Source organism: Coregonus clupeaformis, chromosome 6, assembly GCF_020615455.1.
Source record: "Coregonus clupeaformis isolate EN_2021a chromosome 6, ASM2061545v1, whole genome shotgun sequence".
In the NCBI taxonomy this organism is placed as follows: Eukaryota; Metazoa; Chordata; class Actinopteri; order Salmoniformes; family Salmonidae; genus Coregonus; species Coregonus clupeaformis.
In genome coordinates, this window is record NC_059197.1 from 44,999,267 (window position 1) to 45,071,355 (window position 72,089).

A 72,089-nucleotide genomic window follows, 5' to 3' on the forward strand; every position below is an offset into this window, starting at 1 on the left:
GCACAGTCTCAAATAGTTTTGGTGATGGAATGGAGATTTAAGTCCAAACAGTTTGATGAACATAGAAGGGGAGGAAGAAGGTCAATAAAGTTCATGAGGGGTGAAAAGTTCAAAGTTCAGAAGACAGAGGATGGCTGCGCAGCTGACGATTACACTCCTCACACCATTCTGAGTGTTGTTTAATGTTAAAGAAAAAAATCATCATTAGAAATTGATTTTATTATTTTTCCCATCGAAATCAAATGGAGAGACTTGGGGGTGAGGAGAGTGACAAGTGCCCCCAACACTATGGCACACAATCAATGATGTCCTGGAGGTTGACGAGATGATAGAGAATTAGGAAAAAGCAGTTTATGAGAGGTAACCAGCCTTTACCGGGTTAATCCAGGTCTGCTTTTAGCTCGGGGGTTTTGATCTGTTTCTTTTGGGTAATGTTGAGGCGTCATGACTGACATCATGTTATGGAGGAACATGCTGGCTTCATGGGTGCGTCCAATGGATGTCCAACATACAAGAAAACTCAAAAAAGTTTGGAATGGTACTGTTTTTGTTTGGCACTCGGGAGAAACTCGAGGAGGAGGAGGAGGAGGAGGAGGAGGTGGGGGGCAGGGTTTGGTGGTGTGGCGGGATTTGAGCAGAAGTGTGGGGGAGTGGTTGGAAAAGGGGGCAGTGAAAGTGCAAAAAGGAGAAAAGTGGAGTCAACAGGATACACATGAATGGCATTTTGTTATAATTGGTCGAGGTTAGAGAGCGTAGTACAAATAAAAAACAGAAAAACCAAAAAGAGGGACTGAACAGTGATATGACAAATGCAGTCTAAAATTGCTGGTGCTTAGATGGGGTACAAGCTCAAGAGTGTGACCCTGGGTTCCGTGAATGTCTGGCTAAGGGTGGTGGGTGTGGGTGAGAGCGAGGAGGGTGGGGGTTGGGGCATTGTGAGATTTTGGAGTTGAGCACTAATAGCCACACACCCACTGAAAAGCAATGATGTCACCTACAGCAGGTGAACCATAAGTTTGCATTCCTCTGCACATCACAAAACAGATCTGTTCACCCGGCAACATGGAGACGACACCATGACGCTGACCTACTGCAGACACACAGACACAAGAGAGAGCCAGACAATAGCACATGCACAGCTGTACAGTAAGGTACTACACCAGGGTTGCCCAACACTGTTCCTGGAGAGCTACCCTCCTGTAGGTTTTCGCTCCAACCCCAGGTGTTACTAACCTGATTCATCTTATCAACCTGCTAATTATTAGAATCAGGTGTGCTAGATTAGGGTTGGAGCAAAAACCTACAGGACGGTAGCACTCCAGAAACAGGGTTGGGCAGTCCTGTACTAGACTAATGCACAAACCCCCATCTCAGCTTACTCTACAGGGCTATACAGTCGACCTCATACTGACATTGTATTGCAACTGAGGCATCGCTAGGAACAGGGATGTCAATTTGGTTCTAGTTTAGACTGTGTCCCTTTTTGACACTATTATTAAAAGCTTCAGAAATATACAAAACTCAAAATCCTCTGTTAAGTGAGGAAAAGCTATGTTTCCTTGTCGCTGACCAGCTTTTGTCATTTACAATCCCCTTTTTGAGCATGCCAACACCATTCAGTTGTCTAATGGTGAAACTGAATGACAGTTGGGCAATGGACACAATGGGGAATATTGGCAATATGTTTTCTTTTGTCGTAGAAAGTGTAATTATGTAATGAGACCAAATTCAATGAATAGAGAGTCAAACACACCTTGTCCCAAATTCTGGAGAGAGACCAAGGGGATTGAGAAATGCAAAGCTGAACAGTACAGAGCGTGAAAAAACATACTGCCTACACACGGCCTAGTTTGACACATCAAAATCCTTTGCCTAGTTTCCTTTCAGGAGATGGGTGCTTAAATGAGAAATCTGTCTAAATGAGAAATATAAAGTGCATATTTACATCAAGACAAGAGATCAAGCTCAGAGGGAGCCGAAAGGGGAAACAGATGGTTAGAATGACACTAGGGCCAGATCTGGCCTACCTGATGTTAGTTATTCACACAAAACACATGGACACTCGAGCCCTAAAGTCATGATCGAAGAGTGATATGCAAACTTATGCAGAGGTGAGTACATTCATGGACAATATCTCCATATCTATGGTAAAAAGCATTAAAATGTATCCAGAATTAAATGATGCAGTTTTAGAGTTTTAGTAAAAGAAGCACAACCAGCAAAAAACGAATTGTTTCATGTTTGATTAAAAGTTTGTTCCTATCTCTCTAACAATGTTTTAATGCCTAGACAACATTCTCACAAAATACTCATCCAGTTATACAATCTAATTACACTGTGGCCTTGCATTAATGGACTATGTCCCTGCATGTTCTTAGTGAAAACAACACACGTTTGAAAATGTGTCAAGGAAAATTAAAATGCATTTCCATTGTTGGCATGCAAAGATTTGTCTTCAAAATGAACAATACACACTGCCTAATCATTTTTGTACGTTTTTTTTTGTCTTACATTTTTTGTCCACACTTCACTTTGATATCATGCAATATAGACGTGCAAAAAAGATAACATCTATCTCCACAAAATACATTTTCATAACTATAAAAGGCTGTATTAAGAATGTTAATATCATGTGTATCATTAACCATGCTAATCTATCTATACGTTGATTCTTCTGGCCCCGGAGTCTAAGTACTGTAGTATTCAAGGAATTCTGGATTACTGGCTAACGAGATGGCTCCCTTCCTTCACAATCCCTTCTTTCATGTAAAGGGGGCATTAAAAGTTGAACTAAAAAGTTTTTTTTTTTAATCGATTTTACTCACCAAAAAAGTCACCTGTACCATTCCCTTCTATTTACAATTATAAATATGGTTTGTTTGGCACTTTTCACATTTTTTTCTTATAAAAGTATGTTTCCTTTCATGTAATGTTTTTTAAATCACGCGCATTTTCAGTTTCAGTCTTTAAAGATCTATTTTGGCACAGGTTTATTTGTTGAGTTTGTTTTTACAGTAATTGTTATCTTATCAGCATGTATAGCATGTATTATACCTCTTGGAACTACAACATCCTGCTAAACGACAAATCAGATATGTTTTAACTTTATTTTTAGTACATCCCTTACTAAATAGCAGCAATTTCACAAATTAAAAAAAATCATAATTATGTAAATCTATTCAACATCTAGGTAAAACCTAAGCTTTTACAACAGACAGAATAAAAAGACAATACAAGGACAACATGCTACTTCGTATATTGCTTCCAGTACTCATCACATTTTATCTAGATCCCCTAAATTACAAACCAAACAAAAATGGATGCCCTAAAACCCCATCATCATGGGGTAATTTTGTTCAGTTAGATAAAAAGATAACAAAGTTAACAAACTTTGTTGGCACCTTCTCGTGATCTCCAACTACAGGTATTTCATATTGTTCTATTTGATATCGTTCACATTGATTTGTCACAGTTGTGGTATCGCTTATATCCAGTAATCTCTGTCATTTCGTCATGACTTCAACGAGCAGTATTTCCCTTATTCTACTCGCAATCTATGTGCATGTGTTTATGAATGTACTGTATGTATCTGTGCATGTATTCCAAATGTAGCATCATGCTTTCACTCCTATCCCTAACATAAAGTATAACATATGGTTACAAGCCACTGGCCAGGGGATTGACAGAATGAAGTCAGTTGGTAGCTCTCTCTCTCTTAGTTGCCTGGTTGCAGGATCTCTTCTTCCACTGTTACCTACTAATTTGTTCTCACTGCTGCTGGCAAAAATGGTCACTAACTAGACTCTAATGCTCAGCTCTACAATCAAGGGGACGCTGTCCTCTCTACCCTCAAAGCATGAGGAGACTCAGACAGTCATTGTTTTGGAGTAGTTGTGGTCTGGAAGGGCAAGCAGACATGCATCGTAACACCAGACATTATCACCCATGGAGAGATGTGAGAGGGGGGCTCTGGGTTGATGTGTAAGAATGGGGTGCACGGAGGTACAAGGGTTGGGGGGTGAGGAAAGTGGATGGTATTAGATGGGAATAAAGAAGCCTCCTTACCAATCTGTCGAGATATGCGCTCACTGTCGCTCCAATAGACATGGAGAGAAAACATTCCAATCCTGAATAATAGTGAGAGAGCCCACCATTGGATAGATTTCCTTTACATTACAGTGTCTAAATGTCCAATTGGGGAGATTGTTAGATTGTTTAGGATCGAGCAAAATGTGCCACCCCTCCTCCTTTGGCATTTTAGAAGTCATCACATTTTGGGTTAGCCAGCCATTTTCGGTTGGCTAACAGAATATATCAATTTCAACTGTTTGTGAAAACAGCAAATATAAAAAGGGAAGTTGGACGATTAGAGTATCTTAAAAAAAAGAGCAACCCTGTCAAAATTGGGATAAAACTCCACATACCTCCAACTATTGTTGTCTTTGAATAGCAAAAGCTGAACATGGACACCTGCCACTCCTCCCCAATCCCGTCCTCCAAACAGAGACCGTTTCTACAACTACAGTACTTTCATTGCCAAACTGAGTCGAAGCACATCCAATGCCTCAATCCAGGATCATGGTTTCAATGTAGTGTTTAGAAATATTAATACTCTTTCCTTGTCTTGCATATCTAACTGAGAACTGATATTGTATGCAAATAGAGTTTTGTTTGTGAGATATGATTAGTTGCCTGGTATTTCATGTGTACATGTCCCTGACATAATAACTGTGACAGTGCTCCTACAGCACACAGCCCAGACCTCATAGGCAGAGAAAACGATACCCACACTTCTCAGTGCATTAAGATGAACTTCAGTGTACTCCGATTGCAAAAAAAAACAACAAGATAAAACAAACAAAAACATATTTAGCAGCTTATAGGTTAGTGGGCAGTATCCATTGCATGGAACGTGTAGTGGGAGGTCCCTGCAGTTTGCCAAAAGCAGAATAATCCACAACCATTAGACTTGTAGTTTACGCCCAACAGACCGTAGTATGTTACATTCCCCCCGTTCATCGTGGACAGAAGAACACTGCTTGATAAGAGCAAGTATTAGGGAAAACAACTTCTAAATATGCACTGCCTTCAATAGCTCTGCTCGCAACAAGCTGGCCTGGCAATCAGCATGGACCCTAGTGAGATCGTTTCAACTAACAACTTTCTCATCTTCAGTGTTTGTATTTTTCAGTAGTATGTACGTATCCTGGCGGGGTCACCACCTCTAGGTTCTAAGTGCTCTTGTTCCTGGTCTCTCGCCTGGCCTGTCTAGACAGAGTGTTGTTAGAGTGCCACAGGCAGAAGAGCAGCGCTCGCTGGATATCTCAGTGGAGACGGCTATGGCCCTACAGTCCCAACAACACTGTGGCTTTTCACAATGTTGAGGGACACAGGCTAAATTGGAGGAGAGAAATCTGAGCTCAGACAACATTGAAACAACTTTGGGTTGACGTTATTAGAGCACTTTGTTCCAGCCAGAATGTGAACGCTGCTCTTGGGCCTGTTGTGCAAGTGGCATTTTCATTTTGCAGCTATGTATGTATATAGAGACTAGTCTGCTTGATTTCACCGTAATCTGCCATGTCGATATGTTATAATCCTGTTTTAGCACTGAAATGGCATCAGAGGGTGTGTGTGTGTGTTTTAATGTGAATATTTACTGTCCTGCTCTTTACTGGATATCAAAGCTGACCGGTACTCTTCATCATCACTGCAGTGGTGCCTATGGTGCAGTTCTTACTGAACTTAAATAAGACATACTGTATATTACACTATGTGACATACTATTAAATCCACTTAAATTAAAAAAATCTAATCAAAAATAGTCTTTACATTCATGTCAACCTGAATTCACAGATTTCAAATACCTAACTTTATGGGTGAAATCATATTAATAAATAATGATGATGATATCTATAATAATCATAATAATAGTCATAATATCAGACTGCAAACCTTGTTGAGAAAAATGCCACAACCTCTATATGTACTCTCGAGCTTCGCTAAAATTCGGACCCAATGAGATGCACCATGCGTCTCTGCCTTCGTCCTACATAAGAAACACGAGCATCCCATTTATAAATACGGAGCGTGGCATTGCATGCACCTGGTTAAATCAGAACCTAAGGCGCGAGGCAATAGGGATAGGAGAATAAAGCATGTGTGGAATCCTTGGGCACATCTTGTCCCCTCCCCTCCTTTGCCCAAAACAGAGGGGGGGCGGCTGGGAGAGGGGCGAGGGATCGGGGCATGGAGGGGGATGTCATCGACTACAGGGATTTTCCTTAGATCTCTAACCAAGCACTTGTTTGCAGTCTTATCAGACCCTTGTAGTGCGGGGCAGGGTAAGGGGCAAATTGATACTGAAGGCAAATCTGAAGAAAAAGATCAGTGAGCTACACAGGAATGGGGGTGGGGGTGGGGAAGGGGCTGATTCCATGGGGGTCGACCCCCAATACCCCCACCGCCCCCCTTTTCCAAACTGCAGCGCGGCAGCATGCCAGTTTAAAATCGCATTCACCACTGTCCGGAGAATACACAAAAAAACTAAAAACAAAAGAACAAAAAAACGAAACAATAAAAAATCCCGAAAGATCACGACTTAAGTAATAAAACCGTATTTACATTTTACACCTTATTTTCCTTTGTTTTCCACGTTACACTTTCTCCTCTCTCCGAGCCAATTTTTGCGTCACATCATTTTTAGAATACTGAAACACGACAAAACGTGTGGACAATTCCTTCCAACATTCTTGCTCTTCTCTCCCTTTCTCTCTCACTTTGCGTTCCTCCCCCACTCATTTTCCTCCATTCCATTCCCTTTTTCTAGCCCACCTTCTGTGGGTTGGTGGCGCGCACACCCTGCTCATACGTGATCCGTTGGCTGATCAGATACTGAGCTGCCTGCGTTGACGCCTGAGATCCGGTTATGGTAACTTTACGGTTCCGGGTGCCGGGAATGAACTCTCCCTTTTTGGAGATCTGGATCCGGGCTCCGGTCAGCTCCTGGTACTCCACTAGCGTTTTCCCTCCTTTCCCCAAGATGGCTCCTACCAGGTTTTCGGGAACAGCGATCTCCACCACGTCCTTGGCCCCCTCCTGCATCTGCTTCTCAGTGACCATCAGGGATTGTGCCATCAGCGGGGACGAGGCGCTCAGGTAGCCGTTGGTGGCCCCCGTAGCCGCGGCCAGCGAGCCCAGGGTGAAGCCTCCCATGGAGGCGGCCTGGTGGCTTGCGCTGGTGGAGGCATCGCTGGCGTAGGATGCCAGGAGGTTAGCAGCGGCAGCCGCGGCGGGGTTAGCGCTAGCCGCTACGGCGGCCAGGACTCCCGAGGCTGCGGCGGGGTTGAGCCCCAGGCCCAGGGAGTTGGTGTTGTAGCCATAGCTGGCTAATGTGTTGAGGGCCGAGGTAATGGTCAGGAGGTCGTTGCCAGAGAAGCTGGGACCCATGCTGGTGGGGAAGCCGCCCATACTCTGCATGGTGGCCTGACCCAGGAGGCTGGAAGCTGTGGCAGCGGCGGCAGCAGCAGCAGCGGGGTTCACCTCGGCTGAGTTGGCGTAGGGGGAGCCGGTGGGGTTGGAGTTGGCCACAGGGCCAGAGATGTTGGAGTAGCTGATGTTGAGGCAGCTGCTGCTCTGGGGGTCCTCCTGGATCTTCTGAACGATGATCTCCACGGCTTTACGGTTCTGCTCGGGCTCTCCGCTAATGGTGACCACACGCTCCTGCAGGTTGATGCCCTCAGGTTTTTGAGAGAGCTGCACCCAGGCGCCCGACTGCTCCATGACGGCCTTGACTGTGGCTCCACCTTTACCAATGATCAGACCTGCTGTGCTGTTTGGTACTATCAGCTTGGCCTGGGGAGAGGAGCAGAGAGAGAGGACATAGAGATGGTTACTGCACTGATTTCACACTGCTTTAACATTGTATCTCTACATGACAAAAGTGTGACATCAATTGAATAGAGGAAGGGACTAGGCGAGGGAATGGAAGAAAATAGATAACCAAGATAATACTTTGAAATAACCCAGAACAATGGAGAAGGACGTAAGATAATAAACAAAGAGTGAAAATAGGGAGTATGTTAGAAATACAGACAGAGGAAAAGAGAGAATCGAGCTTGAAATAGAGGAGGCTAGCAAAAGGGAATAGAAGCATAAAAAGGGTGATATACTCAATAATTGTTTTAATGCTGTGGCAAAGGGGAGAAATAAGAGTGAGTTGTTTTTACTCCTTCGACCAAACATTATAACATTGACAGAGAGAGTAGGTTCTGAAAGGGAAAAAAAGAGAGAGAGAAAGAGTGTATTTTTTCTCTTTGTTTCTGAGCTGTGAATCCGTGGTTATAAAGAGGCTCCTGCTGAAAAGCATCTACTCCCAGGGGTCAGTGTTACCATGGAAACAGCTCCAGCATTCAAGGGGTACTGAAAGGGAGTCGAAGCGACGCGTAGCAACTAGACCCACCCCCCCCACCTCCATCCAAATCCACACACACATACACACACACAAACACACGAAACAATTCTCCATACAACTACAGTGAGCTCCATAATTCATTGGACAGTGACCATTGTTTTGTTATTTTGGTTCTGTACTCTAGCACTTTGAGTTAGAAAGGATACAGTGACAATGAGCGTGAAGTGCAGACTGTCTGCTTTAATTTGAGGGTATTTTCATACATATCGGATGAACCGTTTAGAAATGACAGCACCTTTTGTACATGGTCCCCCCATTTTAAGGTACTACAAGTATTTGTTAAATTGGCTTCACAGATGTGTGTCGTTAGGCAGGTGTATTCATTTGTGTCGTTAGTGAATGCAGGAGAGCTGTTGATGAATAGTAATGATTCTAGACGTTGCTATTGCCTTTGGAGGTTGTTATTGGGGTGTGACAACATGAGGAAGACAGCAGTGTCGATGCAAATGAAGTTGGCCGTCAAAAGGCTCAGAAATGAAAATCAATCATTCAGGAACATTGCAAAAACCCTGGCCATGCCCAAGTCAACAGTTTTGTTCATCATTAACAAGAAAAAAACAACCGGTGAACTCAATTATGTCAAAAGACCCGGTAGACAGAGGAAGACCACTGTAGTGGATGACCGGAGAATACTCTCTATGGTGAAGAAAAAACCCCTGATAACAGCCCAACAGATCAAAAACACTCTCCTGGATGCAGGTGTAGATGTGTCAAAGTCTACCATACGCAGAAGACTACACCAGAAGGAATACAGAGGGTACACTACAAGATGCAAACCACTGATAAGCCTGAAGAACAGAAAGGCAAGATTACAGTTTGCTAAAAAGCACCTAAAAGAACCCCAAGAGTTCTGGAAAAAAATATTGTGGACAGATGAGACAAAGATTAACATGTACCAGAGTGATGGAAAGACAAAAGTGTGGAGAAAAAAAGAAATGCCCATGATCCAAAGCATACCACCTCATCCATGAAACATGGTGGAGGGGGTGTTATGGCTTGGGCCTGTATGGCTGCCAGTGGAACAGGCTCACTTGTCTTCATCGATGATGTGACTGCAGACAGAAGTAGAACAATGAATTCTGAAGTCTACAGAAATATTTTATCTGCTCAGATAAAACCAAATGCCTCCAAACTCATTGGACGGCACTTAATCACGCAACAAGACAATGACCCTAAACATACTGCTAGAGCAACAAAGGGGGTTTTTGATGGCCAAAAAGTGGAAAAACCTTGACTGGCCGAGTCAATCACCAGATCTGAATCCAATTGAACATGCATTTTACATGCTGAAGAGGAGACTTAAGGCAATAAGTCCCCGAAACAAGCAGGAACTGAAGATGGCTGCAGTACAGGCCTGGCAGAGCATCACCAGGGAAGATACCCAGCGTCTGGTGATGGCGATGCATCGCAGACTTCAAGCAGTCATTGCATGCAAAGGATATGCGACCAAATATTAACAATGATTACTTTATTCTACATTATGTTAAACTGTCCAATGATTTTTGATGCCCGAAAATGGGGGGGACCATGTACAAAAGCTTCTATAATTCGTAAACGGTTCATTCGATATGTATGAAAATACCCTCAAATTAAAGCTGACAGTCTGCACTTCACGCTCATTGTCATTGTATCCTTTCAAACTCAAAGTGCTAGAGTACAGAACCAAAATAACAAAACAATGGTCACTGTCCAATGAATTATGGAGCTCACTGTATGTGTATACTATGTACTGTATATACAGCATACACACTCACATAAACACCCATATTAAAACATATGCACGCCTTCACTGTCCTTTGTCATACAACTTTAGAGAAAAGCTGCCAGCTGGGGAGAGAGTGAGGAGGGGGAAAAATTAATTTTCTTAATAAGTACAGTCCTTAATATGTACTTGATAAGGACCACAAACGATTTATGACACATTAAATGTACTGTAGTGGTATTTTGAACAAGGGTAGTTTTGCACCAAAGCCAATCACACAATGTTACGAATAAACCTACTACGTGAGGATGATAAATGAGAGGAGATTATGTTAGAAAGTCTCACAGGGATGCTCTTGGTTACCTACAATGTGTCCATGTCGTGCGATGTGGAAACAGTTATAAAACTCTTCTTTGAATATTTGAAAATCCATCTAGAATGGTAAAAGAAGAAAAGCAAGTGAGTGTTGGTAGGAGGACAAGGCAAAGAAAGGAAGGAACAAAGAGAGAGAGAGAGAGAGAGAGAGAGAGAGAGAGAGAGAGAGAGAGAGAGAGAGAGAGAGAGAGAGAGAGAGAGAGAGAGAGAGAGAGAGAGAGAGAGAGAGAGAGAGAGAGAGAGAGACTGTGTGTGTGTGTACAGGGGAAGTATGGGGCTAGTAATTAGCATGGCCTCCATGTTTCTGCTATTGAGTGGCTGGATTTGATCACTTTCTAAATGTTTGCTGCAGTCCTTCTAAAGCCATCAACATTTCTTTACAGAGGCGCTGCTGTAACCTTGATTCTGTAGCCTTGCTGGCTGTGGTACACTGCAGTGAATTTACATAGAAATGGGAAATTAACAGAAGGCAGGGACAGAGGGAGATCAAGACTTGACTTCAAACTATTAAATATAAAATATTATTTTTGAGTGTTTGTGGTCAAATATTTTATTCACATATTTATTGGTGACAGTGATGAAGAATAATCATGCATTGGAATTTAGGGATTATTATGGTTCAGGAAAAATAAAATATAAAAAGGCATTGATCGGTCCCCATATGGTTAAGTGCCATCTAAATTGGTCTTGGCTCAGTGCAATTTCTCATCCAGTTTCTCACAACCAATTTTTCACGACATTCCCCCTAATTTTCATTGAAATGTGTGTGGTTCAGTGTTGAGGCAAAAATATTTCCCTCTTTTTCGTTCAAGCACACATTAGAGATGGGTTTGAGGATCAAAACAACTGAGTGGGGGAGAAAGAGGTGAAGATTCTCCTAAGAATCCTTTTCATCTTCTGCATTGCACATATACACACACACACACACACACACACACACACACACACACACACACACACACAGGTTTTGCATGTTGTTGGATTGGATGTATAATGATTCAGATGGGACTTGCCTCCTAAAGATTAGAAGAAGCAGTGGAATACATAGCTGAATGCTGCGATGTATAAAACCCATTCCTGCTAATGATGAGTCTCGAGGACCACATTCAGCTCTTCAATATTTAATAGATGTTCAAAATTGTAATTGTCTTTCTCTCATAAGTCCTTTACCCCACACACACTAAAGGATTCATTCTTTTTTTCTTGGTCGCCGTCGAGTTTCCCTCACCATGTCATTGGTGGCCATTTTAATCTGAAATAATCGTCCTCATCCCCGAGAGTTATAGCTGACGTTCAGTTTCTCGGTGTGTGTTTTTTTTTATATAAAGGGGAGAACATTTGGCCTGTGCGTCGGAGCAAAGCTGCTGATTAAAATGTAGACTCTTTAGAGTGGGGTAAGAATAGAGCAACGTCGACAGATACACTCAGCTAATTTTGCTGAATGTGTCTAATACTCAGGTAGACTGAGAATGAAGCCTCCTTCCTCTTCCTTCAAAGACAGAGTGAGAGAGAGGGAGAGGGGGGAGTTGTGAAGGAGGAGAGGGAGAGGGTAGGGGGAGAGGAAGAGGGTAGGGGGAGAGGGAGAGGGTAGAGGGTAGAGGGAGAGGGTAGGGGAGAGGGTAGGGGGAGAGGGAGAGGGTAGGGGCGAGGGTAGGGAGAGAGGGTAGGGGCAGAGGAAGAGGGTAGGGGGAGAGGGTAGAGGGAGAGGGTAGGGGAGAGGGTAGAGGGAGAGGGTGGGGGGAGAGTGAGAGGGTAGGGGGAGAGGGTAGGGGGGAGAGGGAGAGGGAGAGGGAGAGGGGAGAGGGTAGGGGGAGAGCGTAGGGGGAGAGGGTAGGGGGAGAGGGTAGGGGGGAGAGGGAGAGGGTAGGAGAGGGTAGGGGAGAGGGAGAGGGTAGAGGGAGAAGGTATGGAGAGAGGGTAGGGGAGAGGGAGAGGGTAGAGGGAGAGGGTAGGGGGAGAGGGTAGAGGGAGAGGGTAGGGGGAGAGGTTAGGGGGAGAGGGAGAGGGTAGAGGGAGAGAGTAGGGGAGAGGGGAGAGGGTAGAGGGAGAGGATAGGGGGAGAGGGAGAGGGTAGGGGGAGAGGGTAGTGGAGAGGGAGAGGGTAGAGGGAGAGGGAAGGGGGAGAGGGAGAGGGTAGGGGGAGCGGGTAGGAGAGAGGGAGAGGGTAGAGGGAGAGGGTAGGCGGAGAGGTAGAGGGTAGTGTAGAGAGAGATGGGAGAGGGAGAGGGTAGAGGGAGAGGGTAGGGGAGAGGGAGATGGTAGGGGGAGAGGAAGAGGGTAGGGGAGAGGGTAGAGGGAGAGGGTAGAGTGTAGGAGGAGAGGGTAGGGAGAGAGGGAGAGGGTAGGGGGAGAGGAGAGGGAGAGGGTAGGGGGAGAGGGTAGAGGGAGAGGGTAGGGGAGAGAGTAGAGGGAGAGGGAGAGGGAGAGGGAGAGGGAGAGGGAGAGGGAGAGGGAGAGGGAGAGGGAGAGGGTAGGGGGAGAGGGAGAGGGTAGGGGAGAGGGTAGGGGGAGAGGGAGAGGGTAGATGGAGAGGTTAGGGGAGAGGGAGAGGGTAAGGGAGAGGGGAGAGGAGAGGGAGAGGGTAGGGGGGAGAGGGTAGGGGGAGAGGGTAGGGGAGAGGGTAGAGGGAGAGGGTAGGGGAGAGGGGAGAGGGAGAGGGTAGAGAGAGAGGGAGAGGGTAGGGGGAGAGGGAGTGGGTAGGGGGAGAGGGTAGGGGAGAGGGAGAGGGTAGGGGGAGAGGGTAGGGGGAGAGGGAGAGGGTAGGGGGAGAGGGTAGGGGGAGAGGGAGAGGGTAGGGGGAGAGGGTGAGGGTAGGGGGAGAGGGAGAGGGTAGGGGAGAGGGAGAGGGTAGGGGGAGAGGGTAGAGGGAGCGGGAGAGAGAAAGCGAAGATGAGAGCGGCCTGCTGCTGTTCCATCAGCCGTGGCTAGTCGTTCATTATTTACTGTGGGTTGGGGTGTGGGACAGGAATGGGGGAGGAAGGAGGCTGGGGCTGCGCTGATGGGGAGCAGGGATAATAGGCACGGAGGGTGCTGAGGCATGGAAATATGTTTCAGAACCAGCTTTCGGAGATAACAAACATGAAAACAAACAAACCCTAGAAGTTAACAAGACCTACAGCCATCAAAGAGACAAAAAAAAGCGTTATTTGCTAGGCTGCCGCCGTCCCCGATATAGAAACCACTTGTTTTTCGGTTCTGTAGCAGTACTACACACCCACTGTTCCTCTCCTGGTTTCTCTCAGCATGCTCAGGGATACTGAGAGGCTCAGCTCATGTCTTCTCTATGTCAAGGGCTAAGGCTCCCCCTAAACCCCGCATTGCACTGTTTCAGCAAGGAGCCCAAAGGGCGTTATTGTCTGTGGACGCCAGAACCACTCCCCGCCCCCTACCCCACCCTCCCCAGCCCCAGTTACGTACGTGTGGGGACACGGAGCAACTGTTGCCCCCTGCTCCCTCTGTCCATCTTGTGGACGGGACCTGATCTGCGAGCGGGGGCTATTTGTTCTTTGAAGTCTTAAGCGCCAGACTTTAGGTTAATCGCCTATCTCCTGATCCCCTGGCTTAGCCGCTGCTCTCTGCCTCATCTGCCTTTCAGTGTGTGGCTCTCTCTCCGAGGCTGGATAAAAATCCTGGTTAAAAATAACACTGAAGCATCACACTACAACCGACCAGCCACTCCGCTCCAAAGGTTGACAAGAACGGTCCCGAGTGATGGACCTTCGTCCCCCCTGCCGCTCACGCACAATCCAAATCAAATGATGAAATTAAAAAAGAATGCGTGCCTGGAACGAGCTCTGTGGCACGCACTCTGGGCCGCTAGCCTGATGTAACAATTGTCCTTTTTCTTTAAAGAAATTGGTTTTTGTGGCCTTAAGGATTATCCCTGGTTGTCATCTCAACCCTCCCTGTGTCAGTAATGTTAATCCACCCACTCTCCCTCCCTATCACACTAAGAAAGCTGAATTTAGAAATGCTAGTGATATGAAGGGAGTGTGTGACTTTTCTTTCTTTCTAGTGCTATAGGCAAACACAATAGGGTAAACTGATATCTAAACAGAAAGATACAGTATTTGAGGGGAGGACTTAAAGTGGAGCTGACAGCGTTTTAACTACTTTGCAGATATGAAACAAACAGACAATCACAATATCAGTAAAAAATATCAAATTCCCAGTTTATGCTACAAAACCTTTATAAGAGGTTGAGAGAATAGATGGATGCAGTTCAATGCATGATTCATATAATTCACCAATACATTTTTTGGTAGTCCAAAAAATATTGCAATCAGGTTGTAAATCACAGCTACCTCTACCCATTCGGGATGCACTGTTTCAGTTTCAATTAGTCAATATTTTGAACTAATGCAGATGACTGCTATGTCTGGGAATGTCAATACAATCAAACTAGCAAGGGCAATGATCACAAGTCAGTCATAACATGGCTAATAGGCTAGTGCATGTGTGTCAAGGCCCGTGGGCCAAATACGATACACAAGCGAGTATAAATGAGTCAACAGTTAAGTCATCAACTAATTACAGCCTGATGCGCTCGCATCAGTGAATTCAACTTCAATTGCGCTACTTTCCTGTGTCCCGTTTACAGCGCGCAGCAGAGGGAAAGTGTGCAGACACATGCCACAGTCCTAGCTAGGCTACTAAAATGTTGCTGTCTGGCTTCGGTTTTTAAAGCTTTACAATGAATAACCAAAAAACAAAACCTGCAACAAAACACCATGCAATGGATATACATGTAAACCTACTACAGCAACATTTGAGCAGTAGCCTAGGCTGGCTACTCAACTACATAACATTTTGAGTGCACCGGTGATACAAGCAGTGCAAAAATTGTTAAAACATGTTACATGTTTAAATGTTACAACAACCTATAGCTACGTTTTGGTTATTTGAAGTTATTAATTACTTTTTGATTAGTGTCGCAGCATATTATGCACATCTACAAGCATAGCAAAGGCTGGACACATATTATTTATCTATTTTGTTTTAATATGTTAATTCTATGTACATAAGTGGACATTATAAAGGGCCATATTTTTTCAAATAAAACAATGGCCTGCGAATTCGTTGTGTTTTTCGCTGATTGAGTTTGACACCACTGGGCTAGCGTATCTATTTATTTTGCTAGCTATTTTAGTGAGCTAAAAACATGGAGCCTGACGTTTGCTAGCTACCTGCTGGGAGGAGTGGGTGAGTGACTGACTTTTTCCCCTCATATCGTTTTCGGTGGCTACAGCTAAAGATTAAGGTGTCATTTGGTTAGCTAGCAAAGAAATGTGAATCGCTTTGCTAGCTAGCTAGCTATGCTGAACTTGAACGACTGTTATCCACAGTTAGCATATCTCTTAGTTCTATCTGGCATCGATCAAATGGGCGGGAAGGCAGGGAAGTTCCCATTAGTTGTCAAAACGTGGGTTGGGACAAGCATGCATTGGCAGCCAAGCTGCAGAAGGACGAGCAGGCTAGTATTCCCCATCGTTTATCAGTGCAATTTTGACAGCCAACTAGCTGAAAAAGTTTGAGAGGGTTTATCTAATGTTTCTTCGTTAGATTGTTTGCTCATCTCGCTCTGGCTAGCATTAGTTGTTGATCTTGTTGTTGTTGATGTGCATAAGCAACTGAGGGAGAGATAGCCTACCTTTTCATGGTTGTTTGATCAATAGGACTGTGAAGTTCCCAAATGTAAGAGGACTACCTTGGTATTTACATATTAGCAGAAATCCATTCAGGTGTATTTTGTGACTTTTGGTGAATGCGTTCTAATGATCTAATGTCGCGCTGTTGCTACTGCCTGTAAACACACAGTTCAGTTCAAAGTGAATGATGGCAGGCCCGTGTGGAAAATGGGTTATTTGCATATAGGCCTACTGTAGTTATGATTGGCTATGGTGCACCGGTCTACATAGACTCCGGTCCTGAACAAGACAGATGTTTTTTGGGGGATTTATTTTTACTGCAGTGTCTATTAATTGTCCAAACGCACGGTCACTCTCCCACGCTATATTACTATGAATTTTCACAAATTCCTTACTATACGTCATTCCCAAACATTCTATGAATTTATGAAACCGCGGAAATGACCATATCTAAGTGCTCGCTTGTCAGAAAATGTAAGAAAATAAAGGTGTCATATTCTTCCTGGGAGTGTATATGAATGGATTTTAATAAGATTTCATGTTGCTAAAAAGCTGTCAGTTCTACTTGAACTGTATTAAGAAAGCAGTGCATTTGATATGGATTGTGATCTAAAATAAGATCTTAAATTATTTGGGTCAGTATATTCACATATACTATACAATACATGAACATATGCACGTGTGTTGCAAACACACACACGCACACAAGCACATACACACTCACACTAACACACCGACTTTGCTCAGTGTCGTGGCTGGCTCTGATCCCAAACCTGGGCCCTTGATCATGCATTAAGTGACCTCATGAGGCCTGCCATCTAACAAGTGCTGATGAGGCCCAAAATAGCCTGTCCTTGTGGGGCTGAGGTGGGGCCACGTCCGTCCGACCGAGGAGCCTCAGTGTGCTGCTGAGCTGGGCCGACGGGCCGCTCCGCCAGGACGTGTTCACTCACAGACCCTAACACGCTGTGACAACATGGAGCGGTGAAGAGAGAGAGAGAGAGAGAGGACTGAGAGGAAGACCTTCTCCTTCCCGCTCCAATGGAAACAGGGCTGATGCTGTGTTCAGGCTTTTAGGCTTGGAAGTACCATTCAGCCTTAAGTAATACAATACCACTGTCCACTTAGACCCCTCAAGGCTTTAATTAACAGAAGAATTCTGAGCTGCAGCACGGCTGATAGAGGATTTTAAGTCACTAAGGAATGGCAGTGTGTTTTGAGATGTCAAACACTAGCCAACCAGAGGAGGCGATGGATGGCACGCTGAGAAATGTTGCCGACCACAATCTTATCTGATTGTTTGTACAAACATCCCTTGTCACAGTGGATTAAAATAACTCAGAACACTGGGCAGGAAAGTTGCTATTTTCTCACGCATATTTAATAAAAGGGGATTAGTAATGAATTGTTCTAGTATCCATGGCAACTGCTGACCTCCATCCTCCATCTTGGTCCCATTCCTGGTCCAAGCCTTGCAGACAGGTATAGTACATTAAACTGTGGCTACACATATTTTTTTTTTTTTTTTTTTACAAAACAAAATATACACATACACACAGCATACAGACGCACACAAAGATCAATGACATCACACCTGCCCAGACCCACCTGCTCACACCCCCATCCCCAGCGCCCGCATCACTCTCCGCCACATGGCCTCAAACTGCACCATTTTGTTTCTCTCCGTCGCCCACGCACTTTCAACATTTAGATAATAAATAAAGCATTTGACCTTTCCATTATGTTAACGATGGAGGATTGGTTGATTTCCAGTTTTTAAGTATACGTTTTGGCTACACATTTAAAACGCTGGACATATCACATACACACATACAAATACTAACTTCACACCAGACATGTTAGTTTTGCTTCCACAAAAGCCTGATCTAAAGCTGATCTCAGATTCCTCTCCACACATACTGTAAAGCAGCAAATGGATAAACCTGTAATTCATAAACATGAAACACTCTCCTTCAAAGGACCTCTCCCTCCCAAATACACAACACACGCATGGAAGCCCGCTCGCACACACATCAATACACACAGTGGCAAATGCATCCTTCCTTCCTAAGAGATTTAACCCAACATTAGCGGGTGCACATCCTTGTCAGACAAACAAATATCTTGTAGTGCCTCTCTCCACCGGCTTTCCTACGAATAGGACCGATACTTGGTGGAGAGGTTGCATTGCTCTGTTTAATTTGTTCATACGTTATAGCGCTTTTCCTAATGTAGCTTTTAATTTAGGAGATGAGCGGCCCACTCTGTCTGCGCTAGGCCCGGCTGTATGGATTAGCCGGCGCTGTGTGCTGTTCCAATGAGAACAGTTATTAGATTCAGGTTGCTGGTTAATTAAATAGACTGGGCTTTGTGGTGTTGAGGTGGGAAGGGTGGGCTGAAATGGCGCAGCCACTTAAAGCAATCACTTATATCATTACAATGGAGGAGAACCTCTGTCACTACAGAGTAAGGGAGCATTTTAAGAGTTGAGGTTTATGGTTTACTAGATCTTTTAAGAGATTAGAACAAAGAAAGAGTAAAATCTAAATTTCAATACCTAAAATATATCCCTAAAGCACAATTCCTTGTAATTGACCACAAAACCTCAGTTATATCAAATGATCATAACAGAAACCAGAGAATATTTTACATTATTCAGGAGTTGTTAGGGTCATGCAGTGAGGGAGGGCTCATGTTGTATGGGAAGCGATTGTTTATACTGTACAGTCACTCAACTATGAAACCATTTCTGTACCACAACAAATAGCCATCTACAGGCAATTACACATGGTGAGCTAGCCACAACTACAATGCATTTTGGTGTCCGGGGGTGGAGCAAGACACATTTTGGGAGAAATTCCAATTCCATATCCCACATTTCCACTTTCGCACTCACTCACATCTAACACGAAGTTAACCTGACTCCCGATTTCCTTTACATTTATGGGCTACTTCCTGTGTGGATAGGGCAATAACAGGAAGTAGGAAGCAGGTGTTCCTGCATGGGGTGAAAGGTCACAGGAAACTGCGGTTGGCCAGAGGAAATCACTGGAGGGAGGATTCTGAAAACATTTGAGACCAAAGGCAACAGGGCGCAGCACAAAGTTGACACATCTCACTGTCATCATGTTATTGTAGACGTCACAGTCTCGCCATAGTGTGCAGTTGTTGCCTTGAAATGTCAGATCAGATCAAAGTTAGCTAGCACAACAGTACTATTTAGCATTTCAGCTAAATTAGTAATGTATTAGCCTAGGTATCAGTTTGAGTATTGAACGTCGCTCCATGTTATGTGAGATTCAGTGTCGGTGGGTGTGGATGGTTTTTGTGCCTGCCTGCCTGCCTGTCTGTCCTGAGTGAAAGCTGTGGATTTGATTGAGTTAAGTGTTAGCTGCCTCCCGAGTGGCGCAGCGGTCTAAGGCACTGCATTGCAGTGCTTGAGGCGTCATTACAGATCCGGGTTCGATCCCGGGCTGTGTCGCAGCCGGCCGCGACCGGGAGACCCATGAGGCGGCACACAATTGGCCCAGCGTCGTCTGGGTTAGGGGAGGGTTTGGCCGGCTGGGATGTCCTTGTCTCATCACGCTCTAGCAACTCCTGTGGCGGGCCGGGCGCATGCACGCTGACACGGTCGCCAGTTGTACGGTGTTAACTCCGACACGTTGGTGCGGCTGGCTTCCGGGGTAAGCAAGCAGTGTGTCAAGAAGCAGTGCGGCTTGGCAGGGTCGTGTTTCGGAGGACGCATGGCTCTCGACCTTCGCCTCTCCCGAGTCCGTTCGGGAGTTGCAGCGATGGGACAAGACTGTAACTACCAATTGGGGATAAAAAGGGGTTAAGAGTTAGGTGTTAGCTGCCTGTGCTCCTGCCTGTCCTGTCTCCATGGAGATTAGCGGCTGTAGCTTACAGAGAGCCAGGCTGGCAGCTGTTGCTTAACATGACTTCTCATCTTATCTTACATCTCTCACTCACCCTGCTCCCTGGGGCGACCAATAATGAGACACATGCCATGACAGCCGTGCTCGTGACAACAACCACGTAAAAAAAAGAACCACACACACAACCAAAATAGGCCCTCAATGCGCATGCGTTGTTCCTTTGGGTTGAGAATGGAGTATGCAAGTCCATTCATCAAATGAAACCAGGCAACTGCCCCCTCCCTTCTCACTTGTTGTTTTGGTTACAACCGTCGTCTGAGCAATGTCGACCATGCTCTGCAGAGTCTACAGAGAGTAGTGTATGGACTATTGGAGTTTGGAGAACAGCTTACGTTACTAATAGCCCAGAAACCAACAGGCTACAATGTCTGTCGGTGTGTAACTCAAACACAGAATCATTCCATACAGCACTCTCATTATTATTAATAGTAAAAGAGAGGCACAGGAACTATTTCTGTCTAAAATAACTGCCCTTTATCTGATGCCATAAGAGCTGCTCCTTTTTCCGGCCCCTGCCATCAATCCATCGTTCAGTTCACTCAAAAGCTTAAAGGAAAGATTCACCCATTTTGAATGTTCTATTGTTTCTGTGTATCTCTGAGTGATGTTCTATCAATTCCCAGGGTCATTTCATGTTTTCATGTGCATCTGAGCTAATTGCCGTTCAAGCAGGCAGAAATACAGCCGGTATGATGAGTTTTGCATCGAGATGCACAAAAACCATATAACATTCAAAATGAGTGAATATTTCCTTTAGGTACTGGTTTGTGTATAAGAGTGTATTAGTTTCAATATGTACTGTATGTGTGTGTGTGTGTGTTCCTAGGAAATGTGTGTATGTGTGTGTGTGTGTGTGTGTGTGTGTGTGTCGTGTGTGCCTGTATAATGTGTGTGTAAGCGTATATTATGCATAAATTCCTGACTATATCAGAAACGCAAAGTGTTCACTCTTCAGTAACTTTTTCCCAGTGGACTATTCTTTGCCCAGCAGAGAGGTGTGTAACTCATCTGATAACTCCTATAATTACACACATTAATAATCAGGCTGGCCGTGCGGCAGGAGAAGGAGCAGGAACCGCCATCGGCAGGCCCTCGTGTTGTGTTCCACGAATTTAGGTTATGGCCTGCCATCACTGAGTCTGCTCAGTAAGCACAAAAGGGACAACGCCATGAGGGATTAGCATGGCTGAAAACACAGCACAGATACCAGAAAAGAACTCAAGTTTTGAATTATGAATACCCAACATGTGCTCTTCGTCCTAAGGGGTAATTTAATGAACGGGACGATAAATAGGTTAGCAGGGTAAATGTTGCAGATGAAAACAATGCAGGTCCTCCCTGAATGATCAATGGAGTGCAATCATCAAGTGACCAGAAGGGATAATCACTTAAAGAGATTAGGAGGGGGAATCAATGGCTTGGCTAATTGAGCCTGTTCTGTGTTGGTGTGAACTGGTGGACTCTGAAAGGACAAACATTAGAGTTCTATATGACAAAATACAGTGACAATTCGTCTTGTCATTTTCATTTGATGGTTGATTCTAAAGGAAGTGGAAGGGGAGAGAGGGTGATGGAAAGAGCAAATCATCTGGATAGAATGCAACAGCACAAATGAGCTGAAAGTCTTAGCCCTGATGTGGGACTATGTGGATTTTGGAGGATGGCCTTTGCCACTTCTAACACCTCATCTAGTTGCTTTAGCTGGATGACACTTATGAGCCAGACTTCCTTTGTGGTGCTGGGGGAGCTTCCTTCCAGACTCTGGGCTGTGCGATAGCTGGTGACAGGTTGAGGGTAGGGAGGCTAGCGACCCATGGTTAATGTCACGTGTGGTTTTAAGGGGGCCTATCTGGAAGAGCAAGAAACCCCACACCCCAGGCGCCATATCCTGTCTGAGGGAAGTATATCAAAGCCGGAGGATGTCTCTTTCTGTCTGTTTACATGGAAGCTGGGAACACTCCCTCCTTGCATCGAGCCTTTTGCAGACACAAAATCACGAGTTTGGCCACAAACTCACACTGAAAACATTTATTAGATTGTGCCTTCTTCAAAAGACAAATAATCATGACTTCCACCCCCACCCCTTGTTGTGAGATGGTAGCTGCCAACACGCAGACAATGGAGTCAAACTAATGACTGGGATTAGAATCATCCATTTTGGTCTGACTAGCTCAGGGGTCAACATTTTGGCTCAGCTACCGCACTGATGTTCCTCCATAATGGTTCAGTCCAGGATTGTCCGTTTGCTAAGTGATATTCATACCTACTTACCCAATACACACCTACAAACACACACGCACATGCACACTCACACAGACACTTTCTTGCCTCAGTTGGGATAAAATAGGTACAAAAACACATGGAAAAATCCCTTTTACATTCACTATACACTCTCAGGTTGAACTCTTATTTGTCCAGGGAGAGAATGTAGTCTTGGTCTCAACACTAGAGGGTCTTGAGAGAAAAGCGGTAGGGGTTGGGATCATGGTAGTGGGCTTCACCTGTTTGATGCGGTCAGGGTTGACGGTGGTCTGTGGCTGCAGTACACTGACCGGCTCTGATTTCTGGGTGCTCTGCGGCATCTCCCGCACCTTGTCAGCGATGAAGTTATGGACTCCATTCAGAGCCTCCACTGTCCCCTGGATCAGACACACCCGCTCTGTCGTACCTGGAGAACAGACGGAAACACATCAATGTCTCATTCATACATACAGAACATGACTTACTAACTTAAGCCTTTGGCTCCTATAAGGAGCACTGGTTGTTGACAGATACATACAGAACATGTGCAACATTAATTAATGGTAATGTACTCTCATTACCAATAAAGCATCTTGAGAAAATGTCATTTTATGGGTATGTGTAGGCCTAATCAAACATAAAAAAAACACAATGCAATAAGTATGTGTATTTCTTTATTGTCCAGTGACTCCCTCTTTTCCAGATTTCAAAAGTTTCACTTCTGGTCTTTCCCAAGATCGCGGCCAACATAGGAATTGGTTAATAATATTTGCCATCTCAGAAATTACAGGGTTGTATTTTATAACTACAGTCTCTTCTAATAGGTTCCCTTTAGCGGACGCTCCCTACAGTATCTATGCAATGACCCAATAAATATTTTTTTCTATGAACATTACATTTAACTATTTTAACTATTGTACAGATTGTTTTCAGTTTTCTGACTTCACATCTCCCATCTGTGAAAGTAATATCCGTAATGCCTGGTCAAATTCCATCAGTAAAGTGATACGGAGTCAGCAGGATGAATACACCCCGTGTCCCAGATCTGTTTTGTACTGTTTTGCCAACTCCTATTGTCATTGCCATAACAAAATGACCATTTAGGAGTTGGGTATATCACAGACAGATCTGGGAACAGGCTAGGATGAATATACTCAAGAGAATAAATCTTACAATTGACTTGAGGCGTGCCTAAATTAAGTCCATGACTGCTATACTATGGTATGTCATATCATTTTAAATGTACACAGTGGTGATATACCTAATGAAGCCTGTTAGGCAGCATGATTACTACTGAGTAATTAACATCACCCCAGGTCAAAGTGAGCTTACAGTAATATAGCAGATTAAGGATCTAAGTCACGCTATATGCACTGGTCCTATATATATACAGTACCAGTCAAAGGTTTGGACACACCTACTCATTCAAGGGGTTTTCTTTATTTTTACTATTTTCTACATTTTAGAATAATAGTGAAGACATCAAAACTATGAAATAACACATATGGAATAATGTAGTAACCAAAAAAGTGTTAAACAAATGAGATTCTTCAAAGTAGCCACCCTTTGCCTTGATGACAGCTTTGCACACTCTTGGCAATCTTTCAACCAGCTTCACGAGGTAGTCACCTGGAATGCTTTTCCAACAGTCTACCATCATCAACCATTTGGCTTCACTATTGCATGTCTAGAACCATGATTAGCAGTGATACAAACGTTTAAAACGTCAACATGGCCACATCTGTTCAGTGTTACACTGTACTGTGATCCCATGACATGATGAAGTTGTGAACGCAGCTGAAAAAACAGCCACACGGCTATGGAGTGTCTTGTTATTCAGAGCATGGGCTACAGTACATAGTGTTGGACAGGGAGTCTACTGAAAGACTCCATATTGGACTAATTCGGTAGTAACACGAGTCATTGACTGGTCTGACATTGGAGTCTCCCTCAGGAGGGGACATGGACAATAAAAGGGTTCATTTACGATGTCGACCTCTGTACTCTACATGAAGCACTTCATTTTTAGGTCCAGATTCTATCAGTCTGGCTACAGACCTCGGTTACTTATCTTCCTCTACTGCCGTTATCGGGTGCATTGGCGCCATGCATCCAAGACAAACACAACTTCTCTCTGTGTAAATATATCATCACCATTCTCTCAGAACATGAGTGTGTTTAGACCATGAAAGGAAAACAACCCTCCTAAAAGCCCTCATAATGTGGCAGAAACTAGGCCAATCCCAAACTGAGCCCTCTCCCTCCCTCTCTCTCTCTCTCCCTCCCTTCAACCCTATTTTTCTCTCCCTCTCCCTCTCTCTTCTGTTAGGGCTGGACTGAAATCTGTCCTTATCGCCTCCAACCAGTCGCAGCTTCCTGCTTCCTCCTTTCCCTCCATTGTTTTCTTGGGCCAATGGGGTTGCGTTTGGCCCTGCGCAGTACCAGTTGTGGCGAGCTATTAATACAGGGAAATTTAGGAATTTCAGACTGTGGGTTGGGGTAAAGAGCCTCTGTGAGTTCCTGACAGCTGGTATCCCAGGGGTAATCTGGGCCCGACCAATCAGCCAGTGGATTATTAGGGCAGAGATGGCCATTGTCTTGGCATGGGGATGTGGGTAAAGGGGGTGTTGAGGGGAGGGCAGACTGGTTACACAGCAGCATAGGCCATCCTATCAAATCCTATCAAATTGTACCTTTTTTTGCAACTCTTTTTCTGTATTTTCAATTGTATAGGTCATTTCAATAGATGGACTGTCTGTCTGCGGTTTGATATTCAGCAGCACAGTTGAACATGACTAGTTACATGAAGGCCTAGGAAAGTGATGACTATTGTAATGTAGCTAAAGGGGAAAAGTGTGTGTTGGTGTGTGTGTAAGTGTGGGTGTGTGTGGGTGTGTGGGTAGGAGGGGGTGAGGTTACATGGGGTAACCCTGCAGGAGAAGTGTCACTGTTTGACAAAGCCTTTCTCTGCTATGTTGACATTTCCCACAGTGCTCACAGAGCACGCTCAGTTAGCAGTCCCATCACCACTACTCGTGTTTGTCTGACTAACCTCTACCTGGTTACTGCTATAGTCACAGTTACTATGGCAGGGAAACCCCTTGTTTCCTCCCAATCAAAAGCACAAAAGACTGCTTAAAAGTGTGTTGTATTTTCTTATTTACAATTTCTACGAGTGAATGATTTCCTTCTACAATAATCTGAACCTGAAATTAATGAAAATATGAATACAACTGAACATTTGATAGGCATTATAGGGAACAGGTAAAATATATTCTTCAAATGTGGCCCGATGAACCACGTTTTGGAGCCTTTGGCCTGACACAAGTCATTGAGAAGCACTTCATGTAGTAGATGGATGGCCTGGCTGGGAGAATTCAGCTCAGCAACAACTGCTATGCTGAGAGCGATGGGCCATTTCAAGAGCAGTTGTTTTTATGGAATCATTAATTGTGTGACTCATTCATTCCCTGCACGAATGGGCAGAGAGGGGAGCAGAGGGGAGCTGCTGAGAGATGATATGTGTCCTGGCCTCCCCTGCTCCCCTGTTCCCCTGCTCCTGAGAGCATGACAAGCCTCACATGCAGCAGCAGTAGGGGGGGAAACCCTCCGCCTCCATGTCCTCCTACACAGCTCTTACATACACACTTCTCCTGGCAAGAGAGTCCTGGTGGACGTCCAATGACAGAGCCCATCTCTGGATCACCAGGAAGTGCTTGAAGATGTATTTAATTCTATCGCTTTCACTGAAATCATCCCAGTATAATCCCTTATTCCAATTCTGAGACTTCTTGAAAACAATCCAGGATTCTATCATGGCTGGATTCACACTTGGATAACCTTAGAGAGGAAAAGCCTTATAAATACCAATCTTATACAGTGAGTTATGGTGGGTAGGTTTAATGTAAGCTCATTAAAGGGAGCTCCTTAGGCCCTGCCAAAACCCGGTAAACTGTGTACCTTTAATCTAATAGCAGGATTATTACATTTTACATTTACATTTTCGTCATTTAGCAGACGCTCTTATCCAGAGCGACTTACAAATTATTATCTGCCTATTATAGGTGAGACTTTCATCCATTTTGTTTCAATGGGTTAAATATCACCAAATAGAGGAAATGTGATGAGGCAGGATCACTCAGCCATGTCACATAGGCTGTGTTTACACAGGTAGACCAATTCTGATATTTTTCCACTAATCAGATCAGCTCTTTTGCCAATAATTGAGCAAAAGATCAGAATCCCCCTGCCTGTGTAAATGCAGCCTAAGAACAAAAACTAATGCTGATTTTTTTTAAAGCTATCAGACACTCAAAGTGTGTTGTTCTCATGTGTAAACAGAATGCATACTCTCCAGTAACCTTATGGTCATATTATGGTGGTAAAGTATTTATAGATTACAGGTTAACTCTGAGTCAGTCACACCACAACGGTTGAATAGATCAAAAACCCATGTCTCCAAGGGCAGAACTCACTGTCATTTAGAAAGTGCTGACCACAAGCTAATACCAGCCTAGCAGAGAGAGATTGATTGATTCATTGATTGACAGGGCACTGAACCCATAGAAATGACCACGGCCACCTCAATAACCAATTAAATTGGTTTTAACGGCTTAACGACCCGGCCCAGCTCCAGGGACAAAGGATGCAGAGCTATCTGTCTCAGCAGACAGGGGGACACTGTAGCAGAAGACTGTCTGCCTGCCTGTCTGTCTGTTCTGACTAGGTTTTGGAACATTAACTCTAACCCATGGAAGGGGTTACAGATGTTTCCTGGCTTGATGACCATCAGAGAGAGAGAGAGACAGAGAGAAAAAGAGATTGTGTGAGACAGAGTCAACGAGGACGACTGAGAGAGGGGGGAGAAGTATAAAAACAGGTTTCACCCTTCCTCCATGACTCGTATTTTCCTGTCCGCCTATCGCGGCTCACTTGATTGCCCTTTTGAAACAGATGGGTCCCCTGAGAGTCGGGGGCTCATTGTCTATAGGCTGGGAGCCTGAGCCCTACCCACAAACCAGGAGAGAGAGGTGCTGGGGAACAGGGGACTCCAGGGACCCTATACAGTGTGTTTATGTGTGTTTTGTTGGAGAGAAGGGGGATTGGTTCAGTCCAGAGCCATGACTATTCCTCCTATTCACCCAGGCAACTGGCAGGCCCCCCGAAAATATTGCGGGGCAGCTGTTGCCTGTTGGGTGACGTAATGTGTTATTATTTAAAAAGGAGAGGTTGCATGTGAGGAGACTGCACTGGATGTGGATGTTGCATGTGCTTATGCAATCATGAACAGTAAGGGAGGAGGGGGTTGGGGTCAAGGAAACTTGGCAAAGGGTTTCTGTCCAAAATCACTTTATGTCTTTTGAATGTGCTCATGTCAGTCATGTTCCAGGGTGCCTGTGTGTGTGTGTGTGTGTGTGTGAGAGAGAGAGAGAGAGAGAGAGAGAGAGAGAGAGAGAGAGAGAGAGAGAGAGAGAGAGAGAGAGAGAGAGAGAGAGAGAGAGAGAGAGAGAGAGAGAGAGAGAGAGAGAGAGAGAGAGAGAGAGAGAGAGAGAGAGAGAGAGAGAGAGACAGAGAGAGAGAGAGAGAGAGAGACTGAGGGCCAGGTTGGGCCGGAGTACAGCCAAGGAACGCATTTAGGTCATTTAGGAAACCATATTAAAACTGAGTGTTGGTGTGGACAACTGGCCTGTAGCTTTCAAGAGGAATAAGTACCTGTAACAGCAAATCAGCAAACATGATTCACAGCCTCCTTCTCCTCAGCTTTGCTATGATTGAGAGCACCAGAGGAAGAATAAGAAAGTCTCAAAAGTATAACAAAAGGACTTGGAAGAAACAGTGAATTCCTCTATAGTGATGTCACTCTTTTGAGTGAGTCCTGGGCTTTCTCCCACCCCCTGTCCACCCAGCCACCCCCCCTTTTCCTCAGTTTGACTTCAGCCAGCAAGAATGGTGTTGTCATGGTTACAGGGCCCATGCCGTGCAAACAGCTGAAAGATGCCGTGTCTGCTCTCTCCGCTGGTCTGCGCCTTCATCTCCTCTCCCACTCTGTCCCTCACCCTCCCAAGGCCCTCTTTCACACCCCTCTGAGACCTTCCAGCTAGTAGACAGTACATATGAGAGGAAGAGGGGGGGAGAGGGGGAGAGAGAAGTGGGAAAGAAAGAGAAGTAAAAAGAGAGAGAGAGAGAGAGAGGTGGTGGGAAAGGAGGGGTGTTACCCAGAGAAAAATACACTCTGCCAGGTTGCTGTAAGGACTCTTGGAAGTTGTAATTTATATGGACAGTTGTCACGCTTTCTTCCATTTAAATTTCACAAGGGTCTAACTGTATGTTAACATGGCCATAGAGCCAGAGTAGGGAGAGGTGTCAAACCAGCCTTGTTTGGCTGTGAACCAGGCTGCGTTAGCGAGGAGCAATGTGTTTACTATGGAGATGATTTCAAGTGACTGATACTACTAACTTCCTAAAACATCTGACCCACAATACACAAAGACACAAGGACAAGCTCACACACACACATGCACACACAAGCTGCTAGCCTATCTATGCGGAGAAAACTCACACGTCCAAAAGCATACCCACAGAGGTCTATATATACAGCCATAATCACTAAACATTCACTCCGTTTAATGCACACATACCAGCTTGCAGACACAATAATCACACACCACACACACTGACACACACAGCTCTCTTAGCTCTCTTCCAGCTAAACCATGCACATTGAAAACACACACAGAAACACAGTTACATATACACATTTCAGCAGCTCATTTGAGGTCTCAGGGCTTGTGTGGTAACTGGACCTCGTGTAAATTCCTGGTCAGCCCAGATGAGTCTAACGGTGACTGATTGCCATCCGCATTGGGCTCAGATGGAGGGAGGAGGAGATGAGATGAGAGGAGGAGGAGGGAGGGGAGGGAAGAGGGGGTGCTGGAGCGCTCTGAAACCCCTGGGCCGGGCTGTACAGCACAGACGGCCTAATTATGATACACCCACACTCTCCTTCACACACACACACAACCCCCACTATGAATAATGAAGCAGCTACTCTTGGCTAGTGGGTGATGGAGAGGAGCGAGTGGAGGAAGGGATAGAGGAATGAGGTTAGGGGGGAGAGAGGAGAAGAGAGGCTCTTGGCTGAAGGAGCAGGCAGCAGACCTCCCACCCTAGCTATCCCTCTAGTGCCCTGCTAGGGTGTGTGTGTGTGTGTGTGTGTGTGTGTGTGTGTGTGTGTGTGTGTGTGTGTGTGTGTGTGTGTGTGTGTGTGTGTGTGTGTGTGTGTGTGTGTGTGTGTGTGTGTGTGTGTGTGTGTGTGTGTGTGTGTGTGAGGAGGACCGGAATGGAGGTCTGTGTTTAGATTGGCAGCAGTGGCCCGGGGCTTTAAGGAGCATTAAGGTTGGCTGTGACCTTCCCTGCAGTGGGCCCGGACTCCAGGGTCAACCAGACCATGGTGGCTCCTGTCAGTGGAACGAGACGGGGGCCTGGTGAAGCCTTCACTCTGGGGATGGGGTGGGGGCAGCTGAAGGCGGTGGATAAGGGGCCTAAGCCTCTAACCCTCCCACCCCAAATGCTCCCTGTCCTCAACTCTTTGAGCACCCATTAAGTACATCTCCCCTTGGCGGTGTTGGGTATCTCACAACTGCCAGGAAGAGGCCTGGCTACCGCACACCTGTCCCCGCTCGCCCTGCGTCCGTCAAAGTTGTCTAAACATCCCCCTGGTTTGGTCTGGTCTGGTCTGGAGGGTGGCCAGACTGTGTCAGCTGGCATTAACCACCCCACCCTGCCCCCACCCAATCTCTACACCCTAAAACCCCCATCCCTCTAACGGTAACCCCATCACTGCCACACATACTGCCACACACATACTGCCACACACATGCACGCACACACACACACAGAAACACACTCCCTGGGAAGACTGCACTGCCCCTCCCCCGCCCGCCAACAAGATCCCTTCTCCACCTCTTCTTCTCCACCGCACCTTCTCCAGCCATGATGATGGAGTCCAGTGGGAGCCGCAGATTGGAAACAGAGCTATTTTCATTGTTTCCATGGGCACGTGTTGTGAGTAGTGTTGTTCCTTCTCAACTGTACTAATCTGCAGCGCAACGTTTACTCAACCTTTTCCATGGAGACGGGGATGCTTGCCGTTTTACATCATACACAATCTGTTCCTCATTTTATACAGCTGCAAACTGCAATGAGGCAATGGAGCCTGTGAACGGGCCTCAGCCAAATAACAGAGGCTCTGCCGTCTGCATCCAGCCCTACATGGGCTGCTATCTGAAATGCAAAATCACAGGGAAAAACCACATAAAACACAAGCTTGCCGATGTCGGCACATTCTTTATCACAAGCGTGTTTATTCTACACTATGTAAACACTATGAAACAAAAATATATATGAATGCACTCTCGCTCTCTCCTAAACAAACACTGGAGTGTCAAATAGACAGCTACGTGTCAGTCAATATGTTGTGAAATACAGTTGAAGTCGGAGGTTTACATACACTTAGGTTGGAGTCATTAAAACTAGTTTTTCAACAACTCCACAAATTTCTTGTTAACTAACTATAGTTTTGGCAAGTCGGTTTCCAACAATTGTTTACAGACAGATTATTTCACTTATAATTCACTGTATCACAATTCCAGTGGGTCAGAAGTTTACATACACTAAGTTGACTGTGCCTTTTAAACAGCTTGGAAAATTCCAGAAAATGATGTCATGGCTTTAGAAGCTTCTGATAGGCTAATTTACATAATTTGAGTCAATTGGAGGTGTACCTGTGGATGTATTTCAAGGCCTACCTTCAAACTCAGTGCCTCTTTGCTTGACATCATGGGAAAATCTAAAGAAATCAGCCAAGACCTCAGAAACCTTCCACAAGTCTGGTTCATCCTTGGGAGCAATTTCCAAACGCATGAAGGTACCGCGTTCATCTGTACAAACAATAGTACGCAAGTATAAACACCATGGGACCACGCAGCCGTCATACCGCTCAGGAAGGAGACACGTTCTGTCTCCTAGAGAATAACGTAATTTGGTGCGAAAAGTGCAAATCAATCCCAGAACAGCAGCAAAGGACCTTGTGAAGATGCTGGAGGAAACAGGTACAGTGAGGGAAAAAAGTATTTGATCCCCTGCTGATTTTGTACGTTTGCCCACTGACAAAGACATGATCAGTCTATAATTTTAATGGTAGGTTTATTTGAACAGTGGGGGACAGAATAATAACAAAAAAATCCAGAAAAACTCATGTCAAAAATGTTATAAATTGATTTGCATTTTAATGAGGGAAATAAGTATTTGACCCCTCTGCAAAACATGACTTAGTACTTGGTGGCAAAACCCTTGTTGGCAATCACAGAGGTCAGACGTTTCTTGTAGTTGGCCACCAGGTTTGCACACATCTCAGGAGGGATTTTGTTCCACTCCTCTTTGTAGATCTTCTCCAAGTTATTAAGGTTTCAAGGCTGACGTTTGGCAACTCGAACCTTCAGCTCCCTCCACAGATTTTCTATGGGATTAAGGTCTGGAGACTGGCTAGGCCACTCCAGGACCTTAATGTGCTTCTTCTTGAGCCACTCCTTTGTTGCCTTGGCCGTGTGTTTTGGGTCATTGTCATGCTGGAATACCCATCCACAACCCATTTTCAATGCCCTGGCTGAGGGAAGGTTCTCACCCAAGATTTGACGGTACATGGCCCCGTCCATCGTCCCTTTGATGCAGTGAAGTTGTCCTGTCCCCTTAGCAGAAAAACACCTCAATGTTTGATGGTGGGGATGGTGTTCTTGGGGTCATAGGCAGCACTCCTCCAAACACGGCAAGTTGAGTTGATGCCAAAGAGCTTGATTTTGGTCTCATCTGACCACAACACTTTCACTCAGTTCTCCTCTGAATCATTCAGATGTTCATTGGCAAACTTCAGACGGGCATGTATATGTGCTTTCTTGAGCAGGTGCTGCAGGATTTCAGTCCTTCACGACGTAGTGTTACCAATTGTTTTCTTGGTGACTATGGTCCCAGCTGCCTTGAGATCATTGACAAGATCCTTCCGCGTAGTTCTGGGCTGATTCCTCACCGTTCTCATGATCATTGCAACTCCATGAGGTAAGATCTTGCATGGAGCCCCAGGCCGAGGGAGATTGACAGTTCTTTTGCGTTTCTTCCATTTGCGAATAATCGCACAAACTGTTGTCACCTTCTCACCAAGCTGCTTGGCGATGGTCTTGTAGCCCATTCCAGCCTTGTGTAGGTCTACAATCTTGTCCCTGACATCCTTGGAGAGCTCTTTGGTCTTGGCCATGGTGGAGAGTTTGGAATCTGATTGATTGATTGCTTCTGTGGACAGGTGTCTTTTTTACAGGTAACAAGCTGAGATTAGGAGCACTCCCTTTAAGAGTGTGCTCCTAATCTCAGCTCGTTACCTGTATAAAAGACACCTGGGAGCCAGAAATCTTTCTGATTGAGAGGGGGTCAAATACTTATTTCCCTCATTAAAATGCAAATCAATTTATAACATTTTTGACATGTGTTTTTCTGGATTTTTTTGTTTTTATTCTGTCTCTCACTGTTCAAGTAAACCTACCATTAAAATTATAGACTGATCATTTCTTTGTCAGTGGGCAAACGTACAAAATCAGCAGGGGATCAAATACTTTTTTCCCTCACTGTACAAAAGTATCTATATCCACAGTAAAACAAGTCCTATATCGACATAACCTGAAAGGCTGCTCAGCAAGGAAAAAGCCACTGCTCCAAAACCGCCATAAAAAAGCCAGACTACGGTTTGCAACTGCACATGGGGACAAAGATCGTACTTTTTGGAGAAATGTCCTCTGGTCTGATGAAACAAAAATAGAACTGTTTGGCCATGATGAACATCGTTATGTTTGGAGGAAAAAGGGGGTTTCTTGAAAGCCGAAGAACACCTTCCCAACTGTGAAGCACAGGGGTGGCAGCATCATGCTGTGGGGGTGCTTTGCTGCAGGAGGGTCTGGTGCACTTGACAAAATAGATGGCATCATGAGGAAGGACAATTATGTGGAGCAACATCTCAAGACATCAGTCAGGAAGTTAAAGCTTGGTCGCAAATGGGTCTTCCAAATGGACAATGACCCCAAGCATACTTCCAAAGTTGTGGCAAAATGGCTTAAGGACACCAAGGTCAAGGTATTGGAGTGGCCATCACAAAGCCCTGACATCAATCCTATAGAACATTTGTGGGCAGAACTGAAAAAGTGTGTGCGAGCAAGGAGGCCTACAAACCTGACTCAGTTACACCAGCTCTGTCAGGAGGAATGGGCCAAAATTCACCCAACTTATTGTGGGAAGCTTGTGGAAGGATACCCAAAACATTTGACCCAAGTTAAACAATTTAAAGGCAATGCTACCAAATACTAATTGAGTGTATGTAAACTTCTGACCCACTGGGAATGTGATGAAAGAAATAAAAGCTGAAATAAATCATTCTCTCTACTATTATTCTGACATTTCACATTCTTAAAATAAAGTGGTGATCCTAACTGACCTAAAACAGAGAATTTTTACTAGGATTAAATGTCAGGAATTGTGAAAAACCGAGTTTAAATGTATTTGGCTAAGGTGTATGTAAACTTCCGACTTCAACTGTAGTTAAACAACCTCATGGTACAGGACTGCATGTGTTCAAGTCTCTGAGAGAACAATAGTAAAGACTCTACAGCTGAATATGTGGATCTGTGGATCAGACGTTTCCCTTCAAATGAGGTTCAGCATGAGAACGCCAAAGGTTTGAGTTTATGGGTCAAGGAGAGTCGTTTGGCTTTTCCCAGGAAGCGTGGGGGTTTGTCAGGGCTAAAATGCTGCCTTCCTACCTCTCTCCCCCTTCTCTCTCCTCCTTTCTCTCTCCCCCCTTCTCTCTCTTTGCCTGTTGGCAGGCGGACTGACGATCCCCTGTCCCCTCGCATCCCGGGTGGAGGTATAAGGCACTATAGCGCACGGCTCCAGAAAGAGCCTCTGAAAAGCAGCCTTCTCCTCTAGCACCTGCCAGGAAGAGGAGGGGTAGGGGGGCCGAAGGCTGGGACATGCGGCCCATTGGACGACCCCAGCCTGGGCTGCCTCTCATAGGTCTCTCTGTGTTTAGACTAAAGACATAATCAGCAGGACTTTAATTATGCAGAGGAGGGGGTCTGACTCAACTAACAAAATGCATTGGAGGACACGATTCCTACTTCGTCCATTCCCCTTCTCTCTCCTTTCAACTCTACCTCTTTCTACGGATCTATTTTACTCTCTTTCTTTCTCTCTCTCTCTGTCTGATTTATGGGAGCAGTATCCCCTTTCAGTCTGTCTTTTCGGGGGTGTTTGTGTGGTTCCAACAGCGGGGTGAGAAAATAGCAATTAGCTATCAGCAAAACAACAATTAGCAATGTCTTTAGTGAATAGCGGGACCAAGGTTTCACCCGTCTTTACTAATGCAATGGAGCTGAGGCCGCTGCTCTAGAAGTGACATGAAAAACTCACTGATGGTAAAGCATCCTCATCCATCACTGATGTCATTATCATTCATCAAAACCATATGGCGTTGGATGGCTATGATTTCAACTGCCCAAAAATGATGTGTTTTATAAACAGCCTCACCGATTCATGCCGCGCAAACATTAGGTTTATTTACTGTCTCCATATATCTCCCCCAACATTGTAAATCACCATATACTGTATTTCTGGTTAGAGAGTTGATAAAAAAACTATCTAAAATGATCATCTAGAGTGTGTCATGCAAGAGAAGAACAAGACCCCAGAATGTAGACACCATCCATCATCAGACGCAGGCCAAGGGTTATTAATCCCATCAAGCTCTCATCACAAGTCCTCTCAGGGCTCCAGCAGACATGTGACAATGGGTCCGGCTGCCTCATGACGTGGCTTGACACCAACTGTACTGACACACCCACAGCCCTGCTCCCATGACCTGTTGCCCCCTAATGAGACCCCTCTGCCAGGTCACAGTTAATTAGCGCTCCCAGATCTGCCGCAATTAAAGCGAGAGTGCAGATTGTGTGTTGAAGGAGCCGTTCCAACAGCTAATGGCTTTGGGGACCGACCGGAGGGGAAATTAATCACAAAGAGGGGGTGAGGATATAGGAGGTAGGGGCGGGGCGGTGCGAGGGGGGCGGACCTGGGGTGTGAAGGAGCTTTTCACTGGGGATTAGAGATAATAGAGGGACAGGGGGCGGAGCTAGAGGCAGCTGTGGAACCTGGTCTTTTTTTAGGGAGGAGATGGGGGGTATGGGGGGCGAGTGGGAGAGGGCACGGGGGGGAGCTTTGTCCCCATGTAAGAGATTGGGTCTGTAAAGAAGGGGGGGAAATCTTAGTCAGCGCTCACCTTCCATTTTAAAGGGAATGCAACCACACAAAGCAGGTCTCTATTGTCAGGCAGTAAAAGTGCAGCATGCTCCTTTAAGCCCTTACATTTCTTCCTCCCGAGAGTTGTGGTATACACTCTCTTTTATTCAGACAGAGTCTCCACCCACGACAAGGACATTAGGAGATTTAGACCTTTGCTTCTAACCTCATTCTGCAACGAGGGATATCTCCATGGCAACCATAAACGCTAAGTGTCATTGTTGTGAGTGTGCAATCACAGGAGAGTGTGCTCGGGGCCCACATCCTGCTATTGGGTGTCTGTGCAGCAGAGAAAACAGGCAAATCCAGTTGGAGCACAGATGGCTCGATTTGCATATAAAGATCTTATATTTATCATACGTTCTCCCTTTGAATTCTGTGCTTGTACAGTAGCATAAAGCCAGCAACCATAAGCATGATTAAAAGCTCATTGAATTAGTTATCCCCTATTACTTTATACTTGAAAGTAATGAATCACCTATTACAACCACAATAGCCCCAACCAACGTAAACAGTCAAAACCACAATGTTTTCGAATCCAAAAAGGCATCTAAACAATCCAGTTCTGTTATCAAGGTAGCACGTTAATAAAAGGTCAATGTGACGTTGTTGTGTTTTTTGCTTCCCATCCTTCCTGTGGGCTCACAGGAACGACTGCAGCGCTGTCCGCTACCCATTGGTTCCCTGAATCTGTGCCCCCTCGATGTGAGTCGAACACGGAGAGCTGCAGATGAGCTGCGCAGCCGCAGTCCCACTTCACTTCACTCTCCTCTAGCAGAGACACGAGGCCAGAAGTGACAGACATCTTCCTCTTCCTGCTACACCTGCTGGGGCGGGGAGAGGACAGGAGGGGGAGGGGAGAAGGCTCCGTTGCTTGGGGAGCTGTCACTTTGATTCCGATCACCAAGGCAACAGGGTGTACAGTGCAGTCCCACAAAATCTGCTTTGTTTTGGGAGATGGGGTGGAGTACGCGGGGCGTGTTGTCTCCTGCTTTGTACCTCGAGAACACCGTACACACGTATATACACACAAGCATGCATGCGCACCAGTGGAGGCGGCTCATAATAATGGCTGGAACGGAGCAAACGGAATGGCAACAAACACATGGAAACCATGTGTTTGATGTATTTGATACCATTCCACTAATTCCACTCCAGCTATGACCACGAGCCCTTCCTCCCAAATTAAGTTCCCACCAACCTCATGTGATGCAAACACAGGCTGTTCTCTCTCTCTCTCTCTCTCTCTCTCTCTCTCTCTCAGCTCTCTCAGCTCTCTAACATGCCATAATTCAGCTCAATTCAGATCACAAAACAAGTCAATTGTGGTGGTGATTCAAACGTGATTCAGTGGGTGGGGCTGAGCTTTGTGACAACAAGTTTCAGGAGAGAACATGTCAACTCCTCTCTCCTCTCCCTAACGTGACTCTGTTATTGAAGCCAGAATGTTTGTTGTCTCCTACACTGTCACTCACGGTGTGTTCCACAATAACATTTTCCCCCCTCTTTTTGTCTGAAGAGGCAAGCCTTGTTGCTTAGCTAAGCAAGCCTAAATAAAGAACACTGACTTTTCTGATGAGCTCACAGAAAATATGCAGCTGATGACAAGATGAGAAGAGAGAGGAAGGCGGTTGTCTGATATCCATCAACTATACTCTGCTGACTTCAGCAGGGTGGTACACAACAAAATAAATATTCTGATTATATCAAATGATATTCATGGCATTAACAAGACATGGAGAGTGAGTTGCATTATTTAATTAACTGCTTGGATAGTACAATAAGTTAGAAAGCCTGGATTTTTAGCTCCTTAAATAGTAGAATTCAGTGGAGGCTGGTGGGAGGAGCTATAGGAGGCCATGCTCATTGTTATGGCTGGAATGGAATCAATGGAATGTGGTTTCCATATGTTTGATCTGTTTGATACCATTCCATTAATTCCATTCCAGCCATTACAATGAGCCTGGCCTCCTATAGCTCCTCCCACCAGCCTCCACTGGTAGAATTACTGTAGCTATCAAACTTATACAACACAACCAAACATGTCCTCAAGCTAGCAACCAAACAAATGCATTACATACAAAAACTGATAAAACTATAGGCCAGTTCCAAAGGCCTGTCTACACACACACCACAAACAGTGTGACATGACCCTCTTGAGGCAGATGGGAGTCCAACTCGCTCCCCCCTTCCCCCACCCTTGAGGGGCTGAGCGGTCATAATGTCAAAGACTATTGTCATTAATAGTGACCCACCACTCCCTATTGTCCCTGACAGTTTGGGGCCATCATTGACCATTCAAACCACTGGATATTCAGTCCACCGGATATTGCTTTCCTTCATCCCATTCTCTCTGTTCCCCAAATCTGTCACATACACATTCCCACCTCTAATGAACGCACACCTCTCTCCTTCCACTTTCACCTCATCCATTCATACAGCTTCTCTCTCAGAAACCTCATCCATTCATACAGCTTCTCTCTCAGAAACAAAAGACCCATAATATCTTTACTTGTGCCTTCAACCATAGAAATGAATATGCCTGCATCAACCCCCTCCAACAAACAGGCTCTAGTGCAGATCAGTCCTATGTAGGTCTGGGCCTCTTTAGGCCAGGCAGTAGCAGTTGTCGCATAGTCCCAGAGAGGAGACAGCACAGCTGGGGCAGGGCTTTGTCATGCCAGCACAAAGGAAGGATTGAGGCGGGCTATTTTCGACTCCCCTCGTACATAATCGGCCTGTAACAAAAGCCCTCGTCCCTCTTTGTCAGCCAGCCCGGCTACAGCCAATCCCAGGACAACTCTGGCGTGTCTGCATTGCTGGCAACCACAGAGGTGTATTCTGATTGGTTGCCAGGTCTGATGATGTTTTGATTGGCAGGTGCCTTGTGGAATGAGATTCACAGGGTCAGATATCCCCCATTTAGACACAGAAAAGGAACCTGTTCAAAGATTCTTAAAAGAAAGTAAGATAATGACTGGATTCACTGTCCCCTGCATTCTTTCACTGGAGAGAATATTTTAAAAAATGAGCTTTAAACAAGTCTTGTTGTAATACTTTTTATTTGATTTATAATACCATGTTTCATGACATACAATTTCAGCTGGAAATGATGCACCCGTTTGGTTTTTATTCAAGCACTTTTAAGAAAACATTGCTCTTGTTTTACTCTAACTAAGGTGTGAGTTATCAGACTGACTGTCTGTGGTGGCGCAGGGGGAGTCTGGGGGGGGGATATGAGTAACCGTGTGATAAAACTCAGTGGGTGGAAAAAGATTACTGCCTCTCTTCCCTTAACCTTTCCCTGCACACAATTCTCATTTCAAGAAGTAAACACAGACTTAAGCCTGTTAGATCAATGGAGGTTATGCAGGGATTTGGATTATTGAGGGGTGTTTGATAGTGAGAGTGTAGGGGGTTGATGACAATCATATTTCACCATGCAGGCAGCAGGCGGGCATGGTGGAGCGCACTGCAGACCCTACTCCCACTCCCGGCACAATTGATCTGTGGGATATATATTGATGGAGGTATATTTATGGACGGTCCCAGTGGGCTCTTTTAATATATCTGATTAAAAAGCTGGAGCACATGGAGCCAGCAAAGGTACAGAACCCAAGAGACTGAAGAGATCAGGGAGAAAGAGAGCAAAGGATACAGGATGAGAGATCAAAACAGTGAGGAGACTTAGAAGAAGAAAGAGGTAGAGGTAGCTAATGAGAGAGAGAGCGAGAGAGAGCGAGAGAGAGAGAGAGAGAGAGATGAAAAATTGGATAGCTGCAAAGGGTAGTAGGGAAGAAGAGAGATTGAGCTGAATGCATCTGGGTATATACGTCTGCAGGTAGCTACAATGTCCTGCACTCCGCTGTGGATGTGGCTCTTAGATTGATTAGCCATGCCTTTGTGGCTCTTAGGTTGATTAGCCATGCCTTTCTTGACTGGGCAGGGTGATTGATGTGGCCTGATGCAGGCTGTGACAGAGGTGAGTGAAGCCTCTGGGTTAGATACACAAAGCAGCTGGGTGATGGAGTGGACCAGGAAGCATACAAAATGTGCAGGAAACTGAATACATCACAAAAATAGCTGTCATACAGTCAAGCAAGGCCATCTTGATAATGCCAGAAAACCATTCAAATCAAAACAATAACATGGTGAAGATAATGTGGATAATGAGGCTGATAAGTAGTAGTTTAATCATCATCGTTATAATCCTCCCAGTGCTCCTTTCTGCTCCTGTGTGCTCCTGTGTGTGCTGCCTGCCTGTGACGTGACAGCCCCATGGTGGCATGGTAGACTGTGCAGTGATCGCTCAGGCACTGACTGGCACCGAGGCATTATTCAGCCAGTGGGCCGTTCGTTGGCTTGACGGTGACGTCACACATGATGGAAAACAAAACAAAGCCAGTGGGATTAAGGGGACCTACTCTGCCCCCACGGTGACACTGGACACCCTGTCACCAGCCTGTGATCCTCACTGGGACTACTGGGACTGCTGCTGTTACTACTGGTGACACTGTCACTACTGCTGCTCAACAAAGACCCTCCACATACTAGGCTGACATGCACACAGGCACTGAGTACTGAGAACGGCTCATAATAATGGCTGGAACGGAGCAAATGGAATGGCATCAAACACCTGGAAACCATGTGTTTGATGTATTTGATACCATTCCACTAATTCCGCTCCAGCCATTACCACAAGCCTGTCCTCCCCAATTAAGGTGCCACCAACCTCCTGTGAACTGTACATGTATGCCAATGGTGGATATGGGAGCATTTTCTATGTATTCTAAAGGTAATCAATGACAAAAATCATTAACAGTTCAAGGCACCACTATCTCACCCAATGAAACTGGCCTGTCTCTAGGTTCACCGAGTTTAACTTCAAAATACAGTCAAAATAGCGGTATCCTTCTACCATTAGCCTTAAAATGCACCATCCCATATCTAACTACTCCCCTGAACAGCATCACTTCCTGCAATAAAACTACTTCCTTGGAACATGGCTGACCAGAAGTGAAAAGGGAGAGGGCAGTCTAGATAATAACAACATAACTTAATATTACTTGTGAAGCTCTTCGTTAAGCTATACATTCATCACAATATTTCTGAAATTCAGTCAGAATCAACATCAATAATTGGATTTAGATGATATACTGAATTAACTGAGGTCTTGGCTGATTTCTTTAGATTTTCCCATGATGTCAAGCAAAGAGGCACTGAGTTTGAAGGTAGGCCTTGAAATACATCCACAGGTACACCTCCAATTGACTCAAATTATGTCAATTAGCCTATCAGAAGCTTCTAAAGCCATGACATTATTTTCTGGAATTTTTCAAGCTGTTTAAAGGCACAGTCAACTTAGTGTATGTAAACTTCTGACCCACTGGAATTGTGATACAGTGAATTATAAGTGAAATAATCTGTCTGTAAACAATTGTTGGAAAAGTTACTTGACATGCACAAAGTAGATGTCCTAACCGACTTGCCAAAACTATAGTTTGTTAACAAGAAATTTGTGGAGTGGTTGAATAACAAGTTTTAATGACTCCAACCTAAGTGTATGTAAACTTCCGACTTGAACTGTATATCATCACTGGATACATTGTGTTATGTCCTTCCTACATTTCAGTGTAAGTTTAGGGTCAAGTGTGTGTTCTTGTCCAGGATTACGAGGAGAAGGTAAAGCCTATGGTGAAAGATGTGGTCTTCTACATGTACGAAGCCTTACATGGAACTTCCAAAAATATCCTGGTGGAATGAGCCAACGCTGCCCTCTTAGATATTGACTTTGGTGAGTATCCCCCACTATGTCATAATGTCAATTAACCCCTTTCACTGTGTCAATTGCCAATGAAACCCCATTGAATTGAACAAGCTAACAAACTGATGGTCTTCAAGAAGCCGGCTAGAAATTCAAGCCATTCCTACTGGTGAGTTAACTCTGCTGAATAAGGATAAGAGCGTCTGCTAAATGACTAAAATGTAAAATGTAAATGTAACTGAATAACTGAATTAAACCACAGACGGTAATAATAATACATTTAGAAAATAGACAGAAAATAAAAACAAACAGGAAACTCATTTCACCCAGACGAGTTGAATATGTAATATTGTGGCTTTTCATCTTTCACTCAAAAAGCTTAGAGCTTAAGCGGCTTAGAAGGGAGAAATCAGTAATGTTGATAATGCTTGGGGGACCAGCGGGGAGGGCTGGGGGGTTTGGCTAGGTATTAAATACTGAAAACCGCAATCATGGCAGAGGATTAAGACAAAGCGATAGGGAGGGACAGAGAAGAGGGAAAGATCAGTGAGCGGTTGGTCGGGACAAACTAAACGTGGAGGGAGTCAACATTTAGGAACAACCAGCAAGACTCTCTCTCACATAAAGCGAGAGTAATTTTTTCTTCCATCATTATCACCTTTGAACCCCATTACCCTGTGGTGATGTCATACTGGGAGGGCATCCTGAGGGATGGGGTGTCATAGGTGGACGGGGCAAACGATTTGTAGGCAGTAGCCTGTAGGTGGGTTCATAGGTCAAATACATGTAAAGGCTGTGGTCTTTATGAACCCTGTGTTAATAAGCATTTTACTGTAATGTATCTCCCAAATTTTCAGCAAAATGGTCCTCATATTAAAGGAGGTGAGAGACGCCACCACCATTCTCTTGACCTACTTACAGTCTCTGGAGACTGGAGAGGTGACCCAGAACAAGTAAGCTCATCAGCTGGATGATAATTGGACTGGAAAACACCTAGCTATCTTCTTGTATTACTTAGTCGGCAGCTAACATATGAAAGTGAACGAGCATATAGCACCTTGAGGCTAATTGCCATCTGAAGGCATGAAATGAGACGTTCACTTTCTTAATCAGTTTCCAGCTTTTCTCAAATGTCAATATCACATCGCTCTGGGTGCGATAGCTAATGTCTTAATATCTTTATTCCGCTTGTGATCCCCAAAGAAAGAGTAATGGATGAGTGGCTGCAGCATCTTTTACCTTCTCTCCCTATATGCCCAGACACCTGCAGGTATGAGCAATGATGCTGTCATTCAGAGATCTTTTTTCTAATCTAAGTTTTTTCAGCCCTTGTAAAATGGAGCAGTGGGCCTCCACTCTGCCGAGGCAGGTCGCAGTAAAATATTGTCGCTACTTTCCAGTAAACGTCGCAGGGGCCTATATTTGGAAGAGGCTGTATCTAATAAATCTTGGCTCCTATAATAATGAATGGTTGCCTGTCTTGGCCCAATCCTGCTGTGGCCAACTAATTGGTTGGGAATGAAATGCTGGTGAGGCACTATCCCAGGATGAATTGAGGGAGCACGTCTTGTACGGTGGGACAGAGTCTCAAGCACTACACAGCCATTCCTTCTGACTTGATTCAACTATTTTCCCCATCATTCCCCACGGCACTCACTTCGCCCGGCGCCTCCCTCTGTGCCCCCCTAGTGGGCCCCCAGACGGGACATCGCAGCAGGTGGACCTTTTGATTTGTCACCCAGGAAGAGCCGCCCGGTGCTCATTTGCATATAGATGCCTCCTTCAGTGCAGAGGAAGGACACCCCCCTCCCCCTACACAGTTCCTCTATATCCCTCCATCTCCAAGACAACAGAAAAGGGCCTTTACAGCCATCTCTTTCTTTAGCCCCCTTTCACTCTTTTCCTCCCTCTTTCTGTGGTCCTTTTCACTCTCTATCTCAACAAGGCCGTTCTCAACATCAGATCACTAGTTAATGCCAATTCCAATAAGGGAGGAGGGTTGGGGGTGTTTGGGAGGGTCGGGGGTGGTGGGGGTCTTGCACCTTGCATCTGCTCTAGCTGGCTGGAGTTTGGGGTCTTGAGTCCCAGGGAGAGGAGATACAACAGAGATGGCCTGTTCTGTTGACAGGGCTAGCAGTAGAAGGATGTACAGGGAATTACAATGCTCTTCTAACAAGGAGCCAACATCTGAAACTGATTCCACCTTCTCCCATCTCACATGTCCAAACAAGAATCCCATTGAGTGCGATAGAGATATAACATGTACGGTGATTGGTTCGTCTCATAATTTCAGTGTATCCCTTCCTGTCTGTGTTGTTCAGAGCAAATTCTAATCGAGCACACAAGCTCCTTCACTGACAGCATGGCACACAGCTGAGGTGCATCTCATGTGTCTAGCCGTGCAAAACGTCATGTCATGAGGGAATTTAGAGTTTAGGTAAATACAATTTCACCTTTAATTAACCCTTTAATCCTGTATCTGTGGTGAACTTGACTCTGTGTTCGCTCGCATGTCCCTATGTGATCCACGGCTGCATGAAACTTGAGCCCTGATAGAGGCTATGTCTGTTACCCAGTGGAATCAGGTTCCAGACACAACACTTCTGGCAAAAGGGAAGCCTCTTTGAGAGGCAGAGGTCAGAAAATAAATACATATAGTAAACTCCCGAAATAAGCTTATTTGTACTGAAAGATCTCTAAAATACAGCATCATTGATTGAAATATAGCACTGGTCAACGAGCACTCACCAGGGTAGAAGTCTTTGGATTTGGACAGTTTGATGGTGGCGCCGGTCTCTTTCTGCAGCTGGACGATGGTCTGTCCTCCCTTGCCGATGATGGAGCCGGCTGCATAGCTGGGGATCAGCACCTTTAGGAAGTACTCACCTTCCTCTGCAGGCAGGAAACAGAAAAAGAAAGTCAGAATGTACTACACTCAGGTGATCCATCTACCTGTACTAAAATCATACAGCCATTATCCTCCATCTCTGTTTTGCCCCCTCTTTCTCCCCCTCAACCTATCCATTCATCTTTCAGGCATCCTTAGACTCTACAGAAAATAATCTGTGCATGATTAGATTATGATGACAATCCATAACAACTATCCTCTTTCTTATGCATTTACAGCTGTAAATCATTTCACAAATTGATTTAATCTCATTTTAGCGTTTCACAAGAATCTGCTCTTTGTCATCATCTTGCCTGACCGTTATTAATAAAGGGCTATGTGATTTGTTAAATCTAATCAAATAGATGCTTTTGGAAACACAGTCAGACATTGCATAACCATACTCCCATATATACACCATCTACCGCTACACAGACTGGTTTCCATAAATGTCCCCTTACACTTTGGCCAGTTTCAAAACTACTGTATACATAACAGAGAACTTTTGCACATCTCTCAGCTCCTGTTCTTCCGCCCACCCTCCTTGGATATAGGACAAAACACAAAGGCAGGCAGGCTACTGTAGTAGGAACACAACTGAAACATCAAAAGCTTGAAGACATGAAGGCGTTGCTTCAAAGTGGGCAAATGGGGGTTTAGCAGCAGAGAGGAAACAAAGTTAGTAACCCCCCTTCGGAACAAAAGTGCCTTTGTTTTGTATAGAAATGGCTACCTGCCTGCTGAAGCGTCCACATGATTCCTACCCAAAACAGTTCAGAACAGTTCGTGCATATATTATAGCGACATTTTGTGACGTTTTTGTTCATTTTGGCCTTCGAGAAGGGTTTTTTCGGCTGTTTATGAACACAACATTCTTTCTCGAGGCAAGCCGAAGTTCGGAAGCCGAAGTCTACGCCCCTTCGTTGGTGATAGATCAACGGTAGGGACATTTTGTGACATTTCTGTTCGTTTTGGCCTTCGGGGAAGGTTTTTTTGGGCTGTTTGTGCACACAACATTCTTTCTCGAGGCAAGCCGAAGATCGGAAGCCGAAGTCTACGCCCCTTCGTCGTTGATTGATCAACAGTAGGGATTCTTCAATGCAGTGTTTGTTGTCATTCAACGAGAGATGACTCGTTTTCATGCACATTTTTTTACTTGAGAAATACTGCACCAAACATCCTAGTTAGATGTAAAATTGTGCAACTAAGATCTCCTTGGCAAAAACGTCAAAATTAATGACAGATTTCTTGAATTCTGACTATTTTGAGGAAGTGTATACTGGCTATGGCATCTCAAGATGGACAAACAGTACTATTGCCGCTTTATTCTAGTTTTTCAAGCAAAGGTCTTTTCAAGCGGTCGAGCACACTCGCATACCTAGGCACCAGCCGAACCGAAGCATGCGGAAGCCTTAAGCCAGCAACCGGCTGTAGCCTCTTCCCTGACAGGGACTTGAATGTCTATAGCCTCTTCCCTGACAGGGACTTGAATGTCTATAGCCTCTTCCCTGACAGGGACTTTAAGGTCTATAGCCTCTTCCCTGACAGGGACTTAAATGTCTATAGCCTCTTCCCTGACAGGGACTTGAATGTCTATAGCCTCTTCCCTGACAGGAACTTTAACCCTCAAACTACCGACGGGTCATTTTGACCCCATAGGCATACTTTGGATCATAGACCAAAGGTTGTTTATTCAATTCTTCAATTTTTTTATGAATTTGTCAATCAATGTTTTCTTAATACATCTAAATAATTGTTTATAATAATAATATGCCATTTAGCAGACGCTTTTATCCAAAGCGACTTACAGTCATGTGTGCATACATTTTTACGTATGGGTGGTCCCGGGGATCGAACCCACTACCCTGGCGTTACAAGCGCCGTGCTCTACCAATTGAGCTATAGAGGACCACATATGAACTTTTTTAAAATTCAAGTCCTTTGGAGTCATTCTGACCCCAGCCAAAAACACATAATTCCGCCTATAGAACTTGTATAGATAGGACCTTTATTTGAATCTAGGTTTCTCTGGGGACATAATTACAAGTTATCCATGCCACCAGAGGGTGGAGGGGGACCTGTATCAGTGATTTTTTATCAGATAGACAGATCATCTGCAGAGATATAGCTCCCCATGTACTCACCTAAAATTATACTTTTCTATACCACGTATCGTATGACTGTGTACAAAACCAAAATTACCTTATTTTTGTGAATATAAAAATCTGCCAATGGTATGTAAAGTCTGCCAATGGTGTAAATACTTGATAGAACTGCAAGACAGAATGCTGATATGTTCTGAATCTACACAGAGAGCTGTATTGGTGTGTATTCTCAGAAAAGTCATTATTCTAGGGAAGGGCCCTCCAACCCTGTTCCTGGAGAGTTACCGTCCTGTAGGTTTTAGCTTCAACCCAAATCTAGCACAACTGGTTCTAATACTAAGCTAGTTGATAAGATTAATCAGGTTAGTTACAACTGGGATTGAAATGAAAACCTACAGGAGGGTAGCTCTCCAGGAACAGGGTTAGAGATCCCTGTTCTAGGGCAAATCTAAAAAACTATTTATTTGAATAATATTAAGCAAGACAAATCCTCATAAGGTGGAGGGGGACCTGTTGTAGTGATCTTAACCTGATAGACAGATCACCTGCAGATATGGAGCACTTTATGTACTTGCCTATGATTATAACTGGTTATAACTAGGTATGACCGTGTACAACATTTAAATTACCTTAGATATATGCTTAGTTGCAGTCAAAACAGCTCATAAAAGTATGTCAGTGGTATGAATGCTTGGTAGAATTTTAATAAAGAAACCAGCTAGCTCCCCTCTGAAAGTACATATAGTGCTGTATTGGTTCGTATTCGCCAGAAAATAGTTATTAGACAGAATATTTTATATAAATACCAGAATTCCTTTAATACCCTCCAATATTCTATATGTGCAACTTGTTTTGGTATTTTGGTTGTTATAACATTTATTTTGAAGTGACTTTGAGGATTTGTGTATGCTTTTTGAAGCATCCTGCCATAGACCCTACCACTCCCATTGTTTCACTAGCAGTGATGCTAATGCTGGCTGTGGGGTGAGTAAATAAAGAAAACTAAGCCATATGTCTCTCAGGATCAATGGGTGAATTCCTTTTTGTCCAAAAAATGTAGCATATTTCAAATTTTGGTGTACTGCCCCTTTAAATGACAGACATTTTTACCACAAATATGACACAATTAATATTTACTTGACTGAATGATACTACAATCAAATGATAGTAAATCAGCTTTTTAGTGTTCATGTGGATGTGTATAAGGGATTTTTTTTATTTCCGTTTACAGAATATGCTAATTAACTGTACATTTGCTAAAATAATCTGATAGCATTATGTCTAATGGTTTTTTGAAAATAATTACGTTGATATTTTTCTATGATTTTTGCTTTTTCTAATAGTTTCTTCTTGGGGTCAAAATGACCCCAGTTGGTAATCCACGTATGTAAAATATGTTGGTAGTTTAAGGGTTAAGGGAACATTGTATCCCAGTGTCTCAGCCAATCGCCTGGGTCCTCTCCTCCTCTCCTAATATTCCACCACAATTAATCCAGGTTGCCTCCCCAAGGCGGCAGATATAAATAGGATTATTATTACGAGGGCATGGTTTTGTGTCACTTCACGACACACATGCACTGTTGATGTACAAGCTACACTACGGATGGAACATGGCATAATACCTGTTCTATACTAATGCAACAGAAATAAATCCACTGTGCAAGATGTGGAGAAGGGGATGGGGCTCATGAGTTGTGACACCATTGCCTTTTGATTGTCGGGTATAATGATGGCTACACTCACACTTTTGACTTGAGTTGCAATAAAATAGCGACACCTTTTGCATGTGTATTGATGACTTCCTAGCATGTGTTCAGGAGTGTCATGCTATTTCTAACCAAGAACACTGAGTACCTCATAGAACCAAGAACACTGAGTACCTCATAGAGCATTGGTGAGGGAGATGGTGAGAGGGGTGCAGGCAGGCAGACAGAACAGGTTTTGGCCTGGCTGGGGGAATCATCAGCTAATTGAGAGAGTTCATTATCTTTCATCAAAACACTCACTGGTCCTGCTATAATCTCATTAATCGATGCACCCCCATGTGTTATGTTTTGTGTGAGTGTTTGTTTGTGGGTGGATGGCTGTGTGTGTGTGTGTGTGTGTGTGTGCAAAGAGTCTGTGTTTGTTAGAAATAGTGTTTTCTAAGCACTGCTTTTCTCCTCTGCATGCTCCAAATCATAAAAATGCACCATTGGCACCGTCTGGGACCTGGTCTGTTGAACCCACCCAAGGGGCGATGGAGAGAAAGCGCTTTACAAGAGGAGGAAATACGATACTTTCCATTCTAACTGGGAGTAAGGTCATAGCCATGAAATCATACATAGAGCTGGGACGGACCTCTGCGTTTTAAAGCAGGTTATAGCATTGTTTTCTCCCACACAGCACTAACTGACAGTAAGCCTGCCTGCGCTGAGTATAAGAAGCAGCAGAACTGCCTGCGTTCTGCATTGACCCAGATTCCCAATAAAGCCAAGACTGACCTCGTTTTGATTGGAATGGGTCTACTTTTAACCAGCCTCAATTAATAATGGAATGGATCAATAATATCAAACACAAACGGGTTCTGCTGCTGCACATGAACCCTCATACGCACTACACAATACAAGTACACACACAAATACAACAAATACACACACAGACACGTGGACATACATACTGTATATACATACATAAATACTGTATATTCATATAAACATCTCATAAACAGTAAACACACACCTTTCATACACAGTGGGTCACTTCTATACATAAAAATTATGTTCTAATTGTCTCTAATAATTTTTTATACAGATCTGACCGTATCATGGCGAGTCCTAGTCGCTCAGATGATAGTCCATCATGCAGCCCTTACTAATCAAGCATGATGACTGTGCACAGTTGCTCGGCTACTCCTGTCTAGACAATCCGCACACATTCTACATCGATCTCTGATAGGGAACATAAAACCACTCGCTCTAACCCTGTCAGATATATTTCCCAGACGCTGTCAGAAAATAGCCATGTCAGGCTAGGGCACAACATCCTTAGATTGAATTAGTATGTTTTGTGAGAAGAGGCTTTAGGCTGAACTCTTGTGGGTTTTAAATAATTGGCTGATACATCCCAGTGAGCACTGTGGATGGATTGATATACAGTGGGGAAAAAAAGTATTTAGTCAGCCACCAATTGTGCAAGTTCTCCCACTTAAAAAGATGAGAGAGGCCTGTAATTTTCATCATAGGTACACGTCAACTATGACAGACAAAATGAGAAAAAAAAATCCAGAAAATCACATTGTAGGATTTTTAATGAATTTATTGCCATATGATGGTGGAAAATAAGTATTTGGTCAATAACAAAAGTTTCTCAATACTTTGTTATATACCCTTTGTTGGCAATGACACAGGTCAAACGTTTTCTGTAAGTCTTCACAAGGTTTTCACACACTGTTGCTGGTATTTTGGCCCATTCCTCCATGCAGATCTCCTCTAGAGCAGTGATGTTTTGGGGCTGTCGCTGGGCAACACGGACTTTCAACTCCCTCCAAAGATTTTCTATGGGGTTGAGATCTGGAGACTGGCTAGGCCACTCCAGGACCTTGAAATGCTTCTTACGAAGCCACTCCTTCGTTGCCCGGGCGGTGTGTTTGGGATCATTGTCATGCTGAAAGACCCAGCCACGTTTCATCTTCAATGCCCTTGCTGATGGAAGGAGGGTTTCACTCAAAATCTCACGATACATGGCCCCATTCATTCTTTCCTTTACACGGATCAGTCGTCCTGGTCCCTTTGCAGAAAAACAGCCCCAAAGCATGATGTTTCCAACCCCATGCTTCACAGTAGGTATGGTGTTCTTTGGATGCAACTCAGCATTCTTTGTCCTCCAAACATGACGAGTTGAGTTTTTACCAAAAAGTTATATTTTGGTTTCATCTGACCATATGACATTCTCCCAATCCTCTTCTGGGTCATCCAAATGCACTTCAGACGGGCCTGGACATGTACTGGCTTAAGCAGGGGGACACGTCTCGCACTGCAGGATTTGAGTCCCTGGCGGCGTAGTGTGTTACTGATGGTTGGCTTTGTTACTTTGGTCCCAGCTCTCTGCAGGTCATTCACTAGGTCCCCCCGTGTGGTTCTGGGATTTTTGCTCACCGTTCTTGTGATCATTTTGACCCCACGGGGGTGAGATCTTGCGTGGAGCCCCAGATCGAGGGAGATTATCAGTGGTCTTGTATGTCTTCCATTTCCTAATAATTGCTCCCACAGTTGATTTCTTCAAACCAAGCTGCTTACCTATTGCAGATTCAGTCTTCCCAGCCTGGTGCAGGTCTACAATTTTGTTTTTGGTGTCCTTTGACAGCTCTTTGGTCTTGGCCATTGTGAAGTTTGGAGTGTGACTGTTTGAGGTTGTGGACAGGTGTATTTTATACTGATAACAAGTTCAAACAGGTGCCATTAATACAGGTAACGAGTGGAGGACAGAGGAGCCTCTGAAAGAAGAAGTTACAGGTCTGTGAGAGCCAGAAATCTTGCTTGTTTGTAGGTGACCAAATACTTATTTTCCACCATAATTTGCAAATAAATTCATTAAAAATCCTACAATGGGTTTTTCTGGATTTTTTTTCCTCAATTTGTCTGTCATAGTTGACGTGTACCTATGATGAAAATTACAGGCCTCTCTCATCTTTTTAAGTGGGAGAACTTGCACAATTGGTGGCTGACTAAATACTTTTTTTCCCCACTGTAAATGAGCATGGACCTGACAGAGATGTGATCCGCCCTGAGCAGATGTTAGGCATCAGGATTGTAGTTCCTGGTTGTCGAGGGTCTTTGTTTTATTTCCTCTCACACAACACAAACAGGGACAGATCTCAGCAGTTAAAGTTTCTGGAGGAACACAGTCATTTCCTTTCACGTCAGTGCATAACATTTAAAGGGATACTTCAGGATTTTGACAATGAGGCCCGTTATCTACTTCCCCAGAGTCAGATAAACATGTGGATACCATTTTTATGTCTCTGCGAGCAGGTTGAAGGAAATTGCTAACTAGTGCTAGCGCAATTGCTAACTAGAGTTAGCGTAATGACTGGAAGTCTATGGATATTTGCTAGCACACTAGTTAGCATTGGTTTGCGAAACTACCTCTAACTTCCTTCTTACTGGACACAGAGACATACAAATGGTATCCATGAGTTCATCTGACTCTGGGGAAGTAGATAAAGGGCCTCATTGCCAAAATCCCGAAGTGCCCCTTTAATGGCGGAAAATCAGTCACCTAATATATGTGTGTGTGTGTTTTTATGTGTGTTTGTGTGTGTGTGAGTGCATGCATGCATGTGTATGTGTGTATTCAGAGAAATGCTTCCAACTCACCACTCCCATGTGTTCTATTGGGAAAATGACAAAGTGAGCCAGCTAGGTCAGAATACATCCTGCATGTCTTACTCCTAGTATGCTTGGGGTTGGATCAGTGTCATTCGTTCGAGTGTGTGTGTGTGAGTGTGTGTGTGTGTGTCATTATGTGTGTAAGGGGTAGCTACAATAAATAATGAATAGGCATCTGACATAATAAACTAGTTTGTAAACATAGCACTCTGTTGCTAGGGGCTCCCTGGAGTCCTGAGCCCAGAATAGGGTCCATCATCCTGGACGGTTCAAATCTGGGGATCTGGTGTCGGGGGTTGGGTGGGCTTCTGGGCTAGGCTAAAGCAGTGGGGTGTTGGAAAAATGCAGTTCACTTAAGCTGGGGAGTTTGTGTGGGGGAGCGGGGCTTGGTCTCACCCTTCACTCCTTTTGTTCAAGTTAAATCTCCACACCAGTTAGTGGACAACCACCTGTCTTGGTTCTATATGGGGGCTACTCTGAGTCATGAACCCTAGAACATGAATAAGGCAAAATAAAAATTATTTCACATCTGTAGCCATTCTGTTGTCTGGGAGTTTTTTTCAAGGTCACCAGTTAATCTGTATGAACGTCCTGGTGGCTGTCCTCTGTTCCATATATAGCCAGATGCATAATGTGTTTCGGTTTGGTCTAATCAGTGTATAGCCTTTTCAAAATGTCCCCCCTTCTAGTGTCCACGTTTGAGACTTTCCGGACACGGCTATCTGAACTATGCTAATTACCATACTGAGCGGCGCTCCTTCTCCAGTATGTGTGTGTGTGTGTGTGAAAGGCACCGTGCATTGTTCGTCAAGCACGGCTGTTTCGAGAGGGGGCTAGATCTTCCCCTCTGCATCGCTTTTTTCATCGCTCTCATCCATATTCATCGCGAGGCCTCTCCTCCACTCGGCAGTGGGCTGGAGGAGACAGGCGACTCCTACGCCCAATTGTAAGCCACCATTCCGAGAGCAGCACCCGCCCCAACTCTAACCCCGCCCTATACACTGGGATTTTTTTTTTCTTTGACGCAGTGCTTTAAAAAAAAAAAGATGATGATGATGAAGAGGAAGAAGCAGCACCCCCTTCATGTTCATGGTAATGGTTGGGGATGGATAGGCAGACACGGCTGCATGCGGTTGCTGGGGGTAGGTAGTCAATGGCAGCTGGCAGTTGATGAGGAGGTGGGTGGGTGGAGGTGAATAAGGGGGAGCAGTCGTGATGGGCTGAAGGAGAGCATGGATGGAGAGAAAGAGAGCGCCGTGCTGCCTAGAAACGCTCAGCTGAAAAACAGCCATGCCGCAGAGAAGTGGGGGGACGCAGTGTTTCGGCTACAACAGCCCGGGCTAACACCCACTGGGTGGCTACGAGATTGGCAGGCGATAGGCCGGGACAAAGCTTATATTTGCCCTTTGTTCATAGTGCACCTTCACCATCATTGACAAATCAATTTGCAAATGTTTATGCAAAGCCTCTATAAAAACCAGCTCTGCTCTCTTTTGGGCTTTTTCGCTCTGTGAAAGTGTGACGCATTCTCCTCAGCACCAATGGATCGATCCGGGGAAGGTAAGTCACTTAAGTATGCGTGAGAAGAGCTCAGCTCCGGAGGGGAAAGCAACACAAAACACTTGCGATGCAATCGATAACATCAAAGCCCTGTCCTATAGACTGATGGCTCAGTGCTGTGTATGGTATCTGCCAGAGAGAGGGGAGAGTTGGGGAATCATCACACCCCCTCCCCCTCCCATCACTAGCTCGTCTGGGTTCTCGTCGTCCTCCCATCCCCTCTCTGTCCCCCCTCCACACACCCCGGACTTATTCACAGTCTCCTCACGTCATTTGGCAAGGGCATTAGAAGGCCTCCTCACCACTGTCCACTAAAGCCACTTTGGTGCCAGTCCATCCATTTACGAAATTACTTCATCATATCTTATGAACGTGGACAGAGGGGAATAGAATGTTTTTATTTATAAGCGGGGAGTTGGGCTGAAGACCTATCTGAATATGTGTCCCATGGGTATGCAGCGGGAGCAAGTCAAGCATCTGGATTGTAAAATAAATCAAACCATGGGAGTCAGTGATTTTTCCCCTGATAAGAACGTCACCTTATGTAACATATAAACATGATTTATATCCTCTATACGCTACAGCACAATGCACTCTCATCCCATCTCTTCTGTAGTATGACTGAGACAGAGATGGACATTCAGTAGAGTAGACAATATTCAGTATAACACAACATTCATTGAGGTTGAACTTTGTCTCATCCACTTTATCATCATTCCCAATCAATCCGCCCTTTAACAATGACATGCAAAAGGAATGAAGGTGGTCATGTTAATTACAAAATTATAAACAACCAATTGAATATACACAACATGTCCAATAGATATGCAAATATGATATATATGATAACCTTTTCAATTCCACAAATATGAATAGCATGACAAAATAAGCATGTCAGTTTAACATGAAAATGGATGCTATGGACTTCATTATATAAAACGTAAACATATGCCTGCATTTTCTGCAGATGATAAGCTTATAATCAAAGCTTTCATGATAGTCCATATACATAGGATGCTTATGAATTAAGATATATTTAGCTCAATAAAAGATGTAGGCCGAAAATATGAAATCAGATTTTATAGGTTTTCCAAAATAGTTTCAGAAAAGATTGCGTTATTGTAGTCTGCAGACTATTTTTGCCTTTCTTTAGGAACTATTCATATCACTGTCAAACTGCTATAGCAGGATTGTAATTTAGTAAGCGAATAGCAAAAGAAAGTAGAATAATAACAAAGTCAAAGTGTCTCTCTTACCATGTGCCTCAGAGTGTGATTCCTGGTGAGGGAATACAATGCCTTCAGTTTCAAAAAGGGGCTGCAGGAAGGCCACTATACAGGAAGAGGAAGCACATTGTGTGTGTGTGGCAAAACTAATGTTATCACAAATGATGATGAGGTGCTGTACCCCCCTGTAACTGGCTTCAATGTCCTGAAGTCTATAACTGATTCTGTTTAACCACAAACAACCTGCAAATGAGGCCTGTTGATTAAGTTATTGGCCTCCAATATGGACAGGCCACTAGCTAGCCTACACACAGTATCAATGGTTGCTCTGCTATAGACACATTCAATCACTTTGATGTATTATGATCATGAGGGTATTGTTTAGAAAGGTCTCAGTGGAGCTTTAGTTAACCATTTCTCAATGTTTGTGTGTGATGCAAATATTAAAACATCAAGCTATTGAAGTGGTTGGTAACACTGAACTTGTTATAACCGACAGCTATAAAGCTTTACTACTCGTTATAAGTATGTATGAGCCTTTATAATGTATTATTATAAATCTTGTATCTTTCCAGGACATTGCTCTTTATATAATTTCTGAGAAAGTAATTCCAATGTTTCCAAAAAAAATACTGGCATTTTACTATGTGCAATCCCATTGAGTGTGTGTGTGTGTGTGTGTGTGTGTGTGTGTGTGTGTGTGTGTGTGTGTGTGTGTGTGTGTGTGTGTGTGTGTGTGTGTGTGTAAGTATTTTGACTGGGCGTCTGTTGACTACAATACTCCATGGGAAAGTGTGGTAGTTACTGTACTCTAGTAACTACCACACTTTTTTGGTCACTACATGGCTATTTCTGGTTGTAAACAATATCATGATAATGTTATGTGTGTGGTAGGTAGGTGTGCCACACTAAAATGCCTATTCTAAAACTTTTTTTTTTTACCTTAAAAAATGTTTTGTAGACCTATCAAAAGTCCACGAAGACAGGATAAGTAAATACTAATGGTATAGTAATAATGTCAGTAGAGGATGGAATTGCTTGGCGCATGACAGCATGTAAACCAAAACCAAATGGTGATTACCTACGGTGACATCCATGTTTGATCCAACCAGTGAATAGAATCATGATTGGAATGTATTCAATGGCAATGTAGCCTTTAATGAAAGGTGCAGTATTTTGAATGCTACAATGATAATGATGAAGTATTAAGCAGTGACTTCATTATAGCAGATGACAATGTTGCACTGTATTGGCGACATATACTGTAGGCTCCTGTATTTAGGCCTACTACTAATGGTGTCTATATGAATGTGATTGTCTTCTTGAGTAATTGCACACAAAGAGACTAGAGTAGCCTAGCCTATGTGACAGATTATCGATTATCACACGATTACCCGTCACAAAGCAAGGGATGTGAGGGAGGTCAATATTGGAATGTTTTTCAGTTGTTTGTAGTTTTGAGACTGTTTTGTTATTTTGGATATCCACAATTTCCTTTGCGTAAAACTCAAAATGGGTCAAATAAAATATGAATGAAATAACCCTTTTAGGTTCTAGATAGCACCTTTTTTCTAAAAGTGTACATGAGACCTGAGGGTTCCCTCCAAATCAGAACCCTCTCACTCACCCCCTTCATTGTCTTCACCCATCAACACAAAGGATTTTCCTTATTTTGTAAATAGATGCAATGGAAAAAGACTACAACAAGATGCAATATGTTTGAAATGTTGCTTTATACATCACTAAATAACACTAGTTTCAGTGTTGTGTTGAGGCATGCTACATCAAGATGATAATCAACCTGCCATCCTTTCCCTTTCTCGGTGCTACCCCAGTGTGCGCATAAGGATAAACTGGATTCACACATTCGAGATAATCCCTCATCTTTTACTTACCTCCCGTGTTTGTGCGTTTAGTGCTGCTAGCCTCGGTTGGGGTCTCCAGTGGTCTTTTACGCGAATCGGGGGGATCCGACTCCATGTGCGGCTGTTGATTGTGATGATGAGGATTCAGGAAAATCCCGTTTTGCTGTACTGCCCCGCCGGCCATCATTTTTAAAGTAGGTTGGGTGAAAATGCGTTTATCCCTTTATGCAACGTAGCCTATTGAAAAAAAATGTTTTGAATAGACGAAGCGATTCAGAAATCGAAAATGCGTATATTCTTGCGAATGGAATATCTTGCGCGTTATCCTCGACTTTTCAGAGAATACCGAGATGCTACGCAGAGTATGGGCTATTTGTTCTAACTGAGGAAGACGATGCTTGCGCTGCGTATGGAAGAACGTAACCTCAACAAAAATCCAATGAACCGATCAATTATGTCCCGTTCCAGATACTATAAACGTGTTGTAGAAAGTAGGCTAATTTAATCTTCCATTAATTTCTTCATATGTGTGTTATTTAATTCCACTGCAATAAAGCGCGTATTCCTATCAAGCAATGCAGAACGATGGCGCTCCTCTCTGTATTGCAGCTAAGCAATGGTCAACAAAATAAAATATCAAAACAAAAATATACAGACGACAAAGAGGTTAAATAAATAAAGGGAAAGGAAAGGTGGTGAAATAAACATATGGTGTTCTATCCGGTCCTCCTTTCGTACATGAAGACACCCTGCAGTTCGATGTTGGAGGGCAAGAGGGTCCAAAGGGAAGAGAATGCCGATAACGGATACAAAGCTAGAGGGATATGCGATTTGTTTGTAGTCTCTCAGGAAAGATGCTGCAATCTTGCGTTCAGAGCATCCCTTCGCTGACTGACTGTAGGAGCGCAGGGTATCGGGTGACGTCATGAGGATCAGAATCATCCCTGTCAAATGTTGAGAAAACGAGCCGCCCCTCTCGAAACGCGATTGGATGAACTGAATCTCTCTCGCAAACTGAGTATAAAATATATGTCACATGATAAAGAAAGAGGAGGTGTCGGGGACAACTAAGTCATGGCTAGAAGGGATACAGTTTTTGTCAAATTAACGTCAAAAGTGATTTTTTTTTTTGCATTTTAGCTAACCCTAACTCCTTTCCTAAACTTAACCTAATTCTCATAACCTGCTACGTTAATTCTCCTACTGTTGCGTAAATTCTCCTAACCTGTTATGAAAAGTCAAATCTGACAAAAGCTGTATACTATGTATCAAAACCGGACAACTAACCGAGGGTCGCGCTGCACAGGAAGATGTAAAACTAGGCTGACTTGGAGCGGTAACTTCTAACGGCGCTCCACAGTGCCTCGTTCACTGGAATTCCTACCGTGCAAATTTTATGAAAAGAAAAAACAGCCACGATGAAGTGGCTTAGTCATATTATTATTATTATTATTATTATTATTATTATTATTATTATTATTATTATTATTATTATTATTATTATTATTGCCTATTAGGGTAGGTCTAATTATTATGTTATTCGCCTATGTTAACTAGGCCTACAGCCCGTAATTGCCATAACAGCGTTGACTAAATAGTTATACATAATTACACCCCTTAAAACAAACAGATTCTAAAATAAACCATTTTCAGAAACTGCTATACCTATATGAAAGGAAACGTGGAAGTATATAGTACTACCTCTGTGAAATCCAGCCATCTCCGTGTGGAAGAAACCAAATGGAGGGATCCTCCGTGCGTGCGAACTCTCCGAGCCGGGCTTTACTGCCTCTCTCACACACATACACACTTGCCGGCACACACCCTTTCTCCCTGTCCCTGTCCAGTCCTAGACAGATGCTGAGCGCCCCTCGTGCTCCTCTAGATTCTCGTCAAGGTGACATTATGTCGACCGTGGCCTACACACAAGCAGGGATCTCACACGATTTCACATTGCTGTGAAATTCTCAGCGGTGAGCCTTCTCGGTTTCTCCGAGAATACGCCGCTTGATGTGTGGAAATACGTGGCAAATCCAAGGCAGATGTATAAGACACTTTATTGGACCACCGGAGTTCAGTTAAGAAACAATTGCGCAGTATCCCACTTTCTTTCAACCCATGGTGTGGAACTATAATGTCCAGCTATCTTTTTAGTGGTTGCCTGCGACAGTAATATGGAAAATGTGAAGTAGCCTAGCCCATAAGCTATTTTTACAATGAGGCATACTAAGAACATTCTTTGGTTTTTATAAGGCAGGATGTATAGGAGCTAACAGATGTTGTAGCCTAGACTATTCTGAAGCTTATCTGGATGTAAGGTTGCCTAGATTGCCTAATGGAAAATGTAGGATACTATTTGCACTTGTTGATAGAAAGGCTGATTATTCAGGTGATGCACAGCACAACATATGATATACATGTATGATATGATATATGACAAGGTTTGCATTGGTTCCTCATCTCAGGGGCAGACTGGGACCAGAAATCGGTTCTGGCATTTCTAACACACTGGACCATTTCCCCCCCTTGAGGCCCCCACACCAGGATATTTTACTCCTTAAGGCCCCCATCATTAGCCAGAAAATTTTGCGGGAAAAAAAACAAGTTAGACAGGCCCGAAATGCCAGATGGCCTGTCCACCACCCCTCCTCATCTGGAAGTGACCATTCTAAAAGTGGGTCTCCCTGGCCTGGACCCCTATAAGAGCTGCCCTATTATCACAGAGAAAGGCAAGATAGGCTACTCCAAATTACAGACAATACATAAAGTAGAAAAAGGCAAAGATCAGTCATTGGTTCTTATCACATGAACACAAAAACGAAGAGAAAACACAAAAAAGGGTTTGTTTCATTCATTCATACATACATTAACTTCAATGAATATCCCTACTCAGTGATGGGGTTGGGGTGTACACACACAAGCTAAGGAACTGCAGGTCTCTCTGATCACCAGGGAGAAAGAAAAGCACTCTTTACAGCTGTGACCCTTTGGCATTATTCAAAACCCTGGACTGGCTAGGCAGTAGGCAGTAAGGCTAACTATAGCTGAGCGCAGGAACGGCCCGACATAGGAGTAAGACGGGTCATTCAACTGAGACTGCTCTTCTCTGTGTCACAGAGGCTCTCTGCACTGCCAAAGCTGACTCTCTCTCCTCTGTTCTCATCCTCCTAGATCTATCCGCTGCCTTCGACACCGTGAACCATCAGATCCTCCTCTCCACCTTCTCAGGGCTGGGCGTCTCAGGCTCTGCACACTCTTGGCCACTCCTACCAGGTGACATGGAGAGGATTTGTGTCTCTCACTCTCTCTGTGTCTCCCATGTACTCTCACTACTCGGTTCTGACTCGCTCTTAAAGGAGTACGACCCTACCGCACACAGGAAGCGGAGCAGGTCCTAATCCAGGCACTTGTCCGCTCCCCTCTGGACTACTGCAACTCGCTGTTGGCTGGGCTCCCTGCTTGTGCCATCAAACCCCTGCATCTTATCCAGAACGCTGCAGCCCACCTGGTTTTCAACCTTCGCAAGTCCTCTCATGTCACCCCGCTCCTCCGCACACTCCATTGGCTTCCAGTCGAAGCTCGCATCCACTACAAGACCATGGTGCTTACCTATGGAACAGCAAGAGGAACTGCCCCTCCCTACCTTCAGGCTATGCTTAAACCCTACATCCCAAACCGAGCACTCCGTTCTGCCACCTCTGGTCTCTTGGCCCTCCCACCCCTAAGGGAGGGCAGCTCCCGCTCAGCCCAGTCCAAGCTCTTCTCTGTCCTGGCACCCCAATGGTGGAACCTAGCTTCCCCCTGAAGCTAGGACAGCAGAGTCCCTGCCCATCTTCCAAAAACACCCCCCCCACAAAAAAATTAAAAATACAAAAAATAAACCTGAACCAGCACTTGCACTTCCGGAAAAATTTACTTTCTATACCTGTGATATGTGGTTGTCCCATCTAGCTATCTTAAGATGAATGCACTAACTTTAAGTCGCTCTGGATAAGAGCTTCTGCTAAATGACAAACATTTCACTCCACCCCATGGCAAAATGTGTAGAATTGCAGGAAACTTGCTTTAAAACTGCAACATTTTCTCTACGCTCCATGGCAAAATTTGTAGAATAGCAGGAAATTAACTTTAGAACTTAAATCTCTCCACCGTAAAGGGGGGGGGGGCTACTAAAATGTTTTGCCTGCTAGGTACTAACTGTAAGTCGCTCTGGATAAGAGCGTCTGCTAAATGACTAAAATGTAAATGTAAATGTAGGTGGGGAGGCCCCCCAACCAAATCTCACTTAGGGCCCCTAAAACGCTAGGGCCAGCCCTGTCTGAGCCTATTGAATTGCAGATCGAGCCTGTTTGGTTGGCTCCCCCTGTGGTAACTAGGGGGAAGAAGCAAGATTGGACTGTTCTCATTATTGTTTACATATGATTTTTGATTTTGTTTTTCAGACTCAAAATAGTCCAAATGATATGTTGTAGACTTTTTATTTTGACACACAGGTTTCAAACAATAATGTAATATCAATCAAATAAATCACATTTGATATGTGTCCGCACATTTTAAGTCATAGGTCACAAAAGAAGTCCCCCTAAAGAAAAATGTCAGGCCACAATGCCATGAGAGCACAGCAGGTCCAATAGAGGGACAGATGAAACTGGAAGAATCCTTGACATGGCACGGTCTGGTACAAAGGCCCCTCTAAGAAGGGGAGAATAACAGAGATAATAAATATGCAATAAGGAAAAGCAAAATGCTGTGTACAGGAGGAAAACACAAACAACAAACAAGTGCACACATTGGACAAGGCAATTAGAATGATAGTAAACTATCAGGAAGTTGATAGAGATCGTTCATTTAGCAATGGCAACTAGATCCAATGCCACCATTAAAATAACTGGTTTATTCAGAGTGATTTGTCACATATTATGTGTAGGTAAGCCACCAATCTCTGTATTTTCCCATCAAAGCATTGTATTCATCTGGTAATTTTGGACAGATGGCTCGGGGTAAAACCCTCCATTACATCAATATGGGTTTATAAGCTTTCACATAAACCCATGCGGCTCTCCTGTGCTAGAAGTGAAAGGCTAAAGCCTGCTTGATGTAGACCAGCAGCGGATGATTCTCCATGCATAACCCCCATCCCATTGTTTGGAGGGGGTCCCCATCTACCCCCTCCTACATGGTGTTAGGACTATTGTTCCCTCCTGACCTGCTGCATGAACGGAGCTGGTCAAATAGCCACATCTGGTGTGATCATCTTTATGTTATTTAAGTTATCCATTATGTATTATTATTATGTATTATCATCATTATTATTATTATTAATAATAATTGTATTATTCAACTATATGAAAATTTGGTCAAAGTTGTATGCAAGAGTTTTATTATTAAATCGTATTGTTATTTACTGTTATAATAATTTGTAGATATAATATTTCATATTTTTTCTGGATCCTTGATTCCAAAAATAACTGCGTTAGAATCCACAAACACTCATCATTTTGCATTATAGGCCTATCTGCATGGTGATTGGTGAAAGTAAAAGTAGGCTATCGAGACAGGTGGAACTAGGATTATTATGCAATGTCACCACCTAGTGGTTAAACTGAGGAAACAGTTTATTCTACAGCTAAACTACTCTACTCTAGATACACTATGTAGCAGCATCCAGCTGCAGCCCCGGAGACTGTTAGTGACAGGCCCTGACAAACATGGCCCCTGACTAATGTTAAACCTTTTAGGCTACTAAAACTACTGCTACCGTTTTGTAAGATCTATTCAAAGTACAGGTTCTAGGCCTATTTATAGGGAAACATTCAGATATTTGAAAAAAACAAGCTTAGTTTATTAAAGATTAGAGGTTTAGGTTTGCTTGTTTGAACCAGGTTAAGGCTACAGTAAAACACATTGACACAAGTACACAAATATCTCAGTTCCTTTCACTGGATGGCTCTATCACTTTCTAACATGCTACAATGTTCACAGACTACTAATCTTGGACACCCAGAACTTGATTAAGATGCTTGATTAAATTCTAGGGGAGACATATACTAACAAGAATAGCAAAGTCTCCCCCGTCTCAATGGAAACTCTCAGCCAGTATCTGAAAAGTCTATGGGACAAGTCCCCTCCCCTTCGAAATTAAAAAAATGCTAGCGCCTGCAAAATCATTATTTGTCCAAAGTACAGGTTCCTAGGCCTATTTATAGGGAAACATTCAGATATTTGAGAAAAAAACAAGCTTAGTTTATTAAAGATTAGAGGTTTAGGTTTGCTTGTTTGAACCAGGTTAAGGCTACAGTAAAACACATTGACACAAGTACACAAATATCTCAGTTCCTTTCACTGGTTGGCTCTATCACTTTCTAACATGCTACAATGTTCACAAACTACTGATCTTGGACACCCAGAACTTGATTAAGATGCTTGATTAAATTCTAGGGGAGACATATACTAACAAGAATAGCAAAGTCTCCCCCGTCTAAATGGAAACGCTCAGCCAGTATCTGAAAAGTCTATGGGACAAGTCCCCTCCCCTTCGAAATTAAAAAAATGCTAGCGCCTGCAAAATCATTATTTGTCCAAAGTACAGGTTCCTAGGCCTATTTATAGGGAAACATTCAGATATTTGAGAAAAAAACAAGCTTAGTTTATTAAAGATTAGAGGTTTAGGTTTGCTTGTTTGAACCAGGTTAAGGCTACAGTAAAACACATTGACACAAGTACACAAATATCTCAGTTCCTTTCACTGGCTGGCTCTATCACTTTCTAACATGCTACAATGTTCACAAACTACTAATCTTGGACACCCAGAACTTGATTAAGATGCTTGATTAAATTCTAGGGGAGACATATACTAACAAGAATAGCAAAGTCTCCCCCGTCTCAATGGAAACGCTCAGCCAGTATCTGAAAAGTCTATGGGACAAGTCCCCTCCCCTTCGAAATTAAAAAAATGCTAGCGCCTGCAAAATCATTATTTGTCCAAATGATCAGTGATGAAAAATTGTGATTTGTCAAATGATCAATGACACTGACATAGAGAAACAAACATACCTCCTGAACAGATTTGACCACACTCCAAACAATTGCTCACCTGAGTGTTGCACCTGAAGAGATCTAAGGGGTGCTTTTATGGTTGGTGTTATCCTGGGTCCTTGGGACTGCCCTACCCTTACCCTAACCATAACCTTAACCATAACCCTTACCTAACCCTAACCTTAGAGAAATCGGCCCGCCATTTCCTGGTTGCTAAAATTCTAATAGTTTGCCTAATTTCAGTTTATGTGACCAAAGAAGCAGTAACTGTGTAGCTCAGTTGGTAGAGCATGGCGTTTGCAACGCCAGGGTTGTGGGTTCGATTCCCACGGGGGGCCAGTATGAAAAATGTATGCACTCACTAACTGTAAGTCGCTCTGGATAAGAGTGTCTGCTAAATGACTAAAATGTTAAATAATCATTGTACCATCTAAACTGCTGTGAAATATATTTTTCATAACCAACAATATTGTATTTTCAGTTGTTTGAAGCCTAAAGTAAAAGAGGCAAAAACTAAACTTAAAAATGGAAGCATAGAAATAGCGCACATAGAACATATCTACCGCTTGTTAGACTTGCTTTCTATGAGAATGACAGAGATCTATAATTTCTATGTGAATTTGGTCAGGTTGCCCAAAAAGTTACATATTTCAGCTTTAAAGGCATAGTGTAGTCAAAAACGTAATTTTTCCCATGTTTTATATATACCACTATGAGGTTGGAATAATACTGTGAAATTGTGAAAATGATGATAATGCCCTTTTAGTATAAGAGCTGTTTGAAAACACTGCCTGAAATTTCAGCCTGTTTTGGTGGGGTGGAGTTTTGGCCTGCCTGGTGACATCACCAATCAGTAAATTAGTTAATAGACCAATAAAGAGAGTTCCAAATCTCTATGCCAATAACAGCTAGTTTTCAGTTTCCCCCTCCTCAGTTAGACCACTCCCAGACAGTCCTAGCAAAATGATTCATTGACAAATTGCTCTTTGCTATTAAAGAAGCTATTTTTGTTTATTTTTTTACAATGTTAATAGAAAGCAATCACAGTAATGTACTTAATTGTTACCCAGAAAGGATTTGATATTGATGTAAAAACAGCTGCATTGGACCTATAACCGTTTTAAATTTCAACTTCAATGGGGTGATGATCAGAGTTGGGACATCCCAAGGATTCCATTTAGACTTTTCATTGCGTTTATATTTTCTGCATGTCCCCCACTAATTAAGGTCCCTTGTGAAACTGACAAAAAAAATTGTTCTGCCACAATTTTATTACCACAGAAGCACTAGACCATTATTTAGTGTGTGATTTCATTAAATAGTTTTGACAAATTTGAGGGATATTTATCAACGATTTCTCGCTGGATTTCTTGTGTGGCAATAGCTGCACTGGTAAAGATGATGATGCCGTCTATCCGGCAGAAGCTGGATAATGCAGAAAGGTACACATGATTGTACACTAGGTGGCGCTCTTGTTTCTTTTCCTTTATCAATTTGTAATTGTTCTACAGCAACAGCTGTGTACTTGTTGTAAAGGCCAATTGTTCTACTTCAACACCTATATAAACATACTGAACATTGTGTATTTGTTGTATATTGCCAGAGTGTTGTTTTCTTTTCATCATCTAGTTTAGGTACAACATTATAAGCAAGTCATTTCTAGATGTTCGTAATACACCCTTAGAGGTATTGGTCTCTATAGGCATTGATTCATCCTTATCAATATATATATATATATATATATATATATATATATATATATATATATATATATATATATATATATATATATATCATATAAACTAATACATTTTAAGTGTGAAGAGATATGAATGGTCTGTTCTTGCCTGTCTAGCAGAGACACTGCCCCCACAGTTGGTACATATGATATGTTGATGGAAGACAAATAGACAGATTTTACGATTATCTACATTATATCATATTTTTCCAACGTTATTTTCTGTTTGGATTTTGTGGAAAAATGATCGCTGGTTCAATGCAGAATTATGCAACCCTAGTCTCTGTCTTGGTGTCTGGTCGCCTTGCATTCGCAGGCCCATTACTGGGCCACATCCTCATTGGCATCTTCATCTTCATTGTCATACAATAATCAGGGATTAACAGGGGTGAAGTTCCCAAGTGAAACCCATTCTGACACACTGTTTCTGGGGCAGAATTCCTGCTGATTTTACACAGGTATTTTTTTTTTTAATACGACGTATCAATTATGATTTTACAAGACCAGGGATTCTAAAAATGTTTTAGCTCGAGACCCAAATGAGAAATTGACCATCCTTCTGTGACCCAAATCGTCCTCCATCTACCCAAAATAAGAAGAAATAATTGTGATTTGTATTCTCATAACTCACCGCCCACCTCTCACATGCCCAGGGCACACTTCTGTTCCCAACCCATAGTCTACGAAAACCTACTAGACATACCTAATATACACGAAAAAAACACAGATCTGTTAATTGATTGAAACTCTTGAAAAATATTTTGTTTGTAGACAATGACATTTGATTAAGTTTGTGCTGCACACTCAATTATGTGCAGAGGACTTTGGTTGTTTGTTTTTAGTCGATTATGTTTACTGATACCCCATGTTACGAGATGTCGCTGCTGTTATGTGTATCTGAGTGTGATACTATATAGTACTAGTGAGCCAAGTGAGGCATTACTTACTATGCACTGAATAGAGCTGTATGCATGCTACAGAGTAATGCTGAAGTAAATACTTTATAATCAACATTACCTTGCTCATGTATAGAATAAACACCATACAAAACATGATGTCAGAAGTCAGAACCAAATAGGTATAATCAAAATGACACACGGATAAATGCACAGTAGGAAGTGACGTGCCAACTAGTTAACCTGCTACAAAAAAATTATAATAACAACAACAATGGTTTACCCGGTAATTCCAGTACCAGAGCCTATGGACATGAAGGGCGATACATACAACAACTGGACATTTTTTCGAGCACTATGGGAAAACTATGAGATAGCTACCGGGCTGCAAAAGTCCGCATAGCAACTCTGCTAACCGTGATGGGAAAGAAATGTGATCTCTTAACAGCGGCATCTCCATATGCCTGACGCAGAGAACCTACCTGGTAAAAATGATAAGAGGCGCTACAGAAACACTGAGTCATCCAGGAACGTGATCTACGAGAGGTACATGTTTAATGCTTGTCAACAAAGTCAATGTGAAACATCAGAGCAATACATTGCAAATCTGAGGAAGCTAGCAGACACGTGAATTAGGCGCATAATGAGAGGAACTAGTCCGTGACATGCTTATCATAGGCACTAAAGATATAGCTGCACAAGAGCGCATGCTCAGAGAACCGAACCTCACACTGAACAAAGCCATGTGTTGTTCAAGTGAACAAGCACAAAAGCAAATCAGGAAAATTGGTGGTGGTGAACCAGAGACTGTACATTATCCCTCCCGTAAGTGAAGTTCAGAATCAAAACGGCAAACATATGGTCGTAAACAGACAGAGTTTACATGGGATAATAACAAACGTAGAATGCCAAATTACTTACTCTGTCATTACTGTGGTTCAGTACATGCCAAAGCCAAATGCCCAGCGTACGGTGTCACCAGTAAAGCATGTGGTAAACGAAACCACTTGGTAGTTTGTAAACAAGCACAACACAAACCTCAACTCAATCTATTAGAGCAGCTTTTCCCAAACTCGGTCCTGTTTGAGAAACACTGTATTAGAGGAAGTGAATGAGTCAGATGACCAAACAACAGATACAGTGTGGTACATCTCACAGGTTAATTCTGTGCAAGACAAGGCACATTTTGTTGTTGTTAATTAACCTCAAGCTAGCTCCACTCAGTGATGAACCATTAAATGTCAACTAGACACAGGATCAACAGTGAATGTCATAAGCTATGGGGACCTACAGCGACTCATGCAAGATGGCAATCCAGTTCTCCTACCCACCAAAGCTACACTCAAGCTATATGACGGCACACTGATAAAGCCAACAGGAGAATGCAACCTCAAAGCAGATCATGATGGAAAAAATTTTAATATCAAATTTCAGGTCATGGAGACATCCCAGCTTCCTCTGCTGTCAGCTGACACGTGTGAAAGACTCAGCCTACTACATGTGAACCACAGCCATGTGTTACATCACGTCAACACCCCAAGCACCACATCCACTGAGGTCATCATGACAACTGAGGAGATCATCTCCAAGTACAAAGACGTGTTGGATGGGCTTGGCTGCCTTCCTGGAGAACTACACCTAGAAGTAGACAATGCAGCCCGGCCTGTGCAGCAGCTACCAAGACGGATACCTATTCCACTGAAGGAAAGGATCACAAAGGCCATACATTCAATAGACAATGCAACATCATAAGTCACAGAGCCAACACCGTGGATCAGCAACATGGCTGTCATTGAAAAACCTGATAAACTACGACTATGCATGGACCCCAGTGCACTCAACAAAGCCTTACTGAGATCGCACTTCCAGATGCCCACAATAGAAGATATTCTACCAGCGATCTCCAACACAAAGGTATTCTCAGTACTCGATGCCAAAGATGGATATTGGTAAGTCAAACTTGATGAAGTGAACAGCTATCTAACAACTTTCTGGACACCTGTAGGCAGGTATAGATGGCTGAGAATGCCATTTGGAATCAAGCCAGCAGCTGAAGAATAAATCAAATCAAATTGTATTTGTCACATGCGCCGAATACAACAGGTGTAGACCTTACAGTGAAATGCTTACTTAAAAGTCCTTAACCAACAATGCAGTATTAAGAAAGAATACCAAAATAAATCACAAAAAAAAAATGAAGAGCAGCAGTAAAAATAACAATAGCGAGGCTATATACAGGGGGTACCGGTACCGAGTCAATGTGTGGGGACACCGGTTAGTCGAGGTAATTTAGGTAATATGTACATGTAGGTAGAGTTATTAAAGTGACTATGCATAGATAATAAACAGAGAGTAGCAGCAGCGTGAAGGGGGGGCAATGCAAATAGTCTGGGTAGCCATCTGATTAGATGTTCAGGAGTCTTATGGCTTGGGGTTAGAAGCTGTTTAGAAGCCTCTTGGACCTAGACTTGGCACTCCGGTACCGCTTGCCGTGCGGTAGCAGAGAGAACAGTCTATGACTAGGGTGGCTGGAGTCTTTTACAATTTTTAGGGCCTTCCTCTGACACTGCCTGGTATAGAGGTCCTGGATGACAGGAAGCTTGGCCCCAGTGATGTACTGGGCCGTACGCACTACCCTCTGTAGTGCCTTGCGGTCGGAGGCCGAGCAGTTGCCATACCAGGCAGTGATGCAACCAGTCAGGATGCTCTCAATGGTGCAGCTGTAGAACCTTTTGAGGATCTGAGGACCCATGCCAAATATTTTCAGTCTCCTTAGGGGGAATAGGTGTGCTTGGACCATGTTAGTTTGTTGGTGATGTGGACATCAAGGAACTACAGTCCCGTCGATGAGAATGGGGGCGTGCTCGGTCCTCTTCTTTTTCCTGTAGTCCACAATCATCTCCTTTGTCTTGATCACGTTGAGAGAGAGGTTGTTGTCCTGGCACCACACGGCCAGGTCTCTGACCTCCTCCCTATAGGCTGTCTCATCGTTGTCGGTGATCAGGCCTACCACTGTTGTGTCATTGGCAAACTTAATGATGGTGTTGGAGTCGTACCTGGCCATGCAGTCATGAGTGAACAGGGAGTACAGGAGGGGACTGAGCACGCACCCCTGAGGGGCCCCCGTGTTGAGGATCAGCATGGCGGATGTGTTGTTACCTACCCTTACCACCTGGGGGCGGCCCATCAGGAAGTCCAGGATCCAGTTGCAGAGGGAGGTGTTTAGTCCCAGGGTCCTTAGCTTAGTGATGAGCTTTGAGGGCACTATGGCGTTGAACGCTGAACTGTAGTGAATTAATAGCATTTTCACAGGTGTTCCTTTTGTCCATGTGTGAAAGGGCAGTCTGGAGCGCAATAGACATTGCATCATCTGTGGATCTGTTGGGGCGGTATGCAAATTAGAGTGGGTCTAGGGTTTCTGGGATAATGGTGTTGATGTGAGCCATGACAAGCCTTTCAAAGCACTTCATGGCTACAGATGTGAGTGCTACGGGTCAGTAGTCATTTAGGCAGGTTACCTTAGTGTTCTTGGGCACAGGGACTATGGTGGTCTGCTTGAAACATGTTGGTATTACAGACTCAGACAGGGAGAGGTTGAAAATGTCAGTGAAGACACTTGTCAGTTGGTCAGCGCATGCTCGGAGTAAACGTGCTGGTATTCCGTCTGGCCCTGCGGCCTTGTGAATGTTGACCTGTTTGAAGGTCTTACTCACATCGGCTACGGAGAGCGTGATCACACAGTCGTCCGGAATAGCTGATGCTCTCATGCATGTTTCAGTGTTACTTGCCTCGAAGCGAGCATAGAAGTAATTTAGCTCATCTGGTAGGCTCGTGTCACTGGGCAGCTCGCGGCTGTGCTTCCCTTTGTAGTCTGTAATAGTTTGCAAGCCCTGCAACATCCGACGAGCGTCGGAGCCGGTGTAGTACTATTCGATCTTAGTCATGTATTGACTCTTTGCCTGTTTGATGGTTCGTCAGAGGGCATAGCAGGATTTCTTGTAAGCTTCCGGGTTAGACTCCCGCTCCTTGAAAATGGCAGCTCTACCCTTTAGCTCAGTGCGGATGTTGCCTGTAATCCATGGCTTCTGGTTGGGGTATGTACGTACAGTCACTGTGGGGAAGACATCATCAATGCACTTATTGATGAAGCCAGTGACTGATGTGGTGTACTCCTCAATGCCATCGGAAGAATCCCGGAACATATTCCAGTCTGTGCTAGCAAAACAGTCCTGTTGCTTAGCATCTGCTTCATCTGACCACTTTTTTATTGACTGAGTCACTGGTCAGGAGGATAGAATTATGGTCAGGTTTGCCAAATGGAGGGCGAGGGAGAGCTTTGTGCGCGTCTCTGTGTGTGGAGTAAAGGTGGTCTATATTTTGTTTTCCTCTGGTTGCACATTTAACATGCTGGTAGAAATGAGGTAAAACTGATTTAAGTTTCACTGCATTAAAGTCCCCGGCCACTAGGAGCGTCACCTCTGGATGAGCATTTTCCTGTTTGCTTATGGCCGTATACAGTTCATTGAGTGCAATCTTAGTGGCAGCATCGATTTGTGGTGGTAAATAGAAAACTCTCTTGGTAGATAGTATGGTCTACAGCTTATCATGAGATACTCTACCTCAGGCGAGCAAAACCTTGAGACTTTCTTAGATATCGTGCACCAGCTGTTGTTTACAAATATACAGTGCTATGAAAAAGTATTTTCCCCCTTTCTAATTTTCTCTACTTTTGCATATTTGTGATACTGAATGTAATCACATCTTCAACTAAAACCTAATATTAGATAAAGGGAACACAAGTGAACAAATAACACAACAATTACATATTTATTTAATTTATTTCATAAACAAAGTTATGCAACACCCAATTCCCCTGTGTGAAAAAGTAATTGCCCCCTTACACTCAATAACTGGTTGTGCCACCTTTAGCTGCAATGACTCCAACCAAATGCTTCCTGTAGTTGTTGATCAGTCTCTCATGTCGCTGTGGAGGAATTTTGGCCCACTCTTCCATGCAGAACTGCTTTAACTCAGTGACGTGTGGGTTTTCAAGCATGAACTGCTCGTTGCAAGTCCTGCCACAACATCTCAATTGGGATTAGGTCTGGACTTTGACTAGGCCATTCCAAAACTTCCAATTTGTTGCTTTTTAGCAATTTTCATGTAGACTTGATTGTGTGCTTTGGATCATTGTCTTGCTGCATGACCCATCTGCGCTTCAGCTTCAGCTCACAGACGGATGGTCTGACATTCTCCTGTAGAATTATCTGATACAGAGCAGAATTAATGGTTCCTTCTATTAAGGCAAGCCGTCCAGGTCCTGAGGCAGCAAAGCATCCCCAAACCATCACACCACCACCACCATGCTTGACCTTTGGTATGATGTTCTTACTGTGGAATGCAGAGTTTGGTTTTCGCCAGGCATTACTGGAACCATGTCATCCAAAAAGTTATACTTTTGAATCATCTGTCCATAGAACGTTCTTCCAAGAGTCTTGATGATCATCCAGGTGCTTTTTGGTCAGTCAACTTTTTGGACGAGATGGGTTCAAAAAGAAAAATTCCGGTTCAAGGTGAGTAATCGCTGTTCTGATGTCCAGAACCTCTTTTCGGTCATAAGAGACGGTAGCAGCAACAATATGTACATTCTACTCTATGAATGTGGTGACACACACGAAGAGGCGATGGCAGATCATGACAGAAACCTTACAGCTCTCCTGCAGAGAGCAAGAGATGTCAACCTGAAGCTGAACAAAAATAAACTCTGGTTAAAGCTACCTAGTGTGACATATATGGGTCATCTTCTCACCACAGAGGGCCTTCGCCCTGACCCAGAGGAAATAACAGTCATTCAGAACATGGGTACACCGACCGACGTCAAGTC

At 43.9% G+C, this 72,089-nt stretch overlaps 1 protein-coding gene across 2 annotated transcripts; it reads right to left on the reverse strand.

Moving 5' to 3' along the window:
• Nucleotides 1-3,654: 3,654 nt before the first annotated feature.
• On the reverse strand, nt 3,655-57,484 carry LOC121567422 (RNA-binding protein Nova-1-like). 2 transcript variants are annotated; one of them, XM_041877451.2, is made up of 5 exons: nt 56,567-57,484; nt 54,702-54,776; nt 44,273-44,416; nt 22,635-22,801; nt 3,655-7,854 (listed from the first exon to the last, which is right to left on the reverse strand). In XM_041877451.2, the coding sequence occupies exons 1-5, from the start codon at nt 56,721-56,723 to the stop codon at nt 6,826-6,828; spliced, it is 1,572 nt and encodes a 523-aa protein (XP_041733385.1). In that variant the 5' UTR covers nt 56,724-57,484; the 3' UTR covers nt 3,655-6,825. The 2 variants fall into 2 exon arrangements, with proteins under 2 accessions (XP_041733385.1, XP_041733386.1); XM_041877452.2 differs by lacking the exon at nt 54,702-54,776 and having other exon boundaries at nt 56,567-57,483.
• Nucleotides 57,485-72,089: the final 14,605 nt, after the last annotated feature.

What these genes read in the sequence shown, in the direction of transcription:
- LOC121567422 (XM_041877451.2), bottom strand. Translation starts at nt 56,723, where the DNA reads ATGATGGCCGGCGGGGCAGTACAGCAAAACGGGATTTTCCTGAATCCT. An exon ending in TAAACGCACAAACACGGGAG is followed by an intron (nt 54,777 to 56,566) that starts GTAAGTAAAAGA and finishes CTTCCTGTATAG; the next exon opens with TGGCCTTCCTGCAGCCCCTT. An exon ending in ATCACACTCTGAGGCACATG is followed by an intron (nt 44,417 to 54,701) that starts GTAAGAGAGACA and finishes TCCTGCCTGCAG; the next exon opens with AGGAAGGTGAGTACTTCCTA.